The following is a 72,089-nucleotide window of genomic DNA, read 5'->3' as shown; positions in this document are numbered from 1 at the left end:
AAACACCAACTAATACTTCATGTGACCCCACTTCAAGAAATCTGAACCGTCCCTTTAATGATGCAGAGAATCAGAACTGTCAAATTAAAAGCTGACCCGGAAAGGTGAAGTACTCTTTGGCTATAAGAGTTGTAGAGTGTGTGTGACATAGGAGGCTTTTTCTTCAACATCTACCACTTCAATGTAGATTTAACAAAATGTTAGTACCTGAATTTAGGAACATGCACGACATAACTGCAGACTTGTCCTCCTAAATATTCCTTAAAAACATGCAACATGATAAAGAATAAATGTAAGAAGTTTCATCTTTTATAAACTCAATCAAAATAAGAATAAAAGGATGATGCATATATTTGTTTTTTGTTGTTAGAAGGCTGCAGAAATGTCCCATGATTACGTGTGTGCGTCCGTGTGTGTGTGTGTCCATGTGTGTGTGTATGCAGGCTGCAGCTATACGTTCTCCTCAGGGCCCCTGGAGCAATCAGTCCATCAACAGAGGTGGAGCCCGGCTAATTCCCCCCCCCCCTCCCTCCCTCTCCTCACTCATTCCTGAGACGGATGCTTTGGGTAATAAGGCTAATCAATACACTTCCTCAAAGTCCTCCCCGCCCGCCCAGTCCCAGGACGGTATCGGCCGTTTGTCATCAGGAACGTCACTTCTTCTCATCGGGCATCACAATCTTGTTTAAATGGTTGCATGTGCACACACACACACGCACAAAAAAACACACACACATGCACAAAAACACACACACATGCACATTCTTCTACACAAAAATCTGCAACCACATCAGATGATCAAATGCTATCAGACACACTGGAACACCTGCTACTTATAGTACACACAAACCCACGCACACACACCCACACACACACACACACACCACCCAGGCAGTGATGAATAGACACACGGGGGCTCTGTGACAGGTTACACATGCACCACGGTGTCAGGATCTATACAGAGAAATTAATCAACAATGACACGCGCGTCAGCGTCTCCCCGCTCACAGCACACAGCTCAACATGCTGTAATTTGCCCTGTATGATTACCCCAGGGTGCGGGGGGGGGGGGGAGCGCCACCCCCGTCTTAATTAATTAAGCATTGTGCCGGCAGGGAGGCGTCTCAGGAGCGCGATGCAGAGACGCAGTCAGAGTGTCTTTACCTGGAGTCACCTTTTTCTGGAGGACTCTCAAAGTTCTGATTCTGCAAGATGAAATAAAACTACAGAGCTGCTGCAGGTTCTCTTTTATGAGTTTATTAAAGTGTGCATAAATAAACAAAAATATGATATAATAAAGAAGTGTTCATTAAGTATTATTATGTTTCTTTAAATTATCATTATTTTTTTGCAAGACACAATCACAGTAACAAAGAAAGACAACTACAATAGTGACAGGCTCAGTTTACACATTTTCAAACATTAGAATAAGTCGGTGGTACAACATGTGTTGTATGTTGGTGTGATGTTAGTTTATGCATGGTGTGTGTGTGTGTGTGTGTGTGTGTGTGTGTGTGTGTGTGTGTGTGTGTGTGTGTGTGTAAGTATTTCTGGATGGTTCTCTTGCGGTGGGGGTTGAAAAAATATGGATGGGAGGGAAGTGAGAGCAGAAGGGCAGGAAGTAAGGGTGTGAAAATAATACTAATAATAATTATAATAATAAAAACGTAACAATAATAACAATATTATTATTATTGTGCTTATTTTTACACTGATCACTATTAATAATGATTGTAATAAAAATAAAATAGATATAATATGTATAATAAGTATATAATACTCAGTATAATAATTAGTATAATGTAAATAATAATTATTATCATAATTAATTAATTATAATGAATATGTAAGACATGGCAGTTTCAGCTTTTAACATGTAATGCTAGATCTACTGTAAGTACAAAGTGATGACATCATCAGGATCAGCTGTTCAGTAACCTGGAGATGTATGTGTGAATTGTGAGGCTCAAAAAATTTCTTAAATAATCCATTAAATAATAGAAAAGAAAAAAAGAATGATATAAAAGTGTTTTATATTAAAGCTCCAGTGAGGAGTTTTTAACTGGTGATGAAACAGACAGTATTAATGGCTCTGCATGCTGTGAGGGGGTAGGTGTTAGATGAGGTAATTTACAGCACAGTTAAGAAACTCTTTTTTAACTTTCTAAATGTAAATATGTTCAAGATGATATTCAAGAGGATGACATTATTTTAAACACAGCTACCACTTTCACAAGACACCATTAATCAACAGGAAACTCAAAAATTGCCCGAAGGAGAAAGTTCCTCACTGGAGCTTTAAAGATAATATTTATCAATGTAGTGGATTTTTGCAGCATCAGATGGAAATTAACGGCAAATTCCAATTTGAAAACTTGTGATACAACATTAGATAAAATTCAGATTGAGTGTATAAGTCAGGAGGAGTAGAAAGAGAAATATTCTGTGAGTGTAAATATATAGAAACAGAATGCTTCCTTTAATCAGAGCTTCCTAACTCTTCAGTCAGTCACTGGATTACAGTCCCACCCAGCATCAGATCTAAACCAGGTCCAGGGACAGAGAGGAGGAAGGTGACGTCTGAACTTTATTCAGAGTTGGCCGAGTTTCAGACAGGCGCTGGTTAGATTTCCTTCTTGGCAGGTTAAGGTGAAAATTGGCCCTCTCTTTGATTCTTTAAATCCCAGGAGGCGTGTATGCTGATTAGCTGTGGGGGTGGTCCCTGTTCCCGAGAGGAGCCGGCGATGGGAGCAGGCTGACAGGACACCATGTGACACCATTGTTTGCCTTCAATAATGACCAGGGGACTCCAGATGATACGGGAGCCTTTGATGGATGACTAATTTATCAGGAGCTGTCGCGGCCTAACGATGGTTAATGATGCCACTGGTGGCTTGTGTGGGGTTAACCATGAAAGGGGAGGTGATGTGTTTACTGGATGAAGAGTGTGGATCCTTTTCAGTTTCTAGGAGTCAAAATTAAGAGTTAGATATTTCCCTCCAGACATAAGACAACTGTTTCACTGGTATCAGTTTCTTTTTAAATGCTTTCATTTTATTATTTAAAACCTCTCACTTCAAGTTCTTCATTAAGAAGTTCAGGTCGTCTTCTTTTGATGGAACCATCTGCAGCTTTTATGTTCCAGACTCTTCAGACTGACTTTAAATATTCCTTCTTCTTTTCTTTTATTTAAAAATTCTTTGTTAATGTTTTCAGTAAAGCTCTCACTGTTCCTCCACCTCCTTTACTTATTCATTCATTTGTTTTTATGATGATTATTATTTTGTGTGTGTTTAATGATTGCTCCTTTAGTTTATTGAATGTTATTCTGTTTTTATCTTGTCGATTGTACCTTGTTTAAGGTTGTACCAACTAGAGCAGGGGTGGGCAATTCATTTTCCAAAGGGGTCACATGAGAGACAGGGACTGACCTCAACTCTGCTCAACATAAATTACAGCTTTTTATTAAAAACTGCAACTTTTTTTGGTTTTGACTAAAAACATTTGAGGCATCATGAAAACAGGCATTGTGTAAATACCAATATTGTGACACTCTTCCATAAATATTTACAGATTTGAAAATGTGCACATCTTTGCAATATTTCAATGGTAACATCAACTCGGCGTGTTTTTAAACTGTAATCCTTAAACACAGAGATCTGTTCTCCACAAACTAAGCACACAGATTTACCTTTGACTTCATAAAATAAATACTGAGCTGTCCATGTCTTGTTAAAAACACAAAACTCTACATTCAGTGTCACTCTCTTTTTTTTAAAGGGAGCAGACATCTTTGAGGGCTAGCAGTTAGCCTACTTAGCCAATCACAGACTGTATGCTTCCACCTGTCACCCACGTACGGGTCGGGCATGCGGCCACACTTATAATCACAACAACAAAGAGTCGCCTTCAAAATAAAAGCACTTCACTGGCATTGGATGCATGGTGTATGCTTATTTACTGTACATTTTATTTCTGAATCTGATCACCCATTAACCTCACACAGGCCACTCAGGGACAGCCAAAGGGCCGGATGTGGCCCGGGGGTCGTATAATGCCCAGGTCTGAACTAGAGGCTGACATTTTTTGGGGAATCCCACAGGTCACACCGGATGGGAGATAGATTTGCTCTTAATCATGTGATTGGGACGGTACAGGATAAAAAAGTTAGCAGACGGGAGCAGGAAGGTCTAGATGGACTGTTGTTAAGTCTTACTTGTGACAGCATGAAGTTTTCTCTGTTCATTGTGTGTAAACTGTAAACATTAGCACACAGCGTACACACCTGCACCACCAGGTAACTCTGGATCTCTCCTGCTCTCCAGTCTAGCTCTGAAGTGTCTCCTTTTCCTCTGTAAACCCCGGCTCATAAAGGTGTCCACGTGTGTCCTCAGTAAACAGCAGGGGGCCCCCACTTTGAAAACCACTGTCCTAGCGATCTAAGCGATCTAAGCATCCCACGTATAGAGGCTATAGTCCTCGTCGCACAGGTCGCCGGTTCGACTCCTGGTCGGTGGTTCATTTAAGATAAGATCCTCCTTTATTCGTCCCACTACGGGGACATTCATGGAGTTCCAGCAGCTAACAAGAAGGAGTACAGAACAAGAATTTAACAAGAGTATATATATTAAAGAAATGTTCGTCAGCGACGACAGCTTGGACATAATCCTCCTGTCAGCCACCACCTCCACAGGGTCCAGGACTGAGCTGGTCTTCTTCCCCAGTTAGTTCAGTCTGGCTCTCCTGTATCCTGTCCGCCCACAGCAGGTGAAATCCTTCCAATGTGGCGTTCGTGTCCGGTGTTAGCTCTGTTAGCATGATGCTACTCTGGTGCTGGGTTAGCTGGTCCACCTTATCGTAGATAGATCTTACATTCCCCATAACGGTGGGTGGAAGGACAGGTCCATGTGGTCTCTTCTTAGCTTGCACCTCAGTACCAGCACGTCGTCCTCGCCTCCTTCTCCTCAGCTCGCAGGGGAACATCGGGCCTAGCATCGTTTAGCATCGACATGCTACGGGCTGCTAACAGCTGATCTCGTATGTAAACAATGTTACCATGGATACACGCAGGATCTCCGGACACACACAGGAACAAAAACAGTAAAAACACCCCTGCAGACGTAGTCAGTTTGGTGTCCATGACCAACAAATGAGTCCTTAAAAGTCCTGACAGGCTCCAAATACAAAGAGGACTAAACAGATAGAAGAACAATGAAGAGAGAGCTGCTGCAACAAGCAGACACTCGAGCGACGCTAAGCAACGGAAATAGATCTATAAAATATCATAAATATTTACTGCATGTCCTCCCCCACTCTCCACTCCCCCTGTTTCCTGTCTCTCTTTAACTGTCCGATCCAGTAAAGGGGATAAAGCCCAAAAATATAACTTATAACAGAATAAAGTGATTTGTTGCATCGCATGAGTAGAGTCCAGTTTGGTTGGAACATGAAGTGAGAGCTTCCTTTTGGGATACGTTAAGACTTGAGTGATTATTTCGGCTGCATGTCAAAGAATGTATAAGAATACTGTATATCTGTTGACAACTACAGAACAACAATGCAGCCATTACTATCTTTCATTGTTAGTGAGTGGAGCCAGAGAGCACATGCCGTTTTAAGAAAGAGAAACAAAGGCTGCCTGGTGTCTCTGCGGCGTAGAGACCAGACCTTTCATCATACAGTTGTTCCAAGGCCTCGGTGTCATTGTTCTTTTGGATGTCCCTCCCTGCTCTCGGACCCCTCTGGAAAACAGGTGAGGTAAAACAATCACGCAACCTCCCATCACTCTCTCCACATTTCACAATAACACTGTGACTGTGTCTTTCAGTAGTCAACATGCAGAGCCCGGCTGAGCGCCGCTCCGGAAACAAATACATTGTTGGGGACGGAGCGGGGGAAATAAAAGACAGAGGCCAAAACCTTTTGGAAATGGGAAAACAGCCCTCTCGTCCCTTTGAAAGAGCCCCGGCGATGAAAATATGTAATATAAATAAAGCTGTGGATGCTTTGAAAGCCAAAGCCTTCCTTCCTGGCCCGGTCCTCTGCGGAGGGAGACGCCTCCTTCTGGGCCCTTGCTCTTAAATTCCCAAAGACCACTCTGTCATCAGAGTCCCAACTGCTGCTTTCAAACACGCCATGGCCAGACTCACTTCCCAGTCGCGCTCTCTCTATCTGCCCAGATCTGAGTCACTTTCGCCCCCTCAGCCCTTTTAAGTCTCACCCCCTCCCCGGACAGGATCTCTCCTCGTGGTTCTGGCGGCTTAAATACCGCCACACGAGCTCCAATTATTTCACCCCTGAAGCGTTTGTGGCGAGTGATTGTCATGACTGCGATCTCTCCGATGGTGCTTCTGATATTGGAACCTGACAGGCGGATGCAAGGAAAGGCGTAGTGACAGACGGCTGGCTAATGGGTGACAACTATAAAACAGCTCATTAGAGAAAACACCACGACGTGGGGATGTTCCTGAACCCGACTCCTGCTCCTGACTGTAACACACAGGGCTGAAGTCAGGGGGAGCTTTAATGTGTGCTGAAGGAAACACCTGCTGGGTCAGACGTGTTTGTAGGATTTAGTTTATGTAGCGCGGCTAAATCCATCAACTCAAGTGTGTCATAAACAGAAACAACAAACTGTGGTATGAAGAAGATGGACTCCTTACACAATGCATGCTGTATTAATAACAAGATACTTCTGAAGAGGAGAGGCATGGAAGAAAGAGAGGAAATAAGAAACTATGGAGGCTCTAGTCTTCATCTATAACAGGGTCTCCCAAAGTGTGGGTCAAGACCATAGACTGTATATAAAATGGACGTAATCTCCCTCGGCTTGAAGTGAGGCCACTACAAAAACTGCTCCCCCTAGTGGCTGGCTGCAGTATAGGTCAAAAACTCTGTCTCTGCAGTCAAACTATAAAAATAAATACAGGTGGTACAAATGTTTCTCATGTCCGTATGCTGTGGTGATATGTAGTTATTATTTGACTGTGTTGTGTTCAAGGCCTCTTTTTTATGAACACTTTCTTCTTCGTTGGTTATTAGAGGTTAAAAAACGGGGTTTTACTTCCTGTTTACTTTGATTGACAGCTGCTGTAGAGAGAAACTCCGTAGGACCTCGGGATGCTACGCTGTAGGGCGGAGCTTGTTACCGTGGAAACACACATTCCCTACTGTGCAGACTCTGGCTGCAGGAAATTTTCAAGATGTCAGCGTTCTGGATATTTTGGCTTCAAAACCGTACAATGGGAAAAGGCGGAGCAACGCTGTCCTATATATACAGTCTATGGTCGGGACCCCAAGGGGGGTTATGGGACACTAATGAGGGGTCTACCAGATTATTTTAATTTTTAATATAAACTAAAAATCATTAAATTTGAAATAAAAACTTGCAAATTCATTTTTTTCATTATCTACCTGCCTTGTTTGTTGCCAGATGACTCCTAAGGTTAGGTTACTTAACAGTTAATTAACAAAGTTATCAGTAAGTTCATTCTCAGCAGTACAGGAAACACAGACACATGTGAATGTAGGAAGGCTAGTTTACTGCAGACCAACTAAATTAAGCTACATTTAATCATTTCTAGGGGGTCGCAAGTCTTTAGGACCTATATTTTGGGCTGAAGAGTTTGGGAACCCCTGATCTATAAGAGCAATTAAATGCCAAAATGCTAATCCCTAAAAACACTGATGCAACTGCACTCACACAATTTAAGTTAGTGTACTTATCCCCTCCAAAAAATGCTACCTGCAACAAATATATTTATTCTGTTCTAAACCCAAAACATGATGAATGCCTCTGGGAGTGATGGTACATTTCTATAAAATGAGACTGTTGGCTTCACTTACGTGCATTTATCTGTTTTCAACAAGCAGCAACCTCCGAACGTAAGAATTGAAGCTAATGTGGAAATGTTATAAACTGCAGTTCCTCAAGTGTCCACTAGAGGTTGGCCCCAGAAGTACCAGAAACCACATACACAACCATTCAAAGAAGACGATCTTTACAGCAGAAACAAACATGTTTACAGCCTGGTTCAAAAAATAATTCCAGTCTGATTTTTTTATAACTTGTTATTTTTGAAGATATTAAACTTACAAGTTTTGCCCAAATAAGGGCGTGGCTGACTTGATTGACAGGCGGGAACACTGTAGCTGTTGGCGAGGAGGCTAAAGGCCCGCCTCTTTACCTCACACTGGTTCCACAGATGTTAGGTTGAGTTCAACATTTCCAATATGGCACCCGCCGACGATCAGCTTCAAAACAGGCCTTCAGGAACAGACGGGTGACGTCACGGAGACTACATTCGACGGTTTCCTGCATACTGAAAAAACTAGCTGAAACACTCTTCAGGAACATTTCAGTGTTTCTTTGCGTCTCATCTTTTAGTGAATAATGTAAGATATTAACTAGACACAGCGCTCCTTTAAGCAGCGCCGTGAAGATAAGGAGAGAGTATCCTCTGAGGAGATGTGGTGCACCTCTCTACACTCCTGCACAGCACAGCAGCCAGGGTACCACAGGGTTTCTCTGCTTATGTGCAACATTGCCCAAAAAACTCCTGGGTCATACATCAAACTCATCTCAGGACACAAACCGGGCCCTGCAGTGACCCTCAGCAGAAGGGTCCCTAATGACTCCCGCCATCTTGGCTCCGGCAGGGCAGCGGTCTCCCCTGCAGACAGGCCGTTTGACTGTATGTGCTGAGCTGGTGGAGAGCACAGGTCAGGGTGAGAGATCCGCTGGTCGTCCCTCCGCTCAGCCCCGTGATGAACTCCGGTTAATTGACTCCATGTTCTATCTCTTCACCTTTTTCTGCTCATTTCATCAAAGTTTTTTTTTTCCTCCTGTATTTTCTGCTGTGTCTAGCTCAGAGGTGGTCTGGAAGCAGAGGTTTGAAACCTCAGACCACAAACTTGGACGATGCCGGGTCAAGTAATGATTTTTATCCACATAGTATTTAAGGAGGGGCGGCTTATATATATGTTACTCTGTATGTATTACACGCACCAAAACTCCTTTACTGAAAGCTTTCCTGTTATTAGGACCATCCTGAAATGTAGACCCGGTGATTGATGAGTTCGTAACTAAAGATATACTCAGTGATTTTAGGAGGAAACTCACACAGAAACGCCACTTTGATTAAAGGTTAGTGCTTCTATTGTTTAAGGAACTCATACTTCCACATTGACTGAACCCCCGTGCTTTATTGAGTCTGTTTTGTTCTTGTCTTTGTCGTCATGTTTCGGTCACACTTCTTTAAAGGAGAGTTCCTTAAACCAGAGAGTTAGATGGTCTAGCCAGCTGATTGGTGAGTCCCAGCCTTAGCCTTTGCACAACAGCTTTGTTCCTGCTGCTATCACCGGCCTGATTAAGATGTTGTGATATTTGCACACTTATTTATTGGGTTTGCAGCAGGAGTGCTGTGTGAACCAGCTCTCCTCACCTCCATGCATCTGTCTCATCTTCATTGAGGATCTTTACCCCCCGGTGTGCGTTAGTGACAAACACACAACTTGAAGACGTCTGTTTATTTGATGTTTATTGTTTTTCTGCTATTACCTTAAACATCTCCGTCTCTACAGCTTGATTTATTAAAGTTTGGTGAAACATCAGACACATTTAATAAGTTTGGATCAACTCCTTGTAATCAAAGATGCAGATGCATGATTTGAATGTCTGTTCAGTGAGCCTGTCACTGCTGGTGCATTCAGGGGCCGTCGTAAAAGTCCATTACAGCTCTGTAATTTGCGTTCATGACATTTTTCTGTGAGTCAAGAGAGTCAAAATAGAGTCATGGTGGTCCAACAAGATTATATTCTTTAGACTTTTTTAGCAGGGACACAACAGGCTAAATTATTTAACTTAAGATATTACATAAAAGTTTTAAGAGTGAAATATTGACGGTTTGAACACTTGGTATAACCCTGATATCTGATTACATGAATTATTCTAAAGAGAGGGAATAATTTGGCAAAAATCAAAGACTATTTGAGCTTTGCTGTATTTTATTTGATTGTATGTTATTTTGTTGTATTCTATTTTACCTTTATCATTACTATTATCATTGTTATTATATTTTTTAACTATGTTAGTACATTGTTGTATTCCCCTGTCCTGTGTTGTAAGCTGCTGGAACAAAAGAATTTCCTCCAATGGAGGATCCATAAAGTATATCTTATCTTATCTTATAAAATGTGATTAAAACTAACAGACATTTTCACCTTTAGACTAAATCTAAACTAGCTGCCAAAATTAGCACTGATGTCATCACCTTGCTGCAAAACAAATCTACCTACAAATAAAGTAACCTATGTTACTCCATAAAGTAGTTAAACAGTGTTGTCTTATTTAGTGTAACATGTTTCCTAAGGTGCTGACTCAAAGTTTAGCAGGAGGGTATTTTTTGTTTTTGGTTAAAGAGTTTTATATTTGATATATTTGTAGTTTTGTTTCCTGCAGTATTTATGATATCTGTATTTTTTATGAACCTTTATGATTCAGTTGTTGATGAACGAGCTGTACAATAATCTTCTTCTTCTTCTTCTTCTTCTTCTTCTTCTTCTTCTTCTTCTTCTTCTTCTTCTTCTTCTTCTTCTTCTTCTTCTTCTTCTTCTTCTTGGGGGCCGGTTTGTCCAACACACCAACAAAAACAGAAAAAAGACAATAACTCGAAAGTCCTTTATAGCTTCCTGCAAGAAGAAACCATTAAGGCTGAGCACATTGTCCGGGAGAGAGAATCTGTGAGGAAGCATAGTAATCAAGAGAGAGAGGGAGAAAAAGCTTCGTGAGAAACAGACGTAAATAATGGACCAGGAAACGGGAGATCAAAGCTTCTGAGTCGGGCCTCCGTTTGTTTTCATACTCACCCAGGCCTCGCAATAAAACACGCAAGAGCCGCACTTCAGAGGGAGGGGGGGGGGGGCGACACCAGGAAGTGCTGAAAACAGTCACATCCCATCCTGAGGATCCCGTGCCACTATCCCCATGTTAGGGAAAGGCGTCAGGTACAGCCGTGTTTACCAGGAAAGGGGACAAGTCGCGCAGAAACGTTCACATCAGAGGGGACGCTGTGGCCGGGAGCCACGGCGTTAAACACAGACTGAGTGTTTAGAAAAGCAGCTTTTCCTTATCTCTTAATACGACTGGAGGTACAAAGCACAACGTGTGCTTTAAACGGCACAGAGATCAAACTTCACACTCAGGACCACGGCGTGTGTGTGTGTGTGTGTGTGTGTGTGTGTGTGTGTGTGCGTGCTTCATAGGAGAGCTGGCGTCACTGGGTTTCTAAGAAGTTGCACAGGATGAGTTTACAGCCAAGACGACACAATGCAACACACAACATGTCACATTGTCTCAGGACTTTAACTGCTGCGAGTCTCTGGGAGTCTCCTGAAGGATAACATGTTTCATTCTTTAAAAGAACATGTTTGATGCACAGAGATATTTAGAGATAGTCCAGTCTTAAATCTCTGCATTTAACGCACTTCTTTTGAAATCAGCTTCGTCCCTTCTGTGAAAGGAAGGCTGGTGTGTGTGTGTGTGAAGGTTTTATGTAAAGCAGAAATAAACTAACTATGAACATTTCATAATATTCCACTGAGTATAATGAGCCGTTCATCTTTTTGGAGGTCAAATGCTAAACGTGGGCCTCCTCACCGGTCGGTCAGCAGATTAATCCAGAGATGTCTCTCTTACGTTTCTGCATGAACCCTCTCTCTTCCTCTACGTACACTCCCTTTAAAGGATTTGTTCAATCATTGACTTAAAGAATGCTGATTATATGGATGCATATTTGCATGGTTATAGAATAAATTAGGGCAGAAGATCTCTCAGGGTAGAAATGGTGTGGATGGAAATCAAACTGCTAATTTTTACAGCAACCGTTGAGTCAGTGAGGGCCTGTGTCCACTGACAGAGGCGTTTATATTTTATTAGGATGTCCTGGAAACACTCTTTCATTTTGTCTTTATTATCTATTATTTTAATTATGGTTTATTTGTTCAGGACGGATACAGTATACTTAGACAAACAGTCACCACATGCTAGTGTTGTAGTATTAGTGCAACACCTGTCCCTAGTTTAGCTTTAAGAGAATAAATATTAAAATAGTCAGTTAAAATAAAAAGAAAAGGTGTGATTAATACAGATAAAGACAATAAAACTTATATTTGGCAATGATAGAACATGCATATTTGTTGCTGGGGAAGTTTGTAATGAGTTTCAAGAGATCAGGTCGAGAGAACTGTTTGAGCTCTGGTAAGAACAAAATGAGGATAAAGTTCGATTTGACTTTTGATCTAAAACTAATGGACGAAATCATTCTGTTTCGTATATATGTCGCTCCGCTCACAGCAGCACAACTTTGGGAACAAAGCTGTAATAGTCAATCTCACATCTCAGTCACTGACCAATCAAAATGAAGATATCAACTTTGTCAACAACGATGGCAGAGGTCTGGAAAGAGGTCTGGGGGTTTATGGAGGATGCATTTTCCAGGTTATGAGCAGCTGCTAAAAGGTACAAAAGCAGATCTTTTCTTTTTGTTCTTAAAATATATATATTGGGGGAGGTTGGTCTCGCTTTTAAAGGATAGGACAGCTGAAGAGAGACAGGAAATACGGTGAGCAGAGAGCAGAGAGCGGAGGAAGACATGCAGCAAATGGTCACGGCCGGGAGTCGAACCCACGACTGCTGGGACGAGGACTATAGCCGTACACTGGGCATGCGCTTAGACCGTTAGTCCAACAGCGCCCCCACTACAACCACATTTCTATCAATTCTATAGGATAAAAGCAAATATGAAACACAGAGCATTACAAAGCAGATCTAAAGGTCACTACTGAGAGAAGAGGAAGTGCTGCTGGACAACTTTTGCAAGCTAGCAACCGAAAGCGTTGATGAGAAGTGCACGCTGTCAGTGGAGACAGGCCCTTATTTAACAAACATGACAAAACGTCCGGTCAAACAAAAGTCTTTAACTTCAGACTTAAAGGTTAAAGTCAAGTGGTCATGTGACCAATCAATCGCCAAGGGGACGTAATCGCTCTTAACATGTCACCGACCTCTGTGGAGGATTTATGGACGCCACTAAAAAGGGTTTAACTTTTAATCACGTGTTTCTCTGCAGTTTTAGGACGTTGTGGTCATTTCATGTATTTCTATATGTGACTTCATGTGTTCATCTTTGCCTTAATGATCCAGCATCACAGTAAGGTAATATAGCAATGTCCAGTAAATGTCCTTGCACTGGATTCTGTTTGTCTAACCTCCAGAATCAATAACGTTTTGGCCCCTACTTGACTCTGACCTCAGGCTTTTAATAGTGTTTTGATATGCAGGCAAATTAATTCACCTTAATGGATCACTGGGGGTCAATGGACTTTGATCCCATTTGGGCTAAAGGCTAGGAGAGTACTGTGTGTGTGTGTGTGTGTGTGTGTGTGTGTGTGTGTGTGTGTGTGTGTGTGTGTGTGTGTGTGTGTGTGTGTTTGCAGGTGTCAAATTGTGCCACGCAAACTCACTTTTCTTCCCCCGGACCTCTGAACGATCCCCCTGGGTTCAATCCACAGAAGCTAATTGCTATATTATGCACGATTTGAAGATTGGAGCTGTAACGCAGATTAATTATTCTGCCATTACCGTGACATCCTGTTATACAAATGTGTAAATATCCATCTTAAGCAGCTGAATACGTCCACCTCCACCGCTTCTATCACTCGCTGCAAATAAGCAATACAGGCGGAGCGCTGGAGCTGGATGGATTTCACCGGGAACACATCGACATCCAAATAAATTCAAGTTTGGAGAAGCTTTTCAGACTGTGCAGTGAATCTAGCTCACTGCGCTCTGCAGTCCATTGGTATTGATTCCAATCTCTCAGCCTTTTCCAATAAAGCCGGGTTCATGAGTTCATTATTACACCAATGGAGGTGTAATTGGCTTTCAGGCATATAAGAGGCTATTTGCACTAATCTATCTGGTGGGGAGATGTTAATGGCCACTTTGAATGGCACAGTGTGAGCCAACTTTACTCCATGATCCTGTAGTTTTGGTGCTAGCATGTCAGTCAATAATCACATTAAACAGACAAACTGAGAAACCAAGGGTTTACTTACATGTGAGGGGCGAGCAGCGGCGATTAAAACAGGGGAAAGTGCCTTTACTGGAATGATGTTCGACAAATAACTTAGAAAATAAATGATCAGCACATGGGTGTGAAGTTATACAGAGGAGGAAGGCTAACAGTGATGGTATGCTAAGGCTCAGATAATATCTGGAGAGGCTGAAACATGGAAACAAGCTAATTATATTACCAATAAGTGCATGTCCTCCTGAAACGTTAGCGTTGCTTTGGGGGCAGAAACCAGAGTTGGAGAAATACATAATTTGCTTCTGCAACATGATTGGTTGTCTGCAGCATTGAGGGGTCCAATCACTAGCTTTCTATAAGACTGAAAAACATTTCAAAACCATTATCTGCATCAAATAGACAAAGCTTTAGTTGAAAAAAGCCACGTGCAAACTATATCCTGTATGATAAATGGACTTTGGGGCACTGGTGGTCTAAGCGCCCTACATACAGAGGCTACAGTCCTCGTCGCAGAGGTCGCTGGTTCGACTCCCGGCAGGTCGACCATTTGCTGCATGTCTTCCCCCACTCTCCACTCCCCACATTTCCTATCTCTCTTCAGCTGTCCTGTCATTAAATGCAAGAATTTCAAAAAACATAGTTTAAATAAATAAATAAATAAATGTTCGTAGTCTCCGTGACGTCACCCGTCTGTTCCTGAAGCCCTGTTTTGAAACCGATCATGGCGGCAGCCATATTGGAAATGCTGAACTCAACCTAACGCCTGTGGAGCTAGTGTGAGGTAAAGAGGCGGGGCTTTAGCCTCCTCGCTAACAGCTACAGTGTTCCCGCCTGTCAATCAAGCCAGCCACGCCCTTATTTGGGCAAAACTTGTAGGTTTAAAATCTTCAAAAATAACAAGTTATTGGTGTGTGGATAGAGAAAATGAGATATTCATTTGCTCTTTGAATGGGTGTGTATGTGGTTGCCGGTACTTCCAGAGCCAGCCTCTTTTTATTTAACCTTTATTTAACCAGGTAAAACCCTTTGAGATCAGGATCTCTTTCACGAGGGTGACCTGGCCAAGAGGTCAGCAGCACATGTCACAAAACAGTCACACGAAAATGACAGCACAAATTAAAACGTACACTTTTTAAATACATAGTGTTTTACAGTATGAATAAGAGGAGTGGAAGCTGTAACAAAACAACAAACAATAATTTAAGGTTTAAAACACAGGCACTGTTCAGTGCTCTCACGCTGTCTGTCCCTCAGGATAGAACAGAAGGCTCCAAGAGTCATAAGTTCAGAGAGTTTCAATGAAGTCTGTGGAGCGTTCCATGCCATAGGGGCAGCAAAGCTGAAAGCTCTTTTTACGAATTCAGTCCTTACCCGAGGAACAGATAAAACAAGAGTAGTGTTGGAACGCAGGGTATAGGAACTGATTTTTCTCTGCACTAAAGCGCATAAATAGAATCAAGCCTAAAAGAGCCTTATAGATTAGGGTCAGCCAGTGTTTATACCTACGTGCACTCAGAGAAGGCAAGCCTCTAGTGGACACTTGAGGGACTGCAGTTTTTAACACTGCCGCATTGACTTCAATTCTCTGCGTTCGGAGGTTGCCGCCTGGTTTGAACAGATAACTGCATGTAAGTGAAGCTAACGGTCATTTTATATGCTCACTTCTCAAGTTGCTAGTCGGACAGGAAACAAAGGTAGCACACATAAATTTACCGTCACTCCCAGAGGCATTTATCAAGTTTTGGGTTTGGCACTGAATAAATATATTTGTTGGAAGCAGCATTTTTTGGAGGGGATAAGTACATTAACTTAAATTGTGTGAGTGCAGTTGCATCAGTGTTTTTAGGGATTAGCATTTTGGCATTTTATTGCTCTTCTGGATGACGACTAGAGCCTCCCTCGTTTTTTTATTTCCCCTTTTTCTTTGTGCCTCTCCTCCTCTGAGGTATTTTGTTTATCCTACAGTGTGCATTGCGCTGGGTTTAAATGAACATGTTTATTTTTTATTTTTGAATAGGTGTGTATGTAGTTTCCTGTCCTTTTGGAGCCAACCTCAAGTGGACGCTCAAGGAACTGCAGTTTTTAAGCACTTTAACATCAGCTTCATTTCTCATTTCTGGAGGTTGCCGCTTGGTGTAAACAAGATTGAATCATCTGCATAAAACCTGAGTTTACAAGTCTGTGTTGCAGTAATTCAATAATATATGTTTCAAACAATAAGAGATCTTAGGCTACTGAAAGAGAGGTCAATATGACAACCTCAGTACCTCAAATATGCAAGCTATGACGACATCAGCATCATTTGATTAGTTGTCAACATTATCCTCTGAATCTGAGAGATCAACAAATAGTAGAATAGTAGTGTTTTTTTTGTTTTGAAGAACAAAAACTGACAAGAACATTTAATTTAATGTATCATATGTCATAACAATACAAAGAATAAAGAGTAGCTTATCCCAGCTGTCATTGGGCGAGACTTGGGGCAGCTGAATCAAAAACAAGACTCATAAAACTTCAGCGTATGACTCTTAAATAAACTGCTCAACATATTGAAATAATCAGGCGCTAAGTTTTTCAGTGGTTGCAGGTGTAAGTGTCTTTACTGAACGCCATTAGTCATACCTCTGTTGGTTGGCCCTGACACAGCCAGACTCTTACACACACTACTAAAATAAGCTGATGAATTTATGGTACAGCAGGAAAAAGAGCAGCAGACAGCAGGTGTTAGCTTTTAAAAAAAAACTCCTGACAACTGCAGCCTGTTAAATTCTCCTACCAGTGTGGGCACACTGTGGGCTCATGCAAAACAGATGCAGGCTGGTGATCGCAGCCAGCCCGACTTTCCTTTCCTCTCCGCTAACTGGCAAGATGGAGTCATCAAGAAAGTTTCCTGGCTTTTCAGCAGATGGGTAATTTTGTGGCTGAAGGAGGAGGAGGAGGAGGAGGAGGAGGAGGAGGAGGAGGAGCAAAGGACAGATGGATGAGAGCCGGTGGAGGGAGGCCCAGGCGGTTGTGGAGACTTCCTATGATGAAAAGGTCAGTGGCACCTGTAAATCTGAGCAGCTGGAAGAAGGACTGAGACACAGGGGAGGGAGTTTGGCTACTAAGCTAGGGCTACACTACCTCGTACTGCTTGGCTAACACACACACACACACACACACACACACACACACACACACACACACACACACACACACACACACACACATGGTTATGTCATAATACTCCTCGTTAGAATTGCTGAGTGCAACCTAAACCCTGACGATGCCAAAACTTCAAAAAAAATGACTTAACTCAAAAAATATAAATTATGTTAATGTTTTAAAATTATATTTTTCCAAGTGTGTGAGGAAGCTTAATTTTTAAGGAAAAAACTTTGACTTTATTTTTGTGTCTGAACTACATCTCACACATAAAAATATGAACAAAAAATATACAGTTTAGATGCCAGTTTTATTTATTTTTTAACCAATAATGGTAGGTCTTTTTTATTTTTTATTTTTGTATTTATTTCTTTATTTTTATTTCTATTTTTACTAATTTTTTATTTCCACTTTTAATTATTTTTTATTTCAATTTTTTCTGTTTTTACTTATTTTTTATTTCTATATTTATTTATTTTTTTTTCGAATTGTATTTATTTGTATTTCTCTTTAAATATATATATATTTTTCTATTTTTACTTATTTTTAATTTCTGTTTTTATTTATCTTTTATTTCTATTTTTATTTATTTTCATTGCCAATAACATTGTTCCTTGCAGTATGCAGTAACATCACACGGGTAGGTTTCTTGTTCCTTTTTTAGAAATTGGGGGAAAGCCATGTAATACTTCGCCCCCTATTTTCTCAGGACAAAGTCATCCAAGGAGTTTTCTTGGTGCCAACATTGCCATTTCAGAAATGTGTTAATTTAAATACCATCTAAATGAAATGCATGTTCTTGCAGTAGCTTCTTTGTTTTGTTTAATGAATCCACTTCCTAGCTGTAAAACTCTGAGCATGCAACAGAAACATTGACGTCGTCGTAACGTTGCCGGCTGGATAAAATTGTTGATATATTTCAATCAGCGCCTCACAAGCAGACCAGCAAAACACTTCATGTGAATGCAGGTGCAGACACATGTTGTAATCCAGCCATGTGTGTTAGTGTGTGTGTGTGTGTGTGTGTGTGCTGCCAGCGTGGATTTACTGCCCACCTCTCGGGGTAGACGGGTGGCCGAGCAGGGCAGAAAGGCCTGGTCAAGGCTGCTTCCTCCTCCTGCAGCCTGAAAGGATACGGCCTGCTGACAGATACCTGCTCTGAGCTGACAGAACGCTTCCTCCTCCTAAATACGTTCACGTTACATTTAGCTGACACGCTCTATAGTCACTAAAAATGCAGAGAGAGTCGCTGTCGATGCTTCAAACCTGAGATTCTTCTGACAGACGACAGATACAATTACTAAAGTCACACTGGAGTAACAGGAAGAGTTCATCGCTGGAGTTTATGAATGGAAACAGTTCATAAAATCATAAAAAAGGACTTAAATCAATCTTTTGTACTGTGATCAAATGTAAACAAACAGTATATGATTTATTAATCATTCAGTAAATTCAAAGATTGTAGAAAATCATTGAATGCTTAATGCATGACATACTTCTGACTGAACCTTTTTCTTTCTGTAAGAAACTATAACTGCATTTATCACATGCCATATTTTCCACTAGTTCACCTGTCACATTGCTTAAAACTATCAAAACACATTTATTTACAAGTATTACATTTTTACAGATTACTGGACGTTCATTGAGATGTTCAATTTGTAGGATATTGAATATTCACCGTCAGTTTCAGTCTTTCAACAAAGCAAATAAATGAGTTCACTTCTCTTGACAATCAGCATTCCAACAAGGTGAAGGAAAATGTCGTTCCTCAAGAAATGAAGTAAATGCAGAAGTGCTAAAAACTGCAGTTCCTCAAGCGTCCACTAGAGGCTGGCTGCAGAAACAGCAGAAACCACATTCACACCCATTCAAAGAGCTGATCTTTAAAATGAACATGTTTACAGCCTGGTTCAAAAAACGAGTTTAGTCTGAAGAGCTCATTTCAAGATATTAAACTTATTAGTTTTGCCCAAATAAGGGCGTGGCTGACTTGATTGACAGGCGGGAACACTGTCAGTGAGGAGGCTAAAGCCCCGCCTCTTTACCTCACACTAGCTCCACTGAAGTTAGGTTGAGTTCAACATTTCCAATATGGCACCCGCCGACGATCGGCTTCAAAACAGGGCTTCAGGAACAGACGGGTGACATCATGAAGACTACGTCCATTTATTAAACAGGATATGGGATTTACAGCTACCGATGTGACTTTATCAGCTTTGGCAAAAATGTGTTTAAAAATGTAAATATATCAGATATCAGCATAAATCTCATCATGCATCCCTGAAAATGTAGCCTTGACTCTTGCACACAGTAAAATATTACTGCACCCCTCAACTAGTTCAGATTATTACAAGAATTAATTGCTTGTATTTTGACAGATTAGACCCAAAGTCGTAAACAAAAACTAAACATATGTTTATCAGACTTTTTATGATCAGTGACGTCCTTTTAGTGAGTCATCTTTTATTTGTTGTTGACGAACATAAACCGTCATAACTCACGCCAAGCTGAAATCTGGAATATCATGTTCAAGTAGGCATCCAACAAAAGATCACGTCAGTGACTAAATTTAATCTCATGGATTGTTCACATTGCAAAGAACCAGCGTGAGCCACATTCTTAAGATTTACTGGAGGACAATAGATCCTCCACATCTTCAGGTATCGAGGAAACGACTCCTCCCGACCTTTCACTTCATGTCCCACAGCCCTTTAACTATCCTCCAGTTGTCTCTCCTGGTTATCTGTGCTGTATGTTCTCCTGCTCTGAGTGTGTTTGATGTTTGATTCTTTGGTGGTTCAGTCTAAAGGACTCTCTGTAATGCAGTCCCCCCCCCCCTGACACACACTTCAGAGTCATGATGCTTCAGTCTGTCAGGAGGACTCTGGCCGCTGTCACAGGAGCACATTGTTATTTTGGAAGTAGCATGTGTTTGTCTAACTGCAGCTCGGGTTTCTTGGTGGGACGTCGACTCTGCTTGCTCTGGTTTGCAAAGAAGCCATGACGGATGGCGACCCCAGCAGCCGCTACGAGTCCCCCCCCCTCACACACACACACACACACACACACACACACACACACACGCCAAACAGCCCTCTGCACACATTCCCGGTCTTATTTATTACGGACAGGAGGAACAAGAGAGCGGGGCGGCGGTGAGATGGTCGGGTTTCAGACGCTTGTTTCAGCTGGAGGTGTCCGGGGTTAAAGCCTGGAGATGTTCTGATCTAATTATAAATGAAACGTTTTGAAGGCAGAGAAACATCCTGAAGATTAGGCTGTAAAATACTCTCTACTCATGTTTAGGGGTTTAAAGACGATTCGATTCGTATCATGATTCGTGGTTGCCGATACCATTAAAGGACGATGTTGGTTCATTTAGAACGATACGATCGGAATCGATTCAGTAACTTTTTATCCATAAATTCCTCCAGTGTGACTGTGAGATAAAGACCTTGACCCTGGACAGTCCTAGACTCCTGTTGTTGATGTCTTTGTCCCGAGCTGAGTTTTGTCCTCGTCTCTGATGAACATGCTGGCGAGGCCTGAGGCTTCTGCAGAGCTGATGTTACCTTGATGAACGTTGCAAGAGGCGCCTGGACGGTCGGCGTTGTGTGAAATCCCACGGCACCTTAAGAATCGTTTCCACCAAGAGGTCTGGTATGGACCGGTACAGTTTGGTACGGGTCGGATTGGTAACGCCTGATGCTGTTTGCGTTTCCTACTTGGTGGGCGGCGTGTAAGCAGGATGCCTATAGCCGGGCCAGCTACGTGATAGCGTGACGTCATGGCAGCGCGACACAGTGTACCGCGCTAATAAATGCAACGAAGAAGAAGAACGTGAAACTGTAAACAAAAAGCAAAGAGTCCACTGGAGATTTAAACATGCCGGGGTTATGTGTTGTTCTTTTATTACCGCTGTTGCACAGGAAGAGAGGATTCTTTCAACCAATCAACGGACTGCAGTGTTTCTAGCTCCACCTCCTGGGGTCGGATCTGTATGCCTGGCACCCCAACAGAAGGGGACCAAAGAGTGGGACGGTACGGCTCGGTGATTTGGGGACCTGTCCCGGTTTTAGTCGATGGAAACGCCACGAAATGTGTGCCGCACCGAGACGAACCAAACTGAACCGCTTGGTGGAAACGGCGCTTCAGTAGGTGGTTGGATAGATTTGTGGTGTTGCCGTGGTTACTTTACTTGACTTTTACATATCCTATAAACAGAGAGCGACTTCTTAAGAACATCTCCGTCTTTGCTAAAGTGTTTCCACACGCTGGACCGCAATGGTGGCTTGATCAGTTCCTCGCTCGCCGGCTTTTAGTGTTGTAGTATTCGAGACCGGTCTTGGTCTCAAGACCCTTTTTTTAAGGTCTCGGTCTCGTGTTGGACTCGAAAGCATTTTTACTCGGTCTTGTCTCGGCCTCGGACTGGGCAAACTCAATATTTTATATCAAGACCAGTGGAGACCACCACTGATGCTCTCTGTGTCCCTGTCATCACTCTGATAAGAAAGAACCCCTCCCCCAAACAGAAGGGTTTTATTTTGTTTATTCTCATAATTATATTTATTGATCTATATGGTCTTGGTCTTGCCTCGGTCTTGCCCTGCCTTGGTCTTGGTCTTGACTCAGTCTCGGTCCCTAAATGTCTGGGACATGTCTTGGTCTCTGTTAATGTGGTCTTGACTAAAACACCACAGGCTTTCAAGTGTCACAGTAACAGAGTAGACAAAGTGCAAAAGAAATATATAAAGCAAACAAGAGCCTATAAAGTAACAATTATTAAAAAGTTATTAGCAATTCAAATTAAAGAGATAAAATATAAGCATATCTTACACACACACACACACACACACACACACACACACACACACACATATATATATATATATATATATATTATTGGTTATAGAGTCTGACCACTGCAGGAAGAAAAGACCTGCGGTATTTCTCCATGAGACACCGCATGTGTCCGTCATGTCGTCCGGAAGGCCAACTAGCCGAGCACAGATTGATGTAGTCTGATCATAGGAATATAAATCGATGTAGTGGGTGAATCGTTGCACCCCTACCTGTGTTCCTTTATGTAAAGAAAACTGGATCTAAGTTTCTGTTGTTTGCCGTCGTGCACTTTCCCCCCCCGAAGGAGGAACTTGCTCAGACGGGTCAGGTAGGAACCTTTAGAGTGTGAATGAATGTGAATCTGCTGTGTTATGCTTCATTTGATAATTGATAGAGCGGGTTAATTGCCTTGATCAAAGGTCAGGTGGTTTAATATTCTGAGGACAGGCTGTCGGATTTGAATGGGACACGTTGAATGTTTATAAGATGAAAACCTAAAGCAGTCGTGGGACTCGGGCCAATTAAGAACATTAAGAATGTTTTATTCTAATGGACGGTGATATCGGTTGCAGACATCCACATTAAGCCTGATGAATATTCATGGCTTCTCCTCTCCTCTCCCGTCGAGTGCATATTAATTTCAGGAACGCGTGTCTGGAGTCCGGAGACGTGATCGCATTTCCCACCAGCGTCAATCCTAATATGCAGATGAATGCTCGGTTCAACCCGGCACAGGCCGCTGAGGTACATTTGATATTTCATTCATGTGAACAACTGAGGGAAAAAAGGAAGGAAGAGGAAATGGCTAAAACAAACAAAAATACCCACAATGCCCCAGTGTGAACTCTCGGGAGGTTGCGCATAATTACCCTACGGAGCGCCTTACCTGCACACCTCTCGCCGCCTGTCAGCGCTGCATACAGACTCACTGGACCACAGGCACACACACTAACACACTAACACACACACTCTCTTTCTTTTCCTCTCACATAACCCTGCCTTTGCTTTCTTCTCTCTCTCACACACACACATACACACACACACACGCCGACACACAGACCGGTGCATCAGCAAAGAGCATTGCAGCTCTGCGGCCGACCGCGGCGGCGTTCACAGGGGAGAAATCTTCAGCTCGTTTCTGACCCGGGCTGCCGAGGTGTTAATTGCCCTCCTGAGTTGGCAGAATTTCAGGGTAAAAGGTGCTATCCTTGATGGATCAGCACTGTTGCCACCAGTGACTGATTCTATCAACTTGGACGTGTACCGTGCATATCCTGTATCTCATTAAAAGGCCGGAGGGGGAGCGGGGTTGTTAGGGGGGCTCGTGTGTGTAGATGGACTAATTCATTTGTAAACGCACACTGAGAATACTTTGAACGCAGGCAGGAGAACATTAAGAGACAACTTTAAACATGAGTTAAAGGAGGTTTAAAGCAGCTATGACTCAATTAAGACTAAATGTTCTCTGATAGAAACTAAAGTCACTGAAATCAAATATTCTTAAAACTGACCTGTGACTTTACTCTGCAGCACTGACTCACCCTGGATTATTAAGGGTCTGAATTAAAGTTTTCCACCTTTTTTTTTTATTGCAAATTAAGGATGTAATGCACAAACATGTCAGTTTATTTTGGTGCAAAAAAAACAACATATAAAGTGTATTTTGCTTTAGAAGGATCTTAAAGAACTTTTGCACGCTGACTAAAGTGCAGCATCGACAGTTCAGACCTGCTCAGATTTTCTTTTTACATTTTAAATGAAATATAATTTTTAAAAGTATTATTAAAAGTAATAGATTAAAGGGGGCGTGGTTTACCGGCTATGGCTGGTTTGCGGCTAAGGTGTGTTTCACTTGAGCTTCTTTTTTAAATTAGTTTTATAAAGTGCTTTTCTTTCAAGAGAGACCAAAACATCAAATCAAGTCTAAAAATGAGAGACTGAATCATAGTTGCAAGGTGTGGACTAAGTCTAATGGTTAAGGTGCGCACCCATGTAGAGGGTGACCCGGGTTCGGATCCAGCCGGCGGCCTCCTTCCCAATATTCATCCCCCCCCACTCTCTCCAAGCTTCCTACGCTGTCCACTGTCCTCGCCTCTATCAATGACCGGGTCTTTGCCATAGCCGCCCCCACCCTCTGGAACTCTCTCCCCCCCACACATCCGTGCTTCTGACTCACTTCATTCATTTAAGAAACAGTTAAAAACTTACCTTTTCAAACAGGCACTCCCCACACATTCATTATTCCACCTCTTCCCTTGTCGTCTGCTCGTCTTATATGTCTTTATTGGATTTATTTATTGTCTCTCTTTTAAGGCAAGGCAAGGCAAGGCAGCTTTATTGGTATAGCGCATTCCATACACGAGGGCAACTCAATGTGCTTTACATTACAACAATAAAAGCATTGGAGACATTCAGACAGGCATAAAAGAACACAATTAAAATGACAAATATGATAAAACAGAAAAGAAAAGGAAAATTAGAAATATATTAAAAATTACATTAAAATTTTAATTTAAAGTGGGTTAAAATAATCTAAGATAGGAAGGCAGTGATAAATAAAAAGGTCTTAGTCTTTGATTTAAAAGAGGTGAGAGTTGGAGCAGACCTGCAGCTTTCAGGGAGTGTGTTCCAGATATGTGGAGCATAATGACTAAACGCTGCTCCACCATGTTTCCTTCTGACTCTAGGGACTGAAAGCAGACCAGGACCTGATGACCTCAGAGGTCCAGGTGGTTCATAAAGTAGGAGCAGATCAGCAATGTATTTTGACTGTAAAGCGACTTTGAGTTCTTGAAAAGCGATATATAAAACTTAGGTATTATTATTATCAATAAAGGAGTAAAAGCCCCAAAAAATACAACTTTACAAATAAATAATTATTTATTTATTTGTCTGTTTTTTTATTTATTTTTAATCTAAGTGTAGCATCAACAGTTCAGATCTACACAGATTTCTTAAATTTTTCTTTTTAAATGTAAAATGAAATTTAGTTTTTTTTAAAATATTAACAATAACAGATTAAAGGGATTTGGTTTGCCGGCTATGGAGTTAGGTGTGTTTCTTTCAAAAGATACCAAAACATCAAATCAAGTCTAAAAATAATACATTAAAACATAGAATCATGCAGATATTTCGTCTGCTGATTAAATTCCAGAGGTCTGTTTGCCACATAAGGAGTTAATACAAAACCAAACCAGCTTTGTTCCTGCTGCTATTACTGAGCTGAACAAGCCACAGCATTTCCCTTCTTATCTAGACTCAAACTCCAATGTTAAGACTGAAGTCCAGATTTTCTTATTTATTCATGTAAGATTCATTTGTAGTTTTTATTGGTTGATTGTTTTCTGATATGCCTTTTAAATGGAACCTTTAGCACTTACATCTTTTTATCATGTCTATTGATTTTTCTATTGATTAGTTTTAGGATATTTTAGTGTGTTTAGTAGGATACATTCAGTAGTTTTTTCTGTCTTGTAATTCTGTAATGAGCTAACATCTCACTGGCTGCAAAACAAGTTTACCTAGGGGTACAAATAAAGTAACCTGAACCTGATATCTTTACCAGAATAGTCACATTATTATATTAATGCTAAATGCTTAATATTTTAATATTTTGCTGTAGGTGCAGCTTCTCTGTCCTGCTGTCTGCAGTGCTTGCACAAACACATGCACACAAAAGCACCAACAGAAACATCAATCTACTTCATTGAAACCGTGTCTGCTGGATTAAGACTTTGTGATGGAGCGATGAGCTGAAGGATCATTTAAGATTTGTTTTCTATGAACCTTCAAGAGGTTTGATATGTTTGTTCTCATTCTCTGATCCATACAGCAGAAAGAAACTGAAGTCACTGCACTGAAACCAGAGTTACATACCCGCCTACATGACGTGTGTGTGTGTGTGTGTGTGTGTGTGTGTGTGTGTGTGTGTGTGTGTGTGTGTGTGTGTGTGGTTCCTGTTTTCAGTCAGTGTGAATAGAATAGAATGCTTTTATTGTCACTGCATGTTCACATATATGACAAAGATGTGCTGTCTCATAAAAGAAAAGTTCACTCTGCTCACACACACTCACACACTCACACACTCACACACTCACACACTCACACACTCACACACACACCTAAAGGATCTTGGGTTTGCATTAACTTTCAAACTGCACTGATGTTTCGGTACCCGTCTGCACTGAACCAAAGGGGCCATACAGACATGGTTCAGGGTTTATACATATACTTTTACACTCCTACTGCAAAAACATTAACACAATATTATCTGATATTAAAGGGGCATGACACTCTCAGACTGTATTTCAGGCATGCACTCATAAAAAGATTGATATGATCAACTTTCAAATTTCAAGAAGGGGATTCATCATTTTGTGACTTTTGCTGCACCCAAAACCAAAACTCACTTCAACTTGTCGAGGTTAAACTCCTCACACTGATGAACTAATCTTTATATTTAAACCCAAATCTGAAACATTTAAAAATCACACACACACTCACACACACACACCTCTTCCTCCCAGCACAGCTCACAGCCAGGTTTTAGTCTCATTCAGGTTAATCGATGCAAAATGTAAATGGAAACTTCTGTTCTCATAACGAGCGCCGGCTTCTCTCCCCCGTTCTTCTATTATGGATCCAGACGTAAGTGCCTATTTATGAAGGTGTTTCCAAAGGAAATCCACATTCTGGACTAATTACACTCAGAGTAATTCCCGCCTCCAGTTTATAGACATCTCAGTAATGCAGTGAGCTATATTGTGTGGTGTGGCCTTGTAGTGTACCAGCACGGCAGACTGACAGGCTGCAGCTTTGGTTAAAATGTTAATTCACTGAAAAGGAAGTGTGTGTGTGTACTGTACGAGAGAGTGTGTGTGTGTGTGTGTGTGTGTGTGTGTGCATGCTTTAATGTTCTCTGCTAAATCTGTACTCAAAGTTTCAAACATGAGGGAGCAAGTTTGTGAAATACGTCAAGAGCTGCAAGATTTTACACCGACGAGTAACTTTGCTTAAAGAAATATAAATAAATAAACACATCAGTCAGAGATGTGTGTGTGTGTGTGTGTGTGTGTAGCGTTTGATGAACTCATTCACACCATGTGTTCATGTCCGCACAACTGCAAAGGAAATCACTGAGCTTATGAACAACGGTATCCCACACACACACACACACACACACGAGCGCGCACACACACATGAGAGCGCGCACACACACATGCGTGCATGCACAGAGTGTTCCCCGAGCCTCACTGGAAACTACTCTAAGAATAGACGACAGCACGTTACACAACCTGCCTGCCTTTGTCTGCTCATTGCACAACACCGAGCGTTCAACATCGGAGGAAACTTTTTTAAAACATGAAACGTTTGATCCACTTATCAGAAACATGTCGTTACCATACGTTCACTTTAAGAGCTTTTAGTTTGTGCATCCTGAAGAGACTGTTATTTATTTATTTATGTGCTGCAGCTGCAGGATTTGGTTGAGTTTGAAAAGTGTGCACACATGCAAACACTGAAGATGCTGCGTGGATTCAGACGATGCAAAAACATACAGACAGATGTTATAATGAAATCTCTGCACACAGAGAAACAGAGACAGAGAGACAGAGAGAGACAGACAGAGAGAGAGAGAGAGCTTTGACATGATAATAATAATAACAAAGGGCAGTGTTACATTAAATTATTTCTTTTCCTACAACACCCTCAAACCTTCATGAACTACATTATCCCTTCAATAAAAACACATCCTCTAAATCTTCAGATTCAGTTTCACGTTGTAGAAAATCACAGAACCCAGCGAGCACACATACCTGTAATTTGGTTGTAAATGAGACTCTCATCCAGCTGTTTCACTTCCTAAATGTTTGCAGAAATTCTTTCCCAGGACCGATGTCAAATATTAACCTTCCCTCTTTTTTTCTTTCCCTTCTTCGTTTTCCGCCTCTGCCTCTTTTCCCAGTTTGACAGGATCCCACCCTGAACCTCGTCTGAGTGATTCTGAACGTGCAGAAAGACTGCAGCTGGATTTTTATACTTCACTGAAGTTATATTAAACATATATATTTTATAGAATAACAGGACTCATCTTTTTTGAGGACATAGTGTTGGATTTCATTTAAATAAATAACATACTTTTTTAAATTTTCACTCTAAGGAGAAAGAGCGTTCTTTTCTTTCTGCACAGCGTTCAGGAGTAAACATTGTTCTCAGCTGCAAACATTAAAAACAGAAAGTTCTGAATTATCTGTGAAATTATAAATCCCATGTGCTTTTTAATGTTGCATCATATTCTCCTGATGACACCTCTTCACTGCTCTGTATCAGATCCTGTTGATTGTATTTGTATGTATTAATCACACTGTATCATGCCTTGTTGATTTCATCAGCTTAATTCTATATCGTTCTTTTTTAAGGCTCTGCCCCGTACGGTGACCTTGAGTGCTGAGAAAGGCGCCTTCAAATAAAATGCTTTTTTTAAATTATTATTATCATTTAGATGTAGTAATATTGAAAGGTAACTCGATGTTAAAATACATTTATACATTTATCTCGGCCTTGAGGAAAGTTTTGGTTTTCATAAGATCGATTTTAGAGCAAAAATTAATCAATTTGTGAAACAAAGCTTTGAAAAATATGAGAATTTGACACTAATATTAAACTTTAATTATTCTTTTTTATTTCTTTTATTTTTTGTTGATAAAATGTTAATGTTCCAATCTTTTTTTTTTTTTTTACTTTCATTTTTATATTTGTTTTATATGAACATATAACATTGAAGAAGTGAGGACCAGGACATTACATTATGATCAGTAATTCAACTTAAATTTGATTGAATTTTTTCATCTGAATCATTTGAATCCAACAACCAGATTAAGTTATTTTTTATGCAGGTTTATTTGTTTTATAACGTTACAAAGTCCGCCTACTATCACCTTCAGAATATATCAAGGGTTAAAGGACTCATGTCTCAGCAGGATGCAGAAAAACTCCTCCATGCATTTATCTTTAGCAGACTAGACTACTGTAACGGGGTCTTTACAGGACTCCCTAAAGTCCATCAGACGGCTGCAGCTCATACAGAATGCTGCTGCTCGAGTCCTAACAAGGACCAACAAAGTAGACCACATCACTCCAGTTCTTAGATCTCTACACTGGCTTCCTGTCTGTCAGAGAATAGACTTTAAAATCCTGCTGATGGTTTATAAAGACCTGAATGGGTTAGGCTGATCTGCTGCTACTGTATGAACCACCTGGACCTCTGAGGTCATCAGGTACTGGTCTGCTTTCAGTCCCTAGAGTCAGAACGAAACATGGTGAAGCAGTGTTTAGTCATTATGCTCCACATATCTGGAACACACTCCCTGAAAGCTGCAGGTCTGCTCCAACTCTCACCTCTTTTAAATCAAAGACTAAGACCTTTTTATTTAACACTGCCTTCCTATCTTAGATTATTTTAACTCACTTTAAATTAAAATTTTAATGTAATTTTTAATATATTTCTAATTTTCCTTTTCTTTTCTGTTTTATTATATTTGTCATTTTAATTGTGTTCTTTTATGCTTGTCTGAATGTCTCCAATGCTTTTAATGTTTTAATGTAAAGCACATTGAGTTGCCCTCCTGTATGAACCATCTGGACCTCTGAGGTCATCAGGTACTGGTCTGCTTTCAGTCCCTAGAGTCAGAAGGAAACATGGTGAAGCAGCGTTTAGTCATTATGCTCCACATATCTGGAACAAAGTCCAACTCTCACCTCTTTTAAATCAAAGACTAAGACCTTTTTATTTAACACTGCCTTCCTATCTTAGATTATTTTAACCCACTTTAAATGAAAATTTTAATGTAATTTTTAACATTTCTAATTTTCCTTTTCTGTTTTATCATATTTGTCATTTTAATTATGTTCTTTTATGCCTGTCTGAATGTCTCCAATGCTTTTAATGTTGTAATGTAAAGCACATTGAGTTGCCCTCCTGTATGAAATGCTCTATATAAATAAAGCTGCCTTGCCTTTTAAACGTACCACCTGTTATTTCTCAGCGTACATTCGTTCATTTCTCACACATGCTCTTCTCATTTTAAAGATGGCATGCTTTGTGTTGGGCATTAAGCTCTTTAACTGCTTGAATTGATGAAAGGCCAAAACATTTAATCCAGAACAAACCCGTAAAAGCTTTCCAATATTTCTTCTTCTTGTCGTTACTGCACATGAGAGAGGAACAGAGACCCACGGAGAAACATGCACACATGCCAGAACTCCAACACGAGCGTGAGAAAGAGAGCGAGACAGACAATGTGAGTACAGGTTGACGGCAAGCCTCTCCTGCAAAGACACACACACACTCACGTATACACACACACACAGCGGGGGGCTTGTGTGAACCGGGGGCAGATATATGGCTCTGGGTCCACTCCCAGGCTCTGTGGGCTTTGGGGACTTCACTTACTGGTTTCCAGGCCGTGTGTCTCCCCTGTCACCAGTTCAAAAAAAAAGGAAGACTCCAGTAAAACACCTGTTCTACACATCGAGAGAGCAGCAGCAGCTCTGCACGGGTCACAGGTCACAGCCATGTTCACAGAGAGAGGAGTCTACCTGGGAATCAGAGCTGGAGGAGATCCACTGTAGTTTGGTTTGACTAAAGTTAAAGACAGCGAGTGTCTGATCGCAGAGGGTCGTCAGTTTTATGGAAAGGGAACTTCAGGAGCCTGGCATGATGCTGGATTTGTGTTTTTTGCAGACTTAAAGCTGTTTGCATTACATTAAAGTGTTTAAAAGCAACAAAAAAACATGCACAAGAAAGAAAGACAGGATGAAACATGAGGATATGAAAGGATGTAGTTGTGAACAGATTCTGATTTGCAGCAGTAAAGGAGATCAGTCGGCTCTGATTCGACTGAAATAAACACATTACGTGTCGAATGTTCATCTGAGGTGCCCGAAGGAGTCCCTGCTACCTAATAAACATCTCAGCACGGTGAAGTACGTGTTAACAGACTCATTATGGGCTGAGCGTTAAACCGGCCTATGTTTAGTAACAATGGCGTTCCTGCACTTTAGACCGCTTTAAATACTCCCGAGCTCCACACACGCTCCCAGATCAAAATAGACGAGGACGGACGGGGACGTGATTTATGTGCTCTGAAGAATACTGGAGACAGTTTGTGACAAAATGAAAGAGAACGATGGAAAACTGACCTTTATCATGTCTCATGTTTGAATAGAGGAGTCTGAGTTAGCTCTTTTTTAATATTGAAACACAGTTAAAGCTATTTATTATTTTAATGACTTTTAGAAATATATTTTAGGACAGATTACAATAAAGACAGTTATAAGGTCAGGAGAATTCTTCTTCCTCTACATCAGATCATGTTAGTGTTTTTAATAATGAAATATTAAATATGAAGTGATAAAGTCTCAGCTCATACAGACCCTGACGTTACAGAGAGACGGCTGCCTGCCTCACATTTACCAACACAACACTGCCATCTAATGACGGTCAGACCACACAGCCTGAACACTGAACACTGTGCACAGGACAGTTCATTAAAGGGAGGTTATGTTTAGAAGATGTGTGCATATACTGTATAAGCAAAAGGTCAATTCAATTCCTTTGTCTCAGAGATGTTTAAATCTATTTGTGACTGAGGTCAAAGGTCAGAGAGTAATGTCACATTTCCTTAGAGAAATAAGAAATGAAGCACTTTTAAAAATGTAAATTCAACTGTTTTAAATTCACACATTTCTGCCTTTCACACTGACTCCATATTAGTGTATATAATATTCATTTAAGCAAGAAATACATTTGTGATGTTAACTTGTATTTGTGCAGAACAAAGAGTGGATAGAGCGGACATTCGAATGAGACGTCGCCGCCGAGGAGGCCAGCGATCAGCTCGAGGTTATCTAGAATCACCAAAGCGTACGGGCCGACCCACATGGGTTTTGGGTCTGATAAATGCACACACCCCTGGAGGTCAGCGCTCCTTTTTGCCACAGAAACTCACATAACATTGGAGCGATCAAAGGAAACACATTTTCAATAATTTGCAATCATAACAAAAAATCCTTGTATATTCTGTTTTATGCAGATTAGAATGTTGTTCCTTTTTTACTGTGTATATAATCTGAAATAGTGAATTACATGCCTTAAAATTCAGGGTAAGACTAAAAATATGAAGGTTTGATGACTTATGATGAGTTCACCTGCTGTAAGTGTTTAACCTGTGCATTAGGTGATAAAATAAGGCGCTGGGTTATTGTGAAAAGAAGTAACAACCTTCTTTAAATAAGTCTTAAAAACAGACACATCTAAAGTTTGAATGGAAAACACAACCATTCAAATAAAACTAGTCTTTCTGTTCAAAAGGACATAATCCTCTCATTTTCATACAGCCGACTGTAACCAGAGAACTTATCACTGCTTTAAATTTGATAATGAAGTCTCCCCGTTATCCTGCAGCAACGGGTAATAAAGGGTTTGCTTAGACCTCCTTTATATGTTTGATCTTATTTCACTCTTAGTCATGTAGTTCAGGCCATGAGCCATCTGACAACAAACACATCAAATACCTACACACACCTAACATCGATCTGAGTTCCCCATTCCTGTTCTTTCCTCTCAAACTGAGATTCATCCTGCAGCTTTTTCAAACATTATTCTAGTTTGAATTTCTTTGTTTAATGTTTCCTCTGCTGTGTGGTCTCTGTTGTTCTTTTTATTAGATAATGCACTTAAAAAAGAGACCCTAAAATACTGACATGTAGTCAGTAATCTCCTTTGGAGATTCAGGGACACACAACAGCACAGAGACAATTTATTCTGCAGTTGGAGGACTGAACGCTGTGACTCAGCTGATGAGTCAGAGAACATGACAAGCAAATAACGCCAGTCTGAACTTGAGAAAGGTTTTCATCTAGGACAGAAACCTTGAACCTTGAAAGACCAGACCGAAGGGTTCACATTGGACGCTTAGATTCAACATATTCAGGTTTAACACACCATAGACCTTTCTGGAGTCCCTGAGCTCCCTTGTCTCGTAGGTTCCTCTGGATCTCTGCCGTAGATTCCTTTATTGGGGTCTATCATTCATCATTTCTTTCTTTCTTTCTTTCTTTCTTTCATTCCTTCTTTCCTACTGTCCTTTCCTTCTTTCTTTCCTTTCTTTCTTTCTTTCCTTCATTCCTTCTTTCCTACTGTCCTTTCCTTCTTTCTTTCTTTCTTTCTTTCTTTCCTTCTTTTATTCTTTCTTTCTTCCTTTCATTCCTTCTTTCCTACTGTCCTTTCCTTCTTTCTTTCCTTTCTTTCTTTCTTTCCTTTCTTTCTTTCTATCCTTTTCCCTTTTCTTATCCCCTCCTTTCCTTCCCCATTTCTTCTCCTCTTTTTCTTTCTTCTGGTCTCCCTCTCTTCTCTCTTTTCTTAGACCTTTCTTTCTTTCTTTCTTTCTTTCTTTCTTTCTTTCTTTCTATCCTTTTCCCTTTTCTTATCCCCTCCTTTCCTTCCCCATGTATCCTCCTCTTCTTTCTTCTGGTCTCCCTCTCTTCTCTCTTTTCTTAGACCTTTCTGGAGTCCCTTGTCTCCCTTGTCTCGTAGGTTCCTCTGGATCTCTGCTGCTGTGGACGTGCCAGACTCCAGCTGCTACAACTCCTACTATCCGTCTCCCCACTATCATCTCTCTCTCTCTTCATCTCCCTCTATCCCTCTCTCCAACACGGTCTCAGCAGATGTGTGTCTAACATGAGTCTGGTCCTGCTGGAGGTTTCTGCCTGTTAAAGGAAGTTTGTCCTTGCCACTGTAACTTGCTAAATGCTGCAAAGTGCTCTGCTCATGGTGGATTAAGATGAGATCAGACTGAGTCCTGCCTGTGAGAGGGGACCGGATCTGATCCGGTCTTGATGTTGGGTTTAATTATAGATCCTTTCAGTAAATCCTGCAGAATATTTGGGTTTAACAGAGTCGTTAAATTACCCCAAAGCGAGATGAGGAAAATATTTAAAGGCACAGTAACATCTCTGTATCCTGATTTCTGTTGCATTCAATAACTTTATGATTATAAGACTGGAATCTGTCCTCAGCTGTCCCAGGTCAACGACTAAGGTAGAGATGGAAGTGTAGATTTTAAAGGGACGTATCCACGCCAAGAGATCAAGCACACAGGCCCTCAAACTGCATTTTCTGCAGACGCCGTCACCCTTTAGTAGTAAATACAAATTATTATTCAGTCACGCAGACACATTTACAGCAGGGACACGACACACACACGAGTAACAAATGAGAAAAATGACACACTGACCCCCAGCTGTGGGTCTCTTGCAGGTCAGCCACTCACTGGACCGTCCTCCCCTCGTCCCCTCGTCCCCCTATTTTATTTGCACTGTGATTAAATGTAGATTTGCAGTAATAAAACAGACAGGTCATGAGGTGATAAAAAACATGAATGAAGGTGTGATTTGAAAAAAATGTCAAGGGGCTCATAAAAACATCAGTGTCAGCAGAGCTCGGCCTCATCCGTATGTATCATGAGAGTGTGAGGAGATTCCCAAACCCCAACAAAGGAAGTATTAATTCTATTTCTAAACACTTCTGTCAACGTTAGAAATCCATCTGTGGAAAAAAATGGGTCAGCATTTATGGGTCCTGAAAATCCCCTGGCTGCACTCCCGTCTCTTTGGTGCTCATATCTGTGGATTTTTCTGAAACCAATCCCCCTGGCCTCCTCCTCAATCCTCTCAGCTGCATCCCTCCAAAGAGACCGTCCCTCTCTGCCAGGTCCTGAGGGAGCTCGGCCACCCATCGGGGACCCATTACGGAGCGGGGGGAGAGGGAGACGGTGGCGGGTCAAATCGCTTTGTGGCCGAGGAGGGCTATCATTTACTGTAATTCAGGTCCTGTCAGGCTGAAGGAGAGGGAAGGTGAAGTGGCGTGGCGTGCCCTGGCTCTCATCCGTCTCCTCCCCAACCCCCCACCTATCAGAGACAATGCCTGGCTGGCTGCTTGCTGGTGAGAGGGAACATATTACAGAGCTACACTGAGCTATATTTATTTGTCGTAGCTGAGCACTGTTCTATGACATTTTATCTCCGAAGCACTTCATCCACTGACTTATTCCTCAGGCGGAGCGAGCAGGAAGGGGTTCAGTGCTCTGCTCAAGGATGCTTTGACATGACATGTGACCACGACGGGACGCAAACCGCTACTTTACATCTTTACATTATGCAGCCTGTGACCAAAGGTGACCGGGTCTGGGTGGTGAGATCGAGCCTCCAGACTGTGGAGCAATCTGACTGTTTCAAAATCTTTAAAATCCTCTCCTAACTTTAATCTGAAGGTGAACATGAACTTTTTATCACCTGCTGGTTTTTATCCTCCTTCTTCTTTCTTTGTTGTTTCCCTCTTTCTCTTCAGTTATGACCCGGGGTCATAGAGTTTGTGCAGGTCTGTCTCCTCCCCTGCAGAGTGTGGGTGTTTCTATGTGAAGGTGTCTGTGGTTGTGGGTGAATCAGGTGCTGATGCAGGTGCTACAGAATTCATTCTAAGGGTGGGCGAGAAGGCTAAAAATATGATTTCACTTTTTGTTTAAGGCAAATGAATGATCTTGATTTTATCTCCATTCTTATTTATATTTATTTTCAAGACTTTTCTACAAGTTGCTGACCAGTACGGCCAAACTAGACTTATTTAATAGATACAGTCCTAAAAGAAGAATAATCAACCATTTAGGCCAACGTAGATTTTGGAACAGATTTTATCAGTTAGTAATCTAATGATATCCTCAAACTTCAACATAACCCCACAGTATATCACCCATACAGGCTGAATCTGCTGTGTTACTTTAATATCTCTCTAAGATCCCGTCTTTATCCTGCATGATTCATGTCTGACAAAATAAGCATTTAAATACAATCTTAACTCAATTCAAAATTAGCAAAACTTGAATTTGTTTCAAATCGTTAAATCAGAATCAGAAAGAACTTTAATCACAATGTATCTCAAGAATACAAAGAATTTGACTCCGGTATTTTTGTGTACTCCCTGTACAAACATAAATAGACACTAAAAATCAAGTACTAATAAAACATATATATATAAAAGTATAAAAGGCACGAGTGCAATATAAGAAACAATAGACAAGCATGAGATAACGTGCAATAGTGCAAGGATGAAGGTGGCTCTTGCTCTAAACAAGAATAAGATAGTAGACATTATGGAAGGGACATGATTTTCAAATGCTTGAATATTCCTTCACTTATTAAAGAGTTAATGTGAATATTGTCTCATTTTAAAAGTATAAATTGTCATGGTTTTCCCCGGTGCCTGGTTGTAATACAGTAATCCTGCCAGATGGAGGCGATAGAGTGTCTCAAAGTTGTTTGCTATCAGTGTTAATTAACAGAAGGAGAATGCTAACTGCATTAAATAAGAAGAAGATGCATACTATGTAGAGGTGTGAGATTCAGAAACAGAGAACTCTGCAGAGACTGAGCGTTGCTGTAAAATGTAAACATACACGCCACGCTGCTGAAACACCAACATAAAGGTCGAGACAGATGCTGACAGAGCACACTACTAGCAGCTACTCCAATAGTACTTTGGCTTGTAATGCCCGTGCCTAGTAGGCTTTTCAGTGTGTGATTACTTTTTAAACAGAGACTCTGTCTTCTTGTTTACCTTCCTTGCAGAGCCCCGTGTGTTTCTGAGTCACAGAAAGTCTGCTGCTCAGCTAATGAGTGAAGACATCACTTACAGATCACTGACAGATTAACTAAAGAAATGAAAGCCCTAATATTTTCATGTTCAGCTTGTGGTTCACTGCATGGATGACAGCAGAACGTGCAGCTACTACGATCGTGGACACGTTCTAATCCTTCACGATCTCATGTCGTCTTATCGCACAGCCCTAATTGCTGCTTCTGAACGAGATAAAGAAGACTATCAGTGTTTTAATCTCAGCTGCTGCTGCAGCCTGTTCGGCCTTTCTCCTGACACTCCAGCAAAACAGCCCGAGTGTGTGTGTTAGATTCTTAGATCTGTGTAAAGGGTGAAGGCCTGCTTTTCAGACAGTGTGTGTGTGTGTGTGTGTGTGTGTGTGTGTGTGTGTGTGTGTGTGTGTGTGTGTGTGTGTGTGTGTGTGTATGTGCTAGATATTTTGTTTAAGAGGGTGGCTCCTTCATTCTCTTTGATCTTGACTGCTGACTTCCTCAGGAGTGGGAAGAGTAAGGGTCACACACTTAAATATAAAAAAGTTGTTATTATTTTCTCATATTACCAATAACTATTAAAAAAAGAAAACCCTGAAGTTGCAGCAGAGAATTGTTTCATGAAAATAAATGAGTGGCAGTCACATTAAAGCCTTTTGAACACTGCCCGGTGTATCTCTCTGGAGTCTGTGGAAACACTCCTAACGTGGCGCAGGGACAGCAGTTTGTTTTAAGTCCACCAGACACGGTTTGTTTGTAAGAGCCAAAAAAGGATGTGATGCAGAAATCAAGTGAAATACTGGAAACCACACATGCTGCTCTTGGAGTAAGCATTGCAACTATTACATTACTTTGTTGATGCTTTAAAACCAATAAAATATCTCTGTGCTTTTGCAAATACTTCAGACTATGTACCTGGTTCTCTCCCTCAAGTTTCCCCCCCTCTCCTGTTATCTAAAGATTTGAGGAGAGCTTTCATCTGACAGAGGAGTTATGGTTGTGACATTATTCTCACTGCCAGAAGAGGGAGACAACAGCTCCTCATTTCAGGTCAAACAACACTCTTCAATAAATCAATCTTTGTTTATAAAGCACCAAATCCTAACAAACGTTCTCCTCAGACTCTTTCCAAACAGAGCCGGTCTAGACCGTACTCTATGTTCTAGTATTAACAAAGACCCAACATCAAGACCGGATCAGATCCAGTCCCGTCTTACAGACAGGACTCAGTCTGATCTCATCTTAATCCACCATGAGCAGAGCACTTTGCAGCATTTAGCAAGTTACAGTGGCAAGGACAAACTTCCTTTAACAGGCAGAAACCTCCAGCAGGACCAGACTCATGTTAGACACACATCTGCATTTATGCGTCCTTCAGTTTGGTGTTTCAATCAACTGTCGTATTAATATCAGTGAATATTATTTAATCACAATCCCCAGTGAACGTTTATAGTTTCTATGTCACGAATAAAGAAGTCAGGCTTTTTGAGGAGTTTGATTTTGCTCTCCGTGGAATAGAGGACGATTCAAGAAGTAGGTCTGCAGGGGAAAGGAAACATCTATAAGAAACATTCATAATGAATCCTCTCTTTACGCTTCTTTCCTCCATCTCTCATCCTTTAAATACCCCTCTCACCCTTGTCTTTGAATCTCAAAACCACCATGAGCTTGATTTGATGGTTGATTTTTTTAGTAGGTGATAGAACTTGATTAATGCTTTTATTTGTAAATTGCATTCCCTCTCTTGAGGACTAATGTAAAATATGTTTCATAGGGCAAGTTGTAAAAATTCATTTCAAGATTTTGTTTGTTAGAAAATGTTTTTATTTTATTTTTTATTTTATATATATATATATATTTATATATATTATATATATATTTTTTACACTTATTTTATTCATCTATTTAATGTACTTATTTATATTGTATTTTTATTATTTTATATATATATATTATTTTTATTTATTTATCTTTATTTTATCTATTTTAATTATTTTATACATATATTTTTATTTTATTTGTTTATTTTTATATTTATTTTTTATTTATTTTATTTATTCAATTATTTTTATTTTATTTATTTTATTTGTGTATTTTTATTTTATTTGTTTATTTTTATATTTATATTTTATTTATTTTTTATTTATTTTATAAATATATATATATATTGTTCATGTGTCATATATTCTTCCTAATACATGAGTCCTTCCTGTTTTCTTATCTTTAAGATAACTTATTTTAACACACATTGATTGGACTCTAGTGGTTGTAATTGTACGATGTGTTCTTGTTTGTCTGTTAAATATTAAACCTGGTGACATGCACACTTTGATTGATGTTTAAAGCAGAAAAACCTAATAAAAATATATTAAATTTAACCAAACGATGACTCCTCTGATTTCTAACTTCTAAGATAAGAACTTCATCCCGGTTATGAGTCATCCTAAGACTCTCCGTCTGATTCAACTCAAGTCTTCTAAATTTAGATGAATTCCCATCTGACTGAAGACCTTAGACTCTGAGAGGTACGCTGCTATGTTAAAACCTGTCACTAGAGGACAGCATCTTCTGCTTTAGCAGCGTTCAGCACAGCAAAGGAAACGCCCTGACAGTCAGAGGCCAATGGACTGCTGTGTGGATATTCCCCCTGAGATGAGGAGACAAACATGCTCAATAAATCAGTCCAAATGTGCTGCAATGCATCTGCTTCTAAAACACATGGATTCACACTGTGCTAGGGTTAAGCTGAAGGTTTCCTCTCTTTGCTCATGGACACTTCAAAAGGTTCATTATGAGGGGATGTAATAAATTGCATTTGCTTGATAGTGAAAGAGGTTTCCAGTTACCGCTCCATGATGCTCGGGTCATTCTCTGTAATTGCAGGTAATCAGGCTGCGTGTCAGAGAATAAATGATGGGTTGTTGTAGTGACACCCACTCTCTTATTTGAGGGATAAAGAGGATGGATGAAGCTGTCGACCCGCAGGTTTTCCTCCCTTTATGAACGCGCCCACGTCTGATGTAATTATCCCTTTGTGTTCCTAAACCAGGATCATCGCCAACATTAAAAGCCCAGCTTTGATGTAGGAGAGGAGAGACACAAAGGAGGATGTACGTATGTGTGAAACAAAAAGATGTACATCGATATCATCCACACAAAGACACAACAAAACCAAGCCTGCATCAAATTACTGCTGGGATCTCAGCTGACCTGATTCTGAAGCAGGCCTAATTTCAAAATGCACCATGGCATTAATGAGCAGCATGTGCAGTTCACCGCTCGGCCACAGGGGGGCGATGTTGATCCCAGTTTGTAAATCATCACATCATTAAATAAAGCCTCACAGCAGCGTCACACTGATCAGTTAGCGTCAGCGTTTAAAGAGTCAGAAGCGAGCGCAGCCTTTGTTTGAATCTGAATCTGAATCTGAATCTGAATCCCGAATCGCTCCACGTCGACCCGCTTCGTCCGTCCGTCGTCGAGCGAGCGAGTCGAGTTCTGTGGAAGGGAAACCGACACGTTACACGTTCCCGTCCCCAAAAATAAGCCCTCTATGTCTCTGTCTTTGAAATGGGATCTTAAAAACAAGAGCTTGGCCCAGCCACACTCTCTAATTAGAGGCCCACAGATGCCTGCATGCTCCCACACACACACACACACACACACACACACACACACACACACACACACACACACACACACACACACACACACACACACACACACACACACACACATTACAGAAAGAACAGAGAGATCAAAGAGGGGAACAGAGGACAGGAGTTTGTGTGTTTACAACACCCCTCCTTAAAAAATGACAAGCAGCAAGTGTTGTTCTTTCTTGGTGGAGTGAACTGATGCTGCTGCTGAACGCCACCTCGCGCAGATATTATTGGCACACCCGTCAGCGTGTGTGTGTGTGTGTGCGTGTGTGTGTGTGCGTGAATGAGCTGCCTGTCATTTTCTATCTATGCGCTTCTTCAGTAATGTGTCACATGATCACGAGGCGGCCCTCGCCAGCCTTTATCATGCTAATGTTTTTCAATTTCCCCCCACAAAGAGCATACATAGGCTCATACAAAAGATGGCTTCAGACGGGCCTGTAACTCTCCGTCTCTGTCCCTCTCCCCAAACACTCACACACACTCACAGAGTCCCATTTCAGTAGCCAGATACAGTCATTTCTTGTCTGATGCGCACACTGACGCATTGAGGTTTCACACACACACACACATTCGCTCGCATACTCGTAGAGAGAGACGCACAAACGTGCACGCTTGTACTCGTCCTCACAGCTGGGAGCTCCTCTGAATGCGAGCAAGTGGATCTTATCACCGGCACTTATGTGGGAGCGCACACACACACACAAAAGTGCAGCACAAAAAAGGCCTCTCCATATCCAATTCGGTCAATACCAACCTTTTTCTTTTCTCTCTCTCTCTCTCTCTCTCTCTCTCTCTCCTCGCTCAGCTGGCTGTCCTTGTTCATTCCCCAAATAAGCACATCTTCTCAGCACATTAACAAAGAGGCCCAATCAAGACATAAACGTCCTTTTTGTCTTTATATTATGCCTCTCTCTCTCTCTCTCTCTCTCTCTCTCTCTCTCTCTCTCTCTCTCTCTCTGCTCCGAGGAACAAACAACAGTTGCTCGTTTATTCCAGCCTGGATTTGTTCTTTCCACGCACTCAATATATTAAAACATTATCCCGGCAATTAGCAGCGTGTGTGCGGCTCGCTCGCAGAAGCACTGAACCCAGTGAGTGATGATTGGGAGTGTGTTAGTGTAGGGAGCGCGATCATATGCATGTTCTGCGTGAGTGAAGCGGCGATGTGTTTGCATTTCATGTTGATTTTAGCCGAGTTTAACGTCTGGATTACACTTTAATGTGTCGAATTACAAACTAATACAGGAGGGTGGAACTCAGCACTCACTCACTCATTCATTCATAGCCTGTTGGTGTGAATCAGCAGGCTATGTGTTTGCTTTATCAGGCTGTACTGGAGAGTATCATTAGGTACGGGATGACAGCATGGTACTGTAAGATCTCTGTTCAGCTCAAAACCAAACTCTCTGGCCTGGTGCAGACTGCCATGAAGGTCATAGGGAAGACTGGCAACCCTTCCTTTTAGGCCATTTATTCATGATGGCTGTCTAACATGAGTCTGGTCCTGCTGGAGATTTCTGCCTGTTAAAAGGAAGTTTGTCCTCTCCACTGTAACTAGCTAAATACTGTGAGGTGTAATGCTCATGATGGATTAAGGTGGGGTCAGACTGAGTCTTACCCTGTCTTGGTGTTGGGTCTCTGTTCATAATTTGACATAGAGTGGTCTAGACCTGCTCTGTTTGTAAAAGCATCTTGAGATAACGTTTGTTGTGATTTGGCGCGATACAAATAAAGATTGATTGATTGATGAGCAGTGTGTTCTTGGACATCCTTTACTCTGAGTATGAACTTTTACCGTCTGGAAGAAGGTACAGAGTCCCCAAGTGTAAATTGAATTGTTTTAAAAACTCCTTTGAGCCGATCTCTATCAGAATTTTAAATATTAAACAGCCTGTTAGGGTTGGGACAGTGTTAGGGTGCTCTCTCTTTAAGAGTATGCTGTGTGTTGTATGAGTGTGTATTATTTATTGTACTTTTCTTATTTATTTATGTGTTCTTGTGTCATTGTGGTGATTTTTGTAGGAGCAGGTAAAGTGCAGCACTGATGTCAAAGACAGATTTCCCTACAGGAACAATAAAGAACATCGAATGGTATCGTATCATTCAGTCTTTGTTTTAGAACATATTGCTCTATAATGTTTCCACTGTACATAATGTGCAACGTGTCACATAAATAAGGTGAAAGTCATCCAATGATCACACAGCCTCATGATAGTCGACCTAGCTGAAGGCTATTGTTGTAACACACAAACACAGATGCACACATACATATGCAGACCCCCCTCTTCCTCCTCCTCCTCCTCCTCTGAATAAATCAACACATGAAGCATATAATTCTCCATGTAGGGCCCATTTAAGGCGGCATTATGGCCCATTTTAAAATCTCATTAGGAGGGCAGCTGCACTTTGCACCCCACGCTGGTGATTGGGGTTCTCTTTGTTTTGGTTTTTGTACTTGAGGCTCGAGCTGATACCTCACCCCCTCCCTCCCTCCCTCCCTCCCTCCTCACACCCACCTCCTTCCACAACCATCAATCCCCAAAATGAAGCGGTGGGACGATCAGCCGGGCGGAGAGGAGACTCAGACACTCTGATGTGACATTTTATAATCCTTAAAAAAGATAATTACTTTTTGAGAATTGCTTTTTTCCTTTTTTTATTTGTTGTTGTTGCTGCTGTCATTGTTGGTGTTACTCACCACACCTGTGGTCTTTTATGTTTGTTGAAGAAAATATCTGTAATATTGAATGTTTTGTTATTGCTACCTCAATAAAATATATTTAAACTAATACCATGTGACTATTAAAGCTGGGGTTGGTGTTCAGATTTAGATCCTCTTTTTGTTCTCCTGGTTAAAATGATCTTTATGTCCTGATGGTAATCAATACATAATGTGTTCTTAAAGAAGAGGTAAAAAAAGCTGCTATCTACAGCCGGAGTAAACCTGGGAAAACACCAACCAATCCCTGCCATCAGGAGCCAAATGATCAAACCAATCAGATCCCTTCCTGCTGTTCTGCCCGCCTCCTGCAGAGCGTACACTTCCTGTTTGTTTGTGTTTTTAACTTTCACTATGAGAATGTTTTGGTGTTTTCTTACTGCTGAGTGAGACATGAGTTGATGTAGTGCAAAACACAAACCATGTGCTGAGGACCGGTTTGGAATCAGTCACCATCATATGGTCGTGAATCAGCGGCGCTCGTACATGTGAGGGGGGGCGTCGTTTTGGAGGAGGGGGAGGAGGGGTTAGACGGAGTCCTGAGGAAATGCTACATTCAAATTCATGCTAGTTTTCTGTGACTACCAACCCTAGCTTTAAGAAATCTTCACCTGAGACTGTTTTCATCATTTTAGCAGCTATAGCTTAGCTTAGCATTGAATATAAACAAAGCACAACAAGAATAAGAGACGTTCAGATTATGAGATGTGCAATGATTTTCAAATATTCTATCACTTTGTAAAACCAAAGAGTTACTTTGATTATTTTCTCATTTTAAAAGTACAATTTTTCATTCTTTTCCCCGGTGCCTGGTTGTAATACAATATTTCCACCAGACGGTGGCTACAGAGCGTCTTAAAGCTGTTTGCTAACTGCATTAGCAAACAGAAGAAGAAGAATGCTAACTGCATTAAATAGCAAAAGAAGAAGAAAACATTAGCGACAGTAGCTGCGATTTTCTTCGTTTCTGAATCTCACACTACTACCATAGACTGTATAAATATGGATGTAGTCTCCGTGACGTCACCCGTCTGTTTCTGAAGACCTGTTTTGAGGCCAATCGGCGGCGGCAGCCATATTGCTTCTGTCGAGCATTTGTGACGCAAAGAGGCGGGGCTTTGAGCCTCCTCGCCAACAGCTACAGTGCCAATCAAGTCAGCTGTGCCTCTCATTGGAAGACTAGTAATCTCAATATCTTCGTCTTTTGAACCAGGCTGTGAACATGTTTATTTCTGCTGTAAAGATTGTCTCTTTGAATTGGTGTGTATGTGGTTTTTGGTTCTTCCAGAGCCAGCCTCTAGTGGATCCTTAATGAACTGCAGTTTTTAGCACTTCCACATAGGACTCATATTTTTAGACTGGAGGTTGCTGCTTGGTTCAGATCACCTAATCTGTGCACCAAATGCTCTTCTTCTGTTTCTGTCACGGGTCAAAACAAACCCTAATAATGTTGTTATTGTTCGGGTGTTGATTCCATGTGCAGATGAACCCCGGGTAATTAAATTCATGTTGCTTTAATTTAGGCTTCAGTAGTTCTTCCATCTGTGAGGATTCCCATAGTGAAGCGCTGTAGCGACAGTTGCTGCCATGCCAACTGTTTGTGTTTCTGTTATTTGGGCAATTTTATTCAATAAGGTATGTGACTATTGAATTCAAGCAACACTCGTGTTTGTGAAAGCAGCCCCCCCTGGTACTGTAATAATAAACATGTGCAGATTTCACACACAGCTTGCAATAAGTCAGGCGGACAGGAAAAGGAGGACACTTTGGAGGGGAGGAGAGGACACGGCGTGCATTTTGCAATAATCAATTTCTGCAAGTTTCATCTTTGTGTTTTTGTTTCTCCTCGAGAGGTGAGGACAGGATGGAGGTTCATTTTGATTTAAATTGATTACAAAAGATCTACTCTGATGAAAACTGATTTATTTATTACAACACATCATGATAGGAAGAACTAAAACTGCATTTTCTGTCATCTTTATTCTTCCACACACGATGATCCTCTTTTAAAAAAATCAAACAATGCATAAACCCTTTAACTACAACTGTAACTACCACCCTGCTGTAATGTCTGCCTATTTTTACACCATGTCATCAGTTTCCAGCTGGACAAGCAACGCTCAAACTCGATAAGAAAAGTTTGTGTGAAAATGATAATTTCACACCTTGTCTCAGAGCATTCAGCCAGCTCCCTTTACACGTTCTTTTGGTGAAAGTAAAAAATGTAAAACAGAGAACTTTTCCTCCCTGAAGCTTCCTCTTGCACTATGGGAGCTTTGTTTGAGCACGGACAAACTTTAGAAGCGTGGTCAGGGTAAACATGCTAGGTGGTGGGTACACACCTTTGGGCATATTTCTGGCACTCTGAATGTACAACACACAATGAAGGGTGAAGCAAAGTGCCGGTGTTAGCAGGAAAGAAAACAAACAGAAAAAAAAACCTCACTGTCGAAATAATTCAGTGTAGTGTAGAATTTAGCCGGGCCTATTTTTACTCTGGGAAAACCTCACAGGCTGTACTTAAAGAGAAGGTCATGCAAGGCGAGATGGAAAGGTGCCATGGACGAGGTTTCTGAGCCGTCGTTTCGTCCTCGCTCTGTTTCCTTTCCTCACTTCCTCCACTTTTGTTTCACAGACTGTCTCTCTCTCTCTCTTTCCCATAACCCTTCGTTGTGAACGTGTGAAAACAAAATGCTTTTCCAAAACCTGTTAATTGGAAGAAGAAGAAAAAAATGTGTAAACTTGTGCTGTGCACTTCTCCAGAGTAAACGATGGTGTTTTCAGTGAGTCTGAATCAGAGCTCTTTTTGCAAACAATGGAAACAGGAGATGTGATGTTTGCACACTTAAGTAAGTAGAAGTGGCGACTAGGACTCAGGTAAAAGTAAGCAAATATTGATTTTGCATCCTTCTGTGAGAGATAACTGAGCAGGAATCTGTGCTGACTTCAAGTAGCAAGTCGTGCACGTGCAGAAATCTGGAAATATTTAGTGCAATTTATTAAATAAAGAGTCACATTTCAAGAGTAGTTTAAAATAAACAGTAAATCTTGTGTTGTGCACTTCACCAGAGTAAAGGATGTTTTTTTTAGTGAGTCTGAATCAGACCTCTTTGTGCAAACTATGGTTATAAGAGATTTTAGTGGCGTTGAGGTGGCAACTAGGAATCAGGTAGAAGCAAGCAAATATCGATTTTGAATTCTTCTGTGTGAAATAACTGAGCAGGATTCTGTGTTGACTTCACATAACAAGTCATGCATGTGCAGAAATCTGGAAATGTTTCGTGCAAATATTAAATAAAGAGTCATATTTATATTTCAAGAGTAGTTTAAAAAGAAAGAGTAAAAATTGTGTGATGCACCTCTTTTTGCAAAGAATGGAAATAGGAGATGTGATGTTTGCACACTTGGCTTTTAATGGAGGAGAGGTGGTGACTAGGACTCGGGTAGAAGCAAGCAGATATCGATTTAGCATCCTTCTGTGTGAGATAACCGAGCAGGAATCTGCTTTGAATTCACATAAGTCGTGCATTTGCAGAAATCTGGAAATATTTAGTGCAAATATTAAATAAAGAGTCATATTTCAAGACTAGTTTAAAAAGAAAGAGTAAAAATTGCTTGATGCACTTCTCCGGATTAAAGGATGGTGTTTTCAGTGAGTCTGTGCACCTCTTTTTGCAAAGAATGGAAATAGGAGATGTGATGTTTGCACACTTGGCTTTTAATGGAGGAGAGGTGGCGACTAGAACTCAGGTAGAAGCAAGCAGATATCGATTTTGAATTCTTCTGTGTGAGATAACTGAGCAGGAATCTGCTTTGAATTCACATAACAAGTCGTGCATGTGCAGAAATCTGGAAATATTTAGTGCAAATATTAAATAAAGAGTCATATTTCAAGATATGTTTAAAAATAAGGAGTAAAAATTGTGTTGTGCACCTCTTTTTGCAAACAATGGAATAAGAGATGTGATGTTTGCACACTTGGCTTTTAAGTGAGTAGAGTTGGATGCTAGGACTCAGGTAAATGAGCAGGAATCTGTGTTGAATTCACGTAACAAGTCGTGCATGTGCAGAAATCTGGAAATATTTAGTCTGAATATTAATTAAAGAGTCATATTTCAAGATATGTTTAAAAATAAGGAGTAAAAATTGTGTTGTGCACCTCTTTTTGCAAACAATGGAATAAGAGATGTGATGTTTGCACACTTGGCTTTTAAGTAAGTAGAGTTGGATGCTAGGACTCAGGTACAAGCAAGCAGATATCGATTTGGCATCCCTCTGTGTGAGATAACTGAGCAGGAATCTGTGTTGAATTCACGTAACAAGTCGTGCATGTGCAGAAATCTGGAAATATTTAGTCTGAATATTAATTAAAGAGTGATATTTCAAGATATGTTTAAAAATAAAGAGTAAAAATTGTGTTTTATGATTGTTTATGTGATGCATAATTCATACAAACATAATTAAAAACCTACCGTTGCATGCTTTTAACTTGCAAAAGGTTCACCATGCACCTTTTTGCAACAGTGGCAGAACAACATTACAGCTTTGTTATTTGCCTTTAAAGTGGGAAGCACTCTTAACTGTGGGGTGCAATTTAAAGCTTACAAAGCACATATTTAAAATACGAGATTCAAAAATAAATGATTCCACCTATTTTGTTTATTAAGCTTTGATTCTATGTTTCTGTTCCTGCACACACCTCATAAACGGCGTGCAGGACGTGTGCCTCCCTCCTCCCTGTAATTCTCTGCATGTCCTTGCCATGCTGAATGCAGAAAAGAGAAAGAACAAGGAGAACATCAGATATCAGCACGGCTGCCTCCTCCCTACACCAGATCCAGCCAGATCCTCTGATAGACACGAGGCTGACGGGGAGAGTATATGCCCCAGACAGGATATTAGAATGGACGTTTCCTTCTTCCGTACGCCACAGGCAGGGCCCTCTCCCACTTGTCTTCTCTTTAGAAAGACAGAGAGAAAAGATAAAGACGTGAGCGGAGCTGACAGGCTGCTGGAGCCTCGCTCTCCTCTGCTGTTTGCATCTTGAGTCGGTTTCTGATTTGATCCTGGGAGAATGACTGTGATGGGTTTTCTTTTTTTTTTTTGTATGTGCAAAACAGATGGCAAGGGAGGATGCAGAGCTTCATGTCCGAGGTGGTAGGAAGCTGCTTGATGACGACGAACAGTATTTTTCTTAGTTTTGATTTAACCTTTATTTAACTGTGAGATAAGGAGTCTTTTCATTCTGCAGGACGGGGTCAAGAGAGTCGAATCATGATGAATTAAAGGATGTAAAAAAACAAGAGGCAGAGTGAAGGAGCCGATGCCACGGAGAGGAAGGAGATGCAAAAATCCTGACACAGGGCAAGGGTTAAGGATGTCGCTTCTGTTAGAGAGCTCATCTTCACATGGACGTTATTATCTAGGACGCAGGGAGGGAGATTTACTGAGGCTGCTGAGTGGAAGGGGCTCAGTGTATCATGTGCACCACGCTCTTTACAACATCTAAGAGATGAAACGAGAAGTCAAATAAAATAAAGGATGAGTAGGATTGTAGAGGTCATATGCAAAATTTCATACGACGACCTTGAGGGCAACAGCTTCACCTTCATGATGACCTTTGCATGAGCATCAGCCTCATTGTATTTGGCAGCAGCAGCATAAAGTGATGAGTGTGTCTGTGCATGCCAGTGGACAGGCCTTCCATATGTGTGAGCATGAGTGCATGCATGCATGGATGCAGCATGCTCATTCCATCACACATGACCTACAGTACGGCATGCCAGGATCCACGTTGATGCTCTGTTTGACATCACAAAGCTGACACTGTGGAAAATAAAAGCACATAAATGACTGACTGTCATCCTCATCTGCACAACTCCACAAAATCATCTTCAACTTTGATTCTAACGTGACCTCATTAACATGCAGAGTGTGTCCATATGTGCATTTAGTGCTCGTGCATGTGAACTGACACATTTCAGAGCTTATAAGCAGCTGAGCATAATTAAAGCCTGTGACCCGTAATGAGATGGGCAACATCCTGTGACATATGTCCTGATCTGATAAAGTATCCGTCCTCTTCGCTGCACCTCGTTTGAGCCTTCAGAGCAGGACATGCAAATCAATTTGATCTTTTAATTAGGGAAGTAAGGAGGAAACACTCAACCCACGATACAATTCAAATCCCAATTTTTGGTTCACCATACGATTCTCTAATGTATTTCAAGAAAACTGGATTGAACTCAAAATTTTAATAACTATTATTTAATTTCAGTCCTCAGATATGGACAGTAAGGATATATATTTTGTCTCTTATATTTATTTGGAAACAAAGTAATCCTGTTTTTAAGGTGTGTTGTAACTAGCATTGCAAAAGGGTGGAAGCTTTCCATGATAATTGATGGTAATTTAATGGACAGGTATCATATCCAAACATTTGTTTTGTTATAAGCAGACATCCATCCAGGGGCTAAAATGTTACAGCATTTTCCTCTCCATCTATTTGGTTAAAGACCTCTCACACATCTTTACACCTCGAGGCTTCGACCTTGTGAAACTCAAATAAAACCACCTCACACTTTTTTTTTAGCACCTTGCAAAAAAACTAAAACTGACCGCATAAAAATAACTTGTTGGAAAATTTCAGAACAATTCCAAAGAAATGGAAAGTGAACGATTCCCAAATGAAAGTATGAAATATTCAAACAAATCAGGTCAATCTCTTTAAATAAAGTAAAGTGCAGCTGATGCTTCTGGCTGTGAATGCTGCCGTACCTCAGACTGTAAACATCCTGAACTGCTCGGTCTTCACCTGCTGCCGCCATGTCTGTTACGCTCCACTCAGCGAGTGACGAGAGAGCAGCGCAAGAGGCTTTATGATGCTGAACAAGAGGAGTGAAATGCAGATAGCGCCCTCTACTGTTTGTAAATAACATCGCAATGCAAATGTTGTTGAATCGATTTTAATCCACCCTTATTTGTATCCATTTTTACCGTCTTGTGATACATCCTTACACTTCTACTTTTAATGATTTTGAGAAAGTTACTCATGCTTTTTTTTCGACTGTAACACACTCTATGTCGGCGTTAACGAGGCTTCCCTGTCACGCCTACAGCCAGTCCAAAATGCTGCTGCTCGACTTTTAACCGGCACCCCTAAACGAGAGCACATAACCCCCGTCCTCGCCTTCCTTCACTGGCTCCCTGTTCATTTCAGGATTTAAGATTTTATTGTTTGTTTTTAAATCTTTAAATGGAGTAGCTCCACAGTATATATCCAAACTCCAGCAAAGCTACACCCCTGTGGTCCCTGAGACCAGGATGAAAACCAGGGGTGATCGTGACTTTCTCGGCAGTGGCCCCCAAACTGTGGAACAAGCTGCCCCCCCATGTTAGATTGTCCCCAACATAAGGACTTTTAAATCCTGCCTTAAAACTTATTTTTACTCCTTGTTTTTAACCCAGTGTGAGAGTTGTGTAGTCTCTGTGTGTTCTTGTATTGTATTTTTATTTGGGTTTTATGTGTTTTATTATGATTCTTTCATTTTTAAATGTGCTATATAAATAAAATGGATGTATTATTTCACTGTATGATAAAAATATTAAAGGAATATCGTCGTTTGCTGTTTGATTTTACTGCGCTCTGTGAGCCGGTGGTATGTCAGGAATGGTTCTCTCTGGCTGTAAATGTGGAGTTGAGTTACACAGGACGGGGCGAGCTGGGAGATAAAATACATGTGGGATTACTATCTGTCGGATGTGGCGCAGACCGGAGTGCAGAAGTTTAAACAGGGTTGACGAGAGAGTGAATTTATGGTAAAGAGCGACTGGCCTCTTCCTCCTCCCTCTCTTCATCCCTCGCCCTCACATGATATGTATGTGAGTTGGTAATTGCCTGATACACGGGGAGTTTAATGAGAAAATGTCTGGCAAAGGCAATCACCAGTTCCAGGCTATTTGCTTTCAGCACAGATTATTTCAGTGAGTGAGTGCACCAAATTGGATCATTATGGAGTGGGTTTTATAATGCGAGAGTGACAGAGAGCATTAGAACGAGTCGGCATGATGCTTTCTTATTTAACTATTTCATTTATTCTACGTTCGGCAGTCCGGGGTGGTCGGAATACTTAACAGAGGTTAAGGTGAGGCAGAGGAAAGTTTAACAAGGTAAAGGTGAAATCATTATGATTGTGCATCTCTTGAATCTTATTATGTGCTGAACACATATACCACACGGTGTTTAGAATGAGTAGATAATCTGAAAGAGGAGACGGGATGAGAAGTTCTGCATAGGGAGGATATTTGTCAGAGCTAAAAATAGAGCTGGGCGATATTGAAAAAGATGTTACCACAATAAAACACTTCATATCAGTCGATAACGATAATTATCAGGATAAATATCAAATCAATTTTCATTTATAGTTAAAGTCAGATTTTTGGTCCTGAGTGAAAGTTGAAGACAGTTTGTTTGTATCTGGATTTAGTTTCAGATGAACTCCTTGAATCCATCATTTCTGACGGTGCTAACAGGAAGCAGGTCTTTAATGTGAGATCAGATCTTTGTGAAGTTTTAGTTTGTAGATTCTTATTTTTCTCAGGTTGAGATGGGGCTAATATTCAACAACGATAATTATAGTGATTACATTTTTCTCAATATAAATATAACAACTGCAAAATAAATAAACATGTAATTACACCCCCCAACCACTGGAAAGGGGGGCGCTGGTGAGCCTTAAATACTAGTTGCCACCCAACATTAGACAGAAGAAGAAGACGGCATTGAAAACCTACCGACTTAAGGCTGATTTATACTTCTGCGTCGAATCGACGGCGTAGCCTACGCCGTAGGTCCGCGTAGCTCCCGTACCTACGCAGAGGCCTACGCACGTAGCTGACGTGCACCTCCTCCAAAATGTAACTACGCGTAGAGCCGACGCGGACCGCAAGCTCTGTGATTGGTCCGCTCGACGGCTTTGTCTTTCCCGCATTCACAGCACTTCCGGGGTCCCGGACATCGGCCACACATCGGCCGTGTATTTCATCTCCTCCTCTCTATTCTTCATGTAATCATGTCTGTATGATAAACAGCAACATGTATCAGCTGTAGATTAACATAACACGCTCTGAATCGATGTGGAAAAGTAAACAGAGATCGTAGCGGGACCGGAAGCAGGCTACCGGCTATCAGAGAGACCGCACTGCCCTCAGGCGTTTCGGCGGAGAATTGCTGCGCGACACGGACACACCGACGCACAAGTATGAGGGGCTCATGTCCGCGTCAGCCCCTGCTGCGTAGGGCGACGCAGAAGTATAAATCAGCCTTTAGAGCAGAGTAGTTTCTTTATCACTTTTAACTTCATACACTTCTTTTACCCACATCCTGAAAGTTTATTTAATGAAGAGCTCAGAGACGACTTTTGTGCATTTCAGACATGTTTAATGTCCACCGTGACGGTAGTTAGGGCTTGGCGATAATTTTGATAGCGATACTTATCATGATATAATTTTTCTCAATGAATGTAACAAATGTTTCTTAAAAATGTGAAATAAATAAACCTGTAATTACACCCCCCAGCCACTGGTAAAGGAGGGGGCGCTAATGAGCCTTAAATGCTTGTTGCCACCAAACATTAGACAGAAGAAGAAAAAGAGGAAGGAAAGTTTTCTGCCGTGTCGCTGTCGCTCGTCTCAGCTGTGTTTACATTCAAACATCTTTAAGCCCCGCCTACCTCTCACCCTGCGACATGATTGGCTGTTCAATGCTGTCTTCTTCTTCTTCTGTCTAATGTTGGGTGGCAACTAGCGTTTCAGGCTCCGTTTCCAGTGGTTGGGGAGTGTAATTACAGGTTTATTTATTTTGCATTTTTATTGAGCATTTGTCATATTTATACTGAGAAAAATTATATCACGATAATTATTGTTATTGAATTATCGCCCAGCTCTAGATGTGCTTAAAAAAATAGTTTCTTTGTGTGGCATGATATTTAGGAATGAGAAGATATCTTAAAGAGGAGGCAGGATGAGAAATGCATAAGTTCTGCAAATAAGATGATGTTTGTAAGAGCTAGAAATGACCATGAGAAATATTAAATAGCTGGAGTTTCTGTCTACATGAGGAGAAGATGTGTTTTACTCTCTGCATGAATCAGGAAATCTCTGAAGTCAGAAAAAAAGAAGAGGTGCAATAGCAGAGTTCTGGGTTGTTAATAAATGTAAGGAAAGACTGTGGGAAATAATTCATAAAAAACACAAATGTTGATGCAGACGTAAAAAGAGGTTTCACCCTCCTCTCCACTCCATCCCTCTTTAACAGCCCTAAAATCAGGCAAACCTAAAGCCTCCCTCAGGCCTGCTTCCACATGCCAAGACATTTGGGCGGTTGGCACAGTATGGCTCCCATTTCCTATATACAGTACTTTGAACGTATGGCCCAGACTAAGCAGACAAAGCGGGTCTATCCAACGCCAGCAGGGCTCTACATAAACTCCACACCATGTCGATCTTTCCATCCAGAGGAGTGCTGGAAGCGTTCCCAGAGTTACGGTAGGCTGAAGCCGCTGGTGATGACTTCACCCTGAGACGACCTAATTTGGGAACTGTCATGACATTAAGGCTAAATCCTCCTTAAATAAAGCTTTGAGTTTGAAACACGCTGTGAATTACAGGGAAAAGGAAAAGTGTCAGAGGAGGTATTAAAGAGTGAAGAGTGGTGAATCTGTGAATGGGTAATCACATCTGCAATCCCAGGCCCTGCCACCTAATACTCACGGCCCGGTCCAAGGTAAACACAGCTGTGAAACGTCCTGAGCGACTGCACAAATAATAAATCTGTACGGGAGCAGTGGGCGGCTGTCGGGCTGTTTCCCCCTTCACCCTTCTGTCTGTCTATCCGTCCGTCTGTCTCTCTAGCTCTCTCCCAGAGGGGACGGTGGCAGCGCTCAGACTCAGGAATGCAGCGACTGTGTTCGAATGAAAGACGGCCGCAAATCAAGATGGATGACAAAAAGAATGACAACACGCACGCTTCGGAGTTTATTGTGGATTTGGCTCCGTCCATCCATCCACATTTACTCTCAATTTGGACAAGCTGCTTTGTTTGTAGAGCGGCGCAGCTAAGAAGTGTGATGAAACATTATGCGACAGAATTCATTCATGTGAGGAAAATACAATGTCCTATTTTTAAATCTGCACTCTGCAGACGGAGGGAATGTGTTTGGTGGAGGTTTGAAGCAAGAAGTCATATTATTTACATTCCTGGAGGAGAGATTTTTACTCCTGAAATCTGAAATTTGAAGTTCAAACAGGTCAGAAAGCATAAAAAAGTTCCTACCTCAGGTAGAGTTTGGATTCATGTTGATTTAGTAAAGTCAGTTTACTTCAAAATACGTGTTTGTTTTTATTTTTATACTTGTTCCAAGCTCCTCAGGGTCACATGATGTTGTCACCTATCAGGCAGGGTTTTTTATTTTATATTCAAAATGGATTTTAAAGGTGACATATCACGCTTTTTTCATCAACATATATTGGTCTAAGAGGTCCCCAAAACATGTCTTTAAAGTTTATGCTCAAAAAAACACTTTGAAATCAGATTTTGGTCTGCCTGAAAAGCCCTCTTCTTCAGTCCTCCTCAGAACAGTCTGTTTTCCCTCTGACCACGCCCCCTCAGGAAGTGGGTGTGGCCTCAGCTCTCCAGCACGTTGATCTAATGTTTACATGTTGGCTGAATATACACGGCTGCTAGCAGACCGCGCTACTTCAACCCTCTGAATCTGATCCAGAATCTGATCCTGACGGAGAGGCGCCTGCAGCAGGACCTTTCTGAACCATTGGTCACAGATTTAGTGTTTCTTGTTGTTTTATTTGTCAGTATGTCGACGTCTTGGTACACAGCTACAGCTACGACATGTAGCTATGTGGCTATGCTAACTAGCGCTAGCACTTTTCCATGATAAATAAAAATCATCCCCTAGATCTTCAAATCTGCAGACGTAGGGAGTAAAACCGACCTCTGCCAGAAAGGCAGCGGGACCTTTTCTGAAGGATTGGTCACAGATTTAGTGTTTCTTGTTGTTTTATTTGTCAGCATGTCGACGTGTGTCTTGGTACACAGCTACAGCTTAAGCTACGACATGTAGCTATGTAGCTATGCTAACTAGCGCTAGCACTTTTCCATGAAAACTAAAAATCATCCACTAGATCTTCAAATCTGCAGACGTGGGGAGTCAAAGCAATCTTTGTGTTTATTAAGACAGCCTACAACTAGCATGCCTCCCTCCTAAGCTCCTTGTTAGCACACATGTGTGCAGGGAATGAAAAACGGAGGAGGGGTTGAGTTGTATTTTATACAGTCTATGGGCTGAACAAGCTCCGAGCTCTGACTTCCTGTTACAGACCGGATGGCGTTGTGACGTATGAAAAACACTGGAAACTGAAACGGCTGGTTTCAGCACACATTTACAGAAAGGTGGAGAAATCAGAACAGGGGCAGAATGGATTCTTTTCATTCTCGGGGGGTTTGTAGACAGGGACACAGATTTCAGGTAGAGAACCATTAAAAAGAACATTCTGCATGATATGTCACCTTTAAACAATTAAAGTGTACCATTATGTTTTAGTAAAAGCTTGAATTAAAAGTATAAAGAGAGATTTTAAGGCTGCTTGAACAAGCTGTTCTGCTGACACCTTGGAAATACCTCCCTCCAAAAAGAGGTTAATCTATGTGTCATGCATGTCTGCACTTTAAAGGTCCAATCAGTGTTTTTACAGGACCTGACGATGTTCTCTCCATCCAGAGAATTTGAAAACAAACTTGTAACTCTCATCCGTAAAATAAGTATGCAGGAAGTCTGCTTTAAAGACGAGTGTTTGCCTAAGCCACTCTGTCAAGTCTTTGTCACCAAAGTGTGGAAATCTCCTGGAGGGGATTAAGGGCAGGTGTAGGAACATTGACTTTGTCATCCCTTTAACTCGTGTTCCTCTTGTCAAGAGGTGTTGAATGCTTTCTGTCCCGAGGAGTGAGCACGTTGGAGGGAGATTTTCCCACTCCGACATCACAGACACCCAGAGCTCCTACAGGACACATCAGCACTGTCCATGTGGATAAAGTCACACGTAAACACTGTTTTAAGATTGAGTTTGACCAAATTATATGCTAGATTTCATCTCTGAAGTATGCAGATAGAAACACATGCCTGAGGACAGTGCCATCTGGATCTCTTCAGCTCTCAGTAAAAGTTTCTGACACTGAATAGTTTGTAAGAGAAGCAGAAGGCCCCGGCTTTCAAAGCTGAAGCAGCATCCTTCGTCTGGTTGTCACACCATGACCTATCTGAGAGAACGACAGACAGACTCGCTTTCTCTGAGAGTTGTATGTTTCCGTGCTCGCCGGGTATTACAGTCTTCAAAGGTTTGAAAGAAAACACAGCGAGCTACAGCCAACAGCACTCACCTCTATCTCCAGAGGATTTAAACTCAAAGCCAACAGAACAATACTACAAATAAATTCACTGGAGTCACAACAACACAGGGTTTACCACGCAGGTACACTTAAACACGGCCATACGGAAACACACAGGAGTCCCTGCTGGATTCATAAGCTCCATTTACATGTTAACTTACATCTATCAGCTGAGGGGAGTTCCTCAGCAGCGGACCACTCTCATCTTTACCTGGATTAAAACAGATCTTCTGTCCACACTCATGATTACAACCTTATAAATTTTGCTAGTGTTGATTTGAAATATTTAGAAAGCTAAGTCTCAGCTTTTTTCTCTTTTATTTTGTTTTTCAAGTGTTAAAAACTGCAGTTCCTTGAGTTTCCACTTGAGGCTGGCTCTAGAAGTACTAGAAACCCCACATACCCCTTTTCGACCGAGGCAATGTCAGGGCCGGTTTGGAGCCGGCGCTCAATTGAGAACCGTTTTTTTCATGTTTCGACTGAGTGAACCGGGAAAACTGGTTCCAGAGCGTCTCCAACTCTTTGCTGATCTAGAACCGTGAACCGCTTATTGATGTCCAAAATGCAAAACCTCCTATCTGCATAATTTTCTGATTTGCAGATTTCACTTTAAATGATGAGAACAAGGAAAGCTGCAGATTTTCAGTCTGTCTCCAAGGTAAGCCCGCCCTTCATTTTGACAGAAAAGTCACTTGACCAAAACCTCCAATCACGTTTGCTGGGAATATTTTGAGGCACAACACCTCCTATCTTTTATTTTTTTTATTTTTTTTATTACACAAAATTATAATACAACAACACAACTCTGACTGGACAAGGTCTAAACAAACAAACAAATATACATACAAACAAATAAACTTGATAACTTACAACAGGAGAAGACATGGGAGCAAGGGGTGGAGCGTAAATATTGTTCAGTGTATAGATAAAGCGATAGAAAATTGAAAAATAAATAAATAAATAAAATGTATACATTCATGTTCATTCAAAAATTCATGGGGTTTAAAACTCAGGTCAAGTATCAATAGGAGCCATCAAGGTCTTTTATCCTTTCTTACCTTCCAATTCATTAAAATTGTCCGTTTTACAGATGTAAAATTTTAGGAGGTTTAGGAGGATAGGAGGTTTTGCACTTTGGCCATCGTTATGTCAGGGGCGAGGGGCGGCCATTGCCGTGATCAAAAACACAAACCAAACGTGTTTCCTCCATCGTCCTGCAGCGAGAAAAAATCAAAGAGACTAATGGATACCAAGGCAAAGCAGCGGTTTCCCAAGGAGACAAGCTGCCATTGTCCGCCATCGTTGTTGTTGTGAGGGAAAGTTCACGCTAGCGCTGCTGGGAAAAGCAGTCACGTAAATCTGACGTCATGGCGTGCCTCTTCCACAGGCCCGAGCGGGCAGAGAAACAAACGGGTGCCATGTTGGTTCGCGAGTTCAACCAGCGCAAGCACCAGCCCAGAAAAACAACCTGGTTCATGTTGGTCGAAAGAGGTCATACACACCCGTTCAAAGAGCCGATCTTTACAGCAGAAATAAACATGTTTACAGCCTGGATCAAAACATGAGTTTAGTCTGAAGAGCTCATTTCTCTGTCGGGTGTTGAATTATGTCATAACTCGTTACTTTTGAAGACATAAAGCTTAAAAGTTTCGCCCAAATAAGGGCGTGGCTGACTTGATTGACAGGCGGTAACACTGTAGCTGTTAGCGAGGAGGCTAAAGCCCCGCCTCTTTACCTCACACTAGCTCCACAGAAGTTAGGTTGAGTTCAGCATTTCCAATATGGCACCCGCCGACGATCGGCTTCAAACAGGGCTTCAGGAGCAGATGGGGGACGTCACGGAGACTACGTCCATTTATCATACAGGATATGGTCAGAAGACTTCAGCTGCAGCTTTCCATGCATTTTAATGAGACACATTTTCCTTCCACTTTTGGGTGCAATCAATCAATCTTTATTTATAAAGCACCAAATCCCAACAAACGTTCTCCTCAGACTCTTTCCAAACAGAGCAGGTCTAGACCGTACTCTATATTCTATTATTAACAAAGACCCAACATCAAGACCGGATCAGATCCAGTCCCATCTTCCAGACAGGACTCAGTCTGATCTCATCTTAATCCACCATGAGCAGAGCACTTTGCAGCATTTAGCAAGTTACAGTGGCAAGGACAAACTTCCTTTAACAGGCAGAAACCTCCAGTGAGTGTTCAAATAATAAAAGTTTTAACTTTTATGGGTTTAGTTCTTTCTAATAAGCTAACCTTAATGAAAACAAGCAAAGCACAAAACACTTGTATCATTCGGAGGGTTTTGCTTTGCAGAAATGTGTCTCTTTTAAAGCTGCAACCGCGGATTAAACAACTTAAGATACGCTAACATGCACACACACTTCAGAGAGCAGGGGATGTGAGAAACTTGTTCTTAACACTGAGAAAGAAAAATAGAAAGTGTGTGTATTCAAAAGTCTTAAAGCGAAGGGTCAGGAAAGCTGATTCCATCTCAATGCCATAGAAGCATTCTGTTGGTCACGGCCACTATCAACACTTCCTTTAAATGTACTTTCATACGGCGTGTTGAAGACTTATGTGTGTGGGGGGCACTGTTGTGTTGATTGAGTCACATCCAGCAGTGCTGCTGTGGGTGCAAAACAGCCTCCGGTATTAGCATGTATAAACAGGCTTATAAATGGAGCACTATTTGGCTGTTCATTTTCATCCTCTTAACAGTAAACAAGGCGGAACAGGCCCTGACACCCTCAAATAAATGGAGACCAACGCACGCAAATTCTGCGGCGGCGAGGAACCGAGGAGGCTTGTTTGAGTTAAGGTCAATCCTGTTTAGATTGCCTCGGTCGTTGTCCGTTTTTTTTCTCCTGCATTTTGTCTGTTGAGCTTTTCTGCGAGGCAAATCATGTATTCATGTATTCTAAGACCTGATGTAATGAATGTGACTGTGTTTGCTTGTGTTGTATGGCAGGTTTTTTATGGTGCAGCAGGGTGTGTGTGTGTGTGTGTGTGTGTGTGTGTGATTTGGTACAAAGGATGCAGCACAGTGGATGCACTCACATACAAACAGATATTCTGACAGAGCCTTGTGGCCAGAATTACACAATAAACTGTATATCTAAATTTAAAGGGACACACGTGAATAGGATTGGTTCTGTCAAACACGAGTCTTCACAGCGTCGACTTCTTGAGTTGTGTTAAATCATCTGAGCCGTATCCGGGGTCAGACCGGGGGTTTTAAGACATGCTTAAGAAACTTGGAAGTGACAGCTGTTCAAGTGTAAGTCGACCTTACATTAACCTTACTAAGGCTGATTAATGTTGGAGGAAGTATCCCGAGACAAGTGGAGCTCAAAAGGTCAACACGGCAAGAGAGAAACCCTGAACCTGACAGTCGAGGAAATCCTGGACTTCATGGACCAATCAGGTGATGGATTCTTCTCAATCATGCTGCAACGAAAATTGCAGATTGTAGCTTTAAATTCACAATCTAGGAACATCTTGAAGACGCTACTATTTGCAGGACAAATGTAAATTATAGATTGTTTTTTGGGGGTTTTTTTAAGTTATGTTTTTGGGGTTTTTTGCCTTTAATGAGGACAGCTGAAGAGACAGGAAATGTGGGGTGTAGAGAGCGGGGGAGGACATACAGAAGATGGTTGACCGGCCGAGAGTCGAAACCGGTGACCTCTGCGACGAGGACTGAAGCCTCTATACGTGGGGTGCTTAGACCGCTAGACCACCAGCACCCCAAAAGTCTAGATTCTTAATTGGGATGCTGTGTAATCCAGGGTTCGTACACTTTTTTCATGGTCAAATTCAAGAACTTTCAAGGACTTTAAAGGTCAATTTTCAAACTTTTTAAGACCTATAGTAAGAGAGGTATGAAGATTTGCACTGGGTGGGCCAAAGTATATCACATGTAGTCATTTTAAGACCTTAACAAGGCACATCAGACTTAAGCTTTCCTAAGGAGAAATCATTTCATTTCTTTTCATATTTTCTTCTGTTTAAATTGATTTTGTTATTGATGCTGTTATTAATAAGCCTTCAATGTTCAGACACAAGCAGCGGCTGCACTGCTGTCGCTTGCTGGGTGTGTGTAGCTAGGGGCCGGTCACCGCATGACCGCGGTCGGCCTGTGACGGCCGGGTCTCCATGAGAAACACTGTGTCGTGCCTTCGTATCCACCAGGAGAGCACCCCTCTTTGCGGCCGCCAGCTCAGGCACCGCACGGTACTTTTAGACGAGACTCGTCGCCGATCGACAGCAGTCATGCAATAACCTGCCCCGAGCTACAAACCCCCCTGTGGGTGACAGCGGTGCGGCTGCTGGGAATCATCACGCCACCTACACATTATATGACACGGTGCTTCTACATCACACAGGCCTAGCATGTAGCATAAACAGGCGGTTAGCATCAACAAATAATAGGCTAATTAACGTGTAGGGCTAACGTGGCATTGCACTGTCCTCTTGGGGGCGACAGACCAGCATGTCACACACACGAGCCCATCAGGGAGAGTGCTTATTTATTTATTTTACATTTGTCTATTTTATTTCTCTCCATTGAATCAATCTGTTGAGTCAGATTGCTGTTAATTGTGAAATATATATGATTACAATTTCAAGGATTGAAAGGAGCACTAAGACCCAAAATTCAAGCATTTTTCAAACCTTGAAAACACAACATTAAAATGCAAGCATTTTCAAGGATTTCAAGCACCAGTATGAACCCTGCTTCCTGTCAGTCAGCACACCTCAGGGATGATAGCTGTGCACGATATGGGGCAATAAATAATGCGGGTGGATCAGAAGAGAAGTAATAAGACTGCCTCAATTTAATACTTAATCTCTAACGTTGGGTGAAAATCACCCAATCACGGGGCTGCTGAAAAAAACAGGGACCAGAGCGGGAAAACACGCCTACCTTCGATGACGTCAGTGAGCAGACTGAAGATACCTGAGGACCCATGCAGGTCAGACAGCAGCAACATAATGAAAATCACATGACGATAGTGTTAAAAGCTGTGACGAAAATTGCAAACTGTAGCTTTAAATTCACATGTCGTCGTGTGAGAATGTTGGATTATTGGACCCGTTCTAAATCATTTTATATAAACTTAAAGTCTACAGACGACTAAACAAAGGAGCTGTTCTTCTAAACGCTCAATAAAAGAAAGAACAGTCGTGTTTTTAAGCTTCTGACAGCTTCATCCGACACTTCACTGAAACAAACGTACAGCGTCTCTATTAAATTTGGTGTCTTGCTTTGAATTATGCACATGAGAGGATAATGGGGATTGTCAAAATGGTGGACAGGTTATATATGACGTCTCCATTCATTAAACCCTATCAGTGGTTTCTGAAGAAGCCATTTAGATGAGCGCTCTGAAGACAATGCAGCATGTCATTGTGATAGGTCCCATCTTGCCTCTCTGAAACAAAGGCAGGATTAAGCACATGGATTGAAACGGTAAAGCACAGTCAAATACATTTGTTTCTCTAACACGGCGCAGGCTCCGCGATCCCCGCGGCGACCTGCTCCCAGTTATTTATGATGTCGAAATTAATCTCACTTAGCACGATGGGCTCTCGAAGAGGGGGCCTCCTTCTGAGACGGCCGCCGAGCGAGGGATGAGAGAGGGATTGAGGAGAGGAGAGAGAGCGCAGAGCCACCAAGGACTTATTCAAATCCTCCCTCATAGATTAGCAATCGCAGCTTGACAAGCCGCCCTGCAAGTTATTTTTTATTTCATTTTTTTGTGGAAATCGAGGCGTTTTCTCACCAACATGTCAGAGACAGGGGGTAATCCGTTTGGAATTTTCAAGTGATGAGACAGGAGACAAACTCGCCGGCGTGTCACCGAGTACCGAGGATGCAGGAAGTAAAATATGCAAATGAGGTGTGCAGGCTTTAAAGCAGCTGTCTGTGTGATTGCTGCTCTCTGGCATTGTTTGCCTTTGATGGATGCAGGCTTTCATTGCAGGGGCCCATTAGGAGTACAAATATTATGATTTATGATTACACAGGATCTTTGATTGTGAATTGATGTGAGGATATTTAGATGTATGGAGCTGTACTGCTCAGAGATGTAAATGTAAATAGTCTAATTCCCCTTTATGACTTTAAATCAGCTGATTATGACCCAGGTGGGGAAAGCTTCTAGAAAGTATGAATATTGCTCTTAATAAGAAAATGTGTTTCATTTAGGAAAGATTATCAACCATAAAACTATTTGAAGTCGTCTCATTCTTCTGTTTCTACTTGTATCTGTTCAGGATGAGGAGGTGCTGCTGTTTGGTTGGCTGTCTCCATTAGGGGAGGGACAAAATATCAATATGACGATATATCGTCGACCTGATCTGTGTGATACAAGTAACGATATGAGAGGTTCAATATTGAGCTTTGAATTGGATAAATATGGCGCTATATTTCCCGGTCAATTTGACTCACGGCGTCACTACTTCATGACTCCATGCGGTGGCGCTAATCCCATGAATGAGGGGAACGTGACAGCAGTTTATGGGCTGCAGAAGAAGCTAACAGCAGCTAAACACCAGAAGAAGACAGTGGGATGTTAAACAGCGGTGAAAAGGGGCTAGAAATGCACTGAAACAAGGAAAAGAAACAAGCTGTTGAAGCTCTGAGAGCGACTGAGACGAGAGGAAAGATGGAGGACGCTCTCAAGTCTGCAGAGAGAGTTTGACTCACCTGCTATGGCGGACTGAATGTGACACAGAGTCCTACGTGATCGTTTCTGTTTGTTATAAATGAGAGGGAAGTGATCCTACGGTCCTACTGGACAGCTGGAGTCATGTGACCGAGGTTTCCCCTTCTGTAATCTCTGAATCAAGGATTCTCCTCCTCCTCCTCTCCTCATCCATGTTGTCTTTCTGGTCCTCTGAAAACCTCTGACCTGTTGACTCCAGGCCTGGCTCCGCTCATCATGACTTTGGTTTGTTGTTGTAGTTAAGTGAAATACGATCTGGTGATAACACAGAGTGTTTTATTCTGAAAATTAACCGGATGTTTTCATTTTGTTTTGGTGAAACCTGACTTCCTGTCCCGCTCCATCTGCTCTGTTGAGATTGATGCGTCGTGCTCCGGCATCCGGCAACAAATAGAAGTCTTGTGTATCTGATCCAGAGGACTCCGACCTGCAGGATCAGAGACGCAGCCGGAACGCAACGGAGCGGATAGATTAGAAACCTATCAGATCCAGTGCTGAGACGGATCGGAGATGGACCGGACACGGATCTGGTGGAATTTGACCCCAACATGCTTAGCAGCAAAACTGTAAAGCTCAATGTGCTTTATGAATCAGATTCATCTAACAAAAGCAAAAACATTTCCTTTGCTTTTCTGTTTTTGACATAAATAACCTTTAACTTTGACTTGATTTATGCAGCATCAGTTTTACTCTGAATCAAATGAAAGTTCAACACTTGAGTCGTATGTTTAATGTGCATCAACAAATATAATTTACCATACATCATATTAAACAGCTGTCATGTCATAGTTAGCATGCTCAGTTATATCCTTCTAATTCTCCTTCTTCTATCAGAACTTCTCTCTGCACTGAGAGGTTCCAGTGGTGACTGGTATTCGGTTGCACGCTTTGTTTGTGTGATTAAAACACTGTCCCAGTGAGGAAGCTGCAACAAAGGAGCTGTGTTTATTCCCTCAGACAGTCCTTGTCACATTCTGTTTGTTTGAGTACAAAGATTATCTTTGCAGATTAAGTCTTGGTCAGGAGAGAGAAAATGCAGAGTCGGTTTAATTCGGTGCTCATCTCGATCCTGAGTCGCTCATTTCTGTGTTTTGGAACACTTTTGTTAAAACTCGCTGCTTCAGTAAAATCTGTGTCGGACTCTTTTAATCAAACACAGTTAGGAGATAGGATTATTGGTCTCCTTTTAAATCCACACAGGTTTAAAGGAATTCATTTCTTGCAGAATACTTCTACAGATGATTCATTCTCTTCTGAGCGCATGTCTGACAGTTGATATGATGCATTACGGCCAAATTCCACCAGATCTGTGTCCGGTCTGTCTCTGATCCGTCACAGCACCAGATCTGATAGGTTTCTATTCTAGTCAATGTGTTAACTTCCACTGGGTCCGCTCCGTTGCGTTCCGGCTGCGTCTCTGATCCCGCAGGTCGGAGTCCTCCGGATCGGAGACACAAGACTTCTATTTCTGCACGACGCATCAATCTCAACAGAGCAGATGGAGCGGGACAGGAAGTCAGGTTTCACCAAAACAAAATGAAAACATCCGGTTAATTTTCAGAATAAAACACTCTGTGTTATCACCAGATCGCATTTCACTTAACTACAACAACAAACCAAAGTCATGATGAGCGGAGCCAGGCCTGGAGTCAACAGGTCAGAGGTTTTCAGAGGACCAGAAAGACAACATGGATGAGGAGAGGAGGAGGAGGAGGAGGATCCTTGATTCAGTCCGGCGGTCCTGCTTTGTTCTGTGTTCTGAAAACGCAACCAGTAGGTGTTGACGAGAGAGCACAGAGCCGGACCACAGTGGATCAGAGACTGACCGGATACTGATCTGGTGGAAGTCCAATGTCTGGGGTGATAAAGTCGGAGCTGAAGACTTTCTAAAGAGCAAACTACAAGCCGTGAAAACTAAAATAATTAACAGCATCACCGCGTTTAAGTCATATATCCATCAAGTGAATGTTTGCATTAAAGGGTTAACAGTCAATATTAATCTAAATAGCTAAAGTTAGTTTGTATGATGAGGGGATGTGCAGAAAAGATCAAGGTAGGTTGAAGATCTTTAACAAACTGCCTGATTATAACTGCAACCCTCTCAGAATACGCCGTCATCATTCAGAAGAGCCGTGACATTTATAAATATGTGACACCAGATGAGTGGACTCCGTGGGACGCCACTCCGAGCTCCTCTGACACGTCTGCTAATAAAGCAAAGGCCATCAGCGGCTCCGAGGTGTCAGAGGTCACGCTCCACATCCAGAGGCTGAGACAGCAGGAGGAACACGCACACCCCTGCTGATGCACGGGCTGGTGGACTCAGCCACACTCTCATATCTCCACTAACACACTCATATAAACATATGCACGCCAAAGCACACCACCAACAAGTGAGGAGAGCTTCTGAGAGACTCATTCAGAGTGTGTGAGCCCGTCATCACAATCAATAACTGTGCAAATTAAAAAAGTAATTAAACCGACTGTGATTTCAAAAGTAACTCTCTGCCTGCAGTGATTGCTGCCGCGCGTCTGTTGAGACACTCGAGACAAATTGAAGCAAATAAAGAATCATTCTGAAGGCCACACGGAGGATATCCACTGTAAGTGTCCATGAATGATGTAATGCATGTGTGCGTTTCTGCATGTGTGCGACGGGCTCCTCAGCAGCTGTTAGCAGCATCCCCAGGTTTGAATGAGAAACAGGTGGTGGGGCCAAAGATGGACTCCGGGCTCAGAGGAGACGCAGGAACAGCAGACATGCTGCCTGATGAGGTGATTCAGTTTCTGCATCGTGCAGAGTAAATATCAAACTGTCCTGCTGTTTGCTGCAGCTGCAAGAAAAGCAGTGTTTTCTGCTTCTGTCGCCTTAACTGGTGCAAACACTGAGAGTGCAAAATACTGCAACATGTGCCGTCACAGCTTCCTGTTTGGTGTCTTTAATAAAAGAAGAAGTCTTAAAGGTTGAGAGGCTGAATTCAAACTTCTATCACCTTCCTGTGAGCATACATGAATTGTACTTCTATCATTCTTTATCTATAATTACTCTTTCTTTGTTCCTGCTCCCTCCTTTCCTTTGGTCCCTCCTTTCATTCCTCCATCCCCCTCTTTCTTCTCATCTTTCTGTCCATCTGTGTACGTTGCTCTCTCTATGTTGGCACGTGCATCCCTGTTCCCCTGTTGGTTCTTGGCCAGCTCCCCTAACTCCTCTGTTCTCCCTCTTGTTCACCCTCCCCCATCTTCCTCCCCCTCCCTCTCCTCCTCCTCCTCCTCCTCTTCTTCTTTCCTTTCTGCATGTGTGCCAGGGTCCGGGGGGCTCGACACAGCGTACAGCCCAGTGGCCTAAAAGTGAATACTTACGTAATTGCCAACTGTCTCCAATCATTAGGGGCAGCCCTTAAAAAAGACATGCTTCGCCGACAGCTGCGTCCCCTCGCCTTTGCCAGCCTTTCAGATCGCATTTGTTTTAAAGGGCTCGTCCGCATTATATTTAACCCCAGAGCACTGAGGATGACGGGGGAGGCACAATTTATGCAGTTATGCTCTCCAACATGACGTCGGTATGAAACAGGGTATAGATTCTTTCAGAGTTTGACGTGCACTCGAGTTGACTGTGTTTATGTCTTTTGTTGCAGATTATGTGGAATGAAATTACAAACACTGGTTCCATCAGTGCTCCCCACAATAATTAGATCAGCATGAGGAGCTTAAGTATAAAGCTGTGAGAGCAGAAAGTGTCCTACTGCATCTTTCAAACTCTAATAACGCACAAAGATGGGTCCTCAGTCACGCTGAATCACATCGAACACAGTCGGAAACATGTGAAGAGCGATCTGTTTACATGTCGGCGTGTCAGCACCGTGTTTAGGAAGGTAGGACGTTAGTTACCGACCTTTGACCTCCCATGTAAAACATTGTTCTTTCTCAGCTCCAAAGACAAGTTGTGTTTGTACTCTGGGTCTTGCATTAAAGGAGGAGATATAATTTGAGAGATTAAAGTTGAAATGTGCTCAAAAGAGAGTTCTTTGTTTATATAAACTGCAGACGTTTCCCTGCCAGTTCCTGCTGTGAGACAAACGTACATTTTATTTCCGTGCTTTCACAGAGACCTCCCACAGTATGGTTAGTGACAGCTGGGTCAGGTCCCCACATATCGGGGACACAGCTGCCCTGCAGACATGTGCTCTCACACACACACACACACACACATGCGCACACACACAGAGTCTCTCTTCCATGCACCAGGCAAACAGGAACAGGAAAGCAGAGCATCTGAACAGCCTCGGAGCAGAAACACATGACCACATTTCTGTTGTCATTATATGCAAAAAAAAAATATTTCAGCAAAGAACAAAAGAGTGCTTCTTTTCCTGTCGACTCCCATGTGCTTTACGTCCGTGTTTGCTGCTCATTATGTTTCAAATCAAAGGAAAGAAAAGAGCCTAAAGAGCAACGAGCGATCAATCACAGGAGAGACAATTCTTCCTTTTCACAACATGACAAATGCAATGTAAAGTCTGCAAAGTGAAAGGCTTTATCTCCACATGTGTGTGTGTTCATAATCATCAGCAGTATTTCTGCTTCACTGTGATACACATCAGTGTGTTTTTGAATGATGTAGTCACAAGGGTTGGGCAAACTAAAATCAACTGTATTATTATTTCTTTAAAGTTATGCTCTTCTTTTTGATGAAAAGTCTTAAATTCTATATTCTATACTCGGCTCAATAATTAATGACTCTGTGCTACATATAGACAAGTCATTCATCACTACAGGCACTGCTACAACCCCAGTCCTTGTGTCCAACTCTCATAGTACAGCAGTAACAGATAGTTCTGGTCCTACCCGCTGATGAAGACGCCGGTTGTGCATGCCAAGACAAAGTCTTTGGTGTCCCTTGCTTCAGTCTTGGGTGGGTCGCAGCTCGCCATCAGATATCCAACAGAGGTCCAAACCACTGATCTATAACAGTAACATCACAATACACATATTTGTTAACATTCAAGCTTCTGTTATAGCAGGGGTTCCCAAACTTTACAGCCCTCCAACTATAGGTACCAAAGACTTGTGACCCCCCACTGTCCCTCAAAGTGATTTAATGTGTCTTCATTTAGTCTGCAGAAAATGACCCTACCTATATGAGCATGTGTCTGTGTTTCCTGTGTGTTATGAATGAACCTGCTGCTACTGATGCTTTAGATAATTAACTGTTCACTAACTCTAAACTTAGGAGTCATCTGGAAACAAAGAAAGGCAGAAAACTCATTACACTTTATATTTTCAGGGTTTTATTTCACTGTTTTTGGTGATATTTTTTACTATGATGGGTATAATGTACTATTTTTAGAAAAACATAGTGGAAACATCTCAGGACCCACATATTTGTGTCTTGTGACCATCCAGGGGGTCCTGACCCACACTTTGGAAACCCCTGTGTTACTGGACCAGAAAATTAAATCTGAAATAAATTATTTAAAGCTCTTTATTTGTACTCTGCATTACCTGAAGTAAAGCATTAGCAGCTAAGGAAAATAGATTTAATATATGATCCCCTACGAAGCCTGAAGTCTCGAGAAAAAGAACAGGGGTTCCCAAACTTTTCAGCGCAATCATTTTCAAAAATTACTTTGAAGCTGTGAATTAACCTGCTGCTACTGATCCTTATGTTAATTAACTGTTAACCCTGACCCTAACTTCTGGAGTCATCTGGCAACAAAGAAAGGCAGAAAACTAATGAAATGTACTTATTTGAAGGTTTTATTTCTTATTTGTGTCTATTTTTTTTAGAATAATGGGTAAAATAAGCAAATTTGGATTACTTAAAAAAAAAAGTAAAATCTGGAAGACATCTCGCAACCCCCCAGGGCGTCCGAACCCACACCTTGAGAACCCCTGACTTAGAACACAAGTGCAATATTTCCCCTGTGTATTTATTAATGTGCAATCATTTCTTCACCCCTTTCCTAACAATATATTTTCTACTCATCTTCTCAGTTCTGTGCGTGTTTTTAACCTGTTACTAGTCTGTGCACATGTTTCACTGCATCCCTGGTTTTGTAAATACATGTAAATTTGCTTCATTAGTTGTGTATACATTCTTAAGATATACTTATTTTACTTTCTTTAATTTTGATTGCTATTAACTTTTAATAATTGTTATTTTATATGCTGTTACTGTTTTGCACTGTCTACTTTGCTGCTGTAACACTTTAAATTCCCCTGTTGTGGGACGAATAAAGGAATATCTTATCTAATCTTTAAATATCATACATGCTTTACTAATAATGCACTCAAAACATTAGATTTGTGCAGGTTTTGTATTTACTTGCACAAAAAAAGTAAAAAAAAAACAGTAAAAATATGCAGAGGTAGAGTTTAGGGCATAAAATAACTCAAAAACATCCCATATAAAGCAGATGTGTGAGCTAAAACATCCTTAAATACTCTAAATAGACTCAACAGGTGTAAACAAATAGGAAAGCATAGTTAGCATAGTTTAGCATAAGCTAACAACTTGTTCGTAAGCTAGCTCCGTCCGTTAGCATTAGCGGCTAGCTGTCAGAAGATGACTCACCGTTAATCCTCACACCTGACGGTAACGGGATCCACCGTGACTCTGACACGGAGCCGTGACCTCTACGGGATCACTAGAGACACGTTTAATAAAGTTTAACTTCTTTTATCTTATCTAAATATTTCTTTATCAGAAGGAAATGTTTATTAGCCCGGAGCTACGTTCCTACTGAGCTACGTAAACAGGAAGTTGACCTACAGATAAACTTGTCTCTGATTGGCTGATTAAAAGGAACAAAGATGACGCTCCATCTCTTCAGATAATAATTAAAATATTTTTATTTTTAATATTTAATGCTGTTTTCCCCAACATGAGCATCAAACTGATAGACCTCTATTAATCTATTTTTTATCTGTTAATTCTGGTGTTTTATTTTTTACAGTCTCAATATTAGATTGAGTTCAGATGTAATATATATTTTTTCTTTTTTTATGATTTGTATTTTATTTGAGTTTTTTTACAATAACAATTACACATATACACACACACATATACACAAGAATGACAACCCAATACAACTAAACAGTTTGTGTATAGCAATATATACAGAAATATACATGGTTTTGCAGGATGATAGGCAAAAAATTTAATATTTGCAAATTTACTTATTTAGCTGTGTATATACGTTGTGTATATGTTGTAAGAAATGCTGATTTTTACTTCTTTAATTTTGATTGCAAATAACTTTTTAATAATTGCTATTTTATTGGCTCTTGTTTGCTTTATACTGTTTTGAACTTTCTACTTTGATGCTGTAACACTTAAATTTCCCTGTTGTGGGATGAATAAAGGATATCTTATCTAATCTTATCTTATCTTAAAAAGAAGTATCATTCCTGTGTGTGTACATTCTGGTATATCTGGATGTACATGATAACCAAACAGCACAATGAAGATACATTTTAAAAAAAATTCTTTAAAAACTACAACCAACAAACACAGACACAGAATCTTGACTAAAACAATTAAACAGACAACAAACAAACATGTAATTGTAGTTCAGTTACTACGCAGCCACAGAGTCTCAGAGCAACAATTTTTAATGTCAGCCTTATCATCAGGAACCGGATGGTACCACAATCAGCACCTATCTATGAAGTCATGGTAGCATCCCCACTTCTGGTGATACTTCTCTACCCTGTTTGTCAACCTGAAGGACGGTCTTTCTAGAGCTGCTAGGTTCCCCAATTGCATAAAAGATGTAATATATTTTGATGTGTTACAGTTTTTTAGTTTTTATTTGAAAAAGATGAAATATTTAACCTGGGTTACACCTCCATCCCCTCTCCTTCCACTGTAATTTAAGAAAAAAGTGCAGAAAATAAATAATAAATTACTTATTCCTTATTTTTCTAGGCTGTTTTCCCCTAAACGAGCATCAAACTGGGGCTTTGTAATTTATTTTATCTGTTAATTCTGGCATTTTATTTTTATATTTTCTTTGTATGATTAAATTTGGGGTTTTATTCAGTTTTTATTTGAAAAGGATAAAATATGTAACCTGGGTTACACCTCCATCCCCTCTTCTTCCTCTGTAATTAAAAAAAAAAGAGGCACAGACTCTCCTTTGATTTATCACACCGCTGGAAAGCTTTGTCATTTGTTTTTAACATCATTCCAGCGGGGTCAAGATAACGTTATAAAACCAGTTTTGCTTACATCACAGGGATGTGGCGACACTTGTGGCTGCTGCGTCCTCACATTAGTGGTGAATCGAGGAAAGCTTACTGTAAACAGTCTGACATGGTCGATGTCAAACCACAAGAAAGGGAAATGAATATACTGACATTACAACTCACATCCTGTTAGGAATGACACACATGTTGTTTTGTGTGAAGAAAAGACAAAGCATTGTTCTCTACATTTATTTCATCACATATTCAAGAGAGTGAATATTTGGAAAGTGAGGCTCAGATAGCTTTATTTAAATATATCTCAATCTTAATCTGAAATTTGAAAAAGCTTACCTTGAACACACTTAGCTGTTCATTTATTCAATTTTAAATAACCAAGTGTTAAAATCGTACAGTGAAAAGAAATACAGTGCAATGTTTCAGTGTTTTAAAAACATAGTTTAAGTAGAAGGCAGATGAACAGAGAGTGAGTGGAGCTGAGGATAACCCAGAAGTGTTATCTTCCCACACAGATGTG

At 41.2% G+C, this 72,089-nt stretch overlaps 1 long non-coding RNA gene across 2 annotated transcripts; it reads right to left on the bottom strand.

The window, feature by feature from the left end:
• Nucleotides 1-45,152: 45,152 nt before the first annotated feature.
• LOC117825815 lies at nucleotides 45,153-70,121 on the bottom strand. Of its 2 annotated transcripts, XR_004633908.1 has the most exons (4): nucleotides 69,939-70,121; nucleotides 68,210-68,326; nucleotides 47,863-48,989; nucleotides 45,153-45,869 (listed from the first exon to the last, which is right to left on the bottom strand). It is a non-coding gene; the product is annotated as an uncharacterized LOC117825815 (long non-coding RNA). The 2 variants fall into 2 exon arrangements; XR_004633907.1 differs by lacking the exon at nucleotides 45,153-45,869 and having other exon boundaries at nucleotides 47,803-48,989.
• Between the last annotated feature and the right edge of the window lie 1,968 nt (nucleotides 70,122-72,089).

This window comes from Notolabrus celidotus, chromosome 2, assembly GCF_009762535.1.
Source record: "Notolabrus celidotus isolate fNotCel1 chromosome 2, fNotCel1.pri, whole genome shotgun sequence".
Lineage (NCBI taxonomy): Eukaryota > Metazoa > Chordata > Actinopteri > Labriformes > Labridae > Notolabrus > Notolabrus celidotus.
The sequence above is the reverse complement of the archived record's forward strand: the minus strand, read 5'-3'. Positions and strand labels throughout refer to the sequence as shown.